This window comes from Lampetra planeri, chromosome 1 (assembly GCF_965212315.1).
Source record: "Lampetra planeri chromosome 1, kcLamPlan1.2.h2, whole genome shotgun sequence".
In the NCBI taxonomy this organism is placed as follows: Eukaryota; Metazoa; Chordata; class Hyperoartia; order Petromyzontiformes; family Petromyzontidae; genus Lampetra; species Lampetra planeri.
Window position 1 is genome coordinate 18,217,263 of NC_136107.1, and position 72,089 is coordinate 18,289,351.

General features: G+C 46.5%; 1 protein-coding gene across 4 annotated transcripts; it reads left to right on the forward strand.

Moving 5' to 3' along the window:
- The first annotated feature begins 22,095 nt into the window (after positions 1-22,095).
- Positions 22,096-55,862, forward strand: LOC144719421 (electrogenic aspartate/glutamate antiporter SLC25A12, mitochondrial-like). Of its 4 annotated transcripts, XM_078595340.1 has the most exons (19): positions 22,096-22,370; positions 24,384-24,486; positions 25,729-25,782; positions 27,071-27,213; positions 29,049-29,164; positions 31,000-31,139; positions 33,620-33,766; positions 34,417-34,555; positions 34,763-34,856; positions 35,524-35,608; positions 38,904-38,985; positions 41,351-41,509; positions 43,802-43,854; positions 44,579-44,659; positions 48,737-48,877; positions 50,583-50,721; positions 51,210-51,368; positions 51,898-51,988; positions 52,620-55,862. In XM_078595340.1, exons 4-19 carry the CDS (start codon positions 27,104-27,106, stop codon positions 52,822-52,824), a joined length of 1,941 nt encoding a protein of 646 aa, XP_078451466.1. In that variant the 5' UTR covers positions 22,096-22,370; positions 24,384-24,486; positions 25,729-25,782; positions 27,071-27,103; the 3' UTR covers positions 52,825-55,862. The 4 variants fall into 4 exon arrangements, with proteins under 4 accessions (XP_078451466.1, XP_078451450.1, XP_078451458.1 ...); XM_078595324.1 differs by lacking the exon at positions 24,384-24,486 and having other exon boundaries at positions 22,278-22,370; XM_078595349.1 differs by lacking the exon at positions 22,096-22,370 and having other exon boundaries at positions 22,377-24,486.
- The last annotated feature ends 16,227 nt before the right edge of the window (positions 55,863-72,089 follow it).

Sequence of the window (72,089 nt, forward strand, 5' to 3'; positions counted from 1 at the left end):
TGGCTGGACGGATACGTCTGAAGGACGTGCGCGTTGGTCGTTTAAACAAAACGTGCATTGTAAATTTCACATTCTACGTTTCCCCACTTTTGTGTTTTTTTCAACGTTACAATTTATTTTATAGCAAAAGGGGCTTCCTCGTTTAAATTCTATATTCGCGTAAACAAAGGCGCTCCCATGCATACCCAAATGAGAAGAAAAATAGTTTACGCTTGAACCGTGACAAGTGAGTGATTGTATCTCATCGTTAAAAGAAGTTGACCAAAAAAAAATCACTATTAGGCTGACCTCAAAAATAATCTCGAGGGTTACAGACTCGGGGAAAGCAACGTAGGACAACGTAAGGCTACGCTCAACCCCCCTTTTTCATACCTGTCATCACAACCCAGCCAGCCCTGGCTCCAGCTACCCCCCACCCGAGCCCACCAACCCCCCCCCACCTTCAACAACTCCCGAAGTCTGGGGGAAAGAGAACCGCTTCCTTCTGATCTCTCAAGCGTCCCCCCCCCCCCGAGCGCGTACCGTGGCAGCAGCACGGGCTCCCACAACGGCATGAGCGACACAGCGGCGCTCACAACAACGAGTTGAGCGAGCAGAGAGAATGATTATTGCGCATGCCGGTGCAATCACGGTGACTGCCACCTCATCACAAAGACCCCCCCCCCCCCGCCGCCCTGCCTCTCTCGGGACGAGAGCTCACACACACACCGTGGGAGTACTTATGAATTGAGAACAAAAATCTTTATTTCATTTTTTTTGCGTAAATTTATCACGTGCATTGGCAGCTGGGTGAAATGTTACATCGCAGGCCCGTGATAGATGGCGATGGCTTTGGTAAGGCGTTTGTCTAGCGGTGGGTTGAGCATGACTGCTGATACTGCTGATGGTTATTGTGACGAGGATATAAGCGAGACTAATTTGGATTCGTAGCTGGACAGATTGATGCATGGCAGGACCGTGGGGAGGCCTTCATCCAGCAGTGAATTGATCACGGTTGATATGCGGTCGGGTCTCTCCAAAGACGCTGCACCGAGTAGATGGACGTGGGCTCCGTGGACACGTGGGCTCCGTGGACACGTGTGCACACGTACAGCCCTTTTGTCTTTCCACTGCTGGATGAGAAACTCCACATTCCGGGGGGGGGGGGTCGATGTTTTTTTTGGATACTCCACCACGCTAATCAGCGTGGGCTGTTGACGGCGATGAGTATAGGCGTGGGAGTGTAGATGTAGATGCTGTAGAATCATAATCATTAGATATACTTGAGGAATCCGATGAGTCCAGTAGGGGTAAGAACGCTACAAGTCAACAGTGGTGGCCCCATCTGTTACAAAATCCCGGCGTTCCGTGTGTCCGTCAACTAAATTGTAACAGTCTTTCACAAGGCCTGAATCAACACGTTTAAGAAAGTGCCCCCCCCCCCAAGATGTGGAGTAAAAAATTTGATCCAACAGGGCTCCAAAAATTGTCGACCACCCCCGCCTCCCCCCCCTGGAAAAAAAATATTTCATAGGCATATATGTCTATTCACCCTACAGTAGCATCTGCACACATTGGCGGCGGGGGGGGGGCATCAGTGGGGGCGACGGGAGAAGCCCTCTGCAGGGGCTCGAATAGGGCAGCCGTATTCCGCCGACTTGAGTCTCCTCGTGTACAACAAAACTCGTCCCCCGCCACGGGATGTGGAATTAGCGCAATTGAATCAGGGCCCTAAACGGAAGATGAGTCACAGTCTCAATGCTCATTTTGAGTAAAGCACTTTGAATCTTTTTTTCTATTATGTAGCCACGGTTCCAGAACGCGATTAAGTTTGTCGGCTTCTGGAGAAGTAAACAAATACAAAAATCTAGCCAAAAATATCAGCTCTGTTTGGCGAAACAAAGTCTAAGGCGATACAGTGTTTCGTTTTGGGTGAGGTCACGTGGCAGTGTTATTCCGAAAATCCCGTGTCGCTAACCCTCGACCACCCGACGAAATGGTCACGTTGACAAAGACATGATTTATACGTGGCCCAATATATTGATCGAATTATGGCCAATAAATCGGATGGCTTTAGACTTTGCGTTTGACATCTTCGAGCGTACGTCGAGTCAATCAATGACCATGTGACTGCGTCGCCGGTAGCTGGGCTTGAGCAGTTGGTTCGAACTTAATTTGGAGCTTTCGTGACTGCAGGAATTACTCTTTGGTTCTTTCGGTAAAGTCACGTAAAAAGATAAACTAATAAATTAAATACTAGCATACGACGTTTCGATTGCAACACAAGCAATCATCATCAGGTATAAATGAAATAGAAACACAAATCTAGTATACTTAGAAATGTAATGTAATACAACAGAGAGTCGGATAACATAACAGTCAACACCCTACCTGGTTGATTACGTTCTTCCTGAGAATGCTAAATTTGAGAGAGAGATAAAACACAGAACCAGAGACATATAGACATACATATAAGCAGACAGATATCACAGAGATACATAGAGACACATACATAGGCACACACAGAAACCACGCCTCTGTGTCGAGGCCTTAAATAGAGAGAGGGAGGGGTTAAAGAAATTAGCATGTCAATGAGTGGCACGGTGAGTGGCACGGTGCAAAAGCTTGAAAAAATTGGTTCGAGTAAGCGGTCCATGGCGGCGCCGCACCCAACGCAGGCAGCAGCCAATGTCTCACCCTCCACCGTAGTTCTCCCCACCATGTGGTTACTCACCATCTCCCCCCCCCCTCTTTTAACCTCTCTTCATCTTGCTTCTTTAGTTCCTATTGTTTCCTTCTTCCTCCTAAATATATTCAGACATTACTTTTTTTAACTTGCTTTTAATTAGGATTGTCTTAATGTGTTTTTATCAGTATGTCTCTGCTACAAATGTGTTACGTGATTTTATTTTGCCTACAATTTAACTTTCATTGTTCGTGCCTGTAAAGCACTATGTACTGTCTTTTTTTTGCACGAATAGTGCTATAGAAATGAAAGTTCGATTGATTGATTGACACCCTAGCATCGCCTCGTCGTCTGCAGTGTAGGTAGGGTGTCATTACCCCTGGTAAATGTCCACTCCTTGTTGTCCTCGATGTGGGGGACGCGCACGGGGACGCTGCCACAGCGGTGTAATGGTTCGTGAACTGGAATTCCAAGAGGTTGAGTAAGGGTCGGTGATGGGCCTGTCAGTAGCAGACTCCTCAAGAAATGCTGCATAAAGGCATCTGGCAGTAATGTTGCTTCATCAACATCTTTGTGTGTATGGGCATACACGCATTCACCCAAATTCGGTAAACGTTCGACAACGCAGTATGCATGTGTAGCGCATGGTGTAATGACAGCAACAAGCAATAATATAATAATAATAAGACTGGTCAACAAAGAAAACACATTTTTTTCTGGCCTGGACTTTTGCAGCTGTTTTAAGACTAATTTCAGGGTGCTGATTCCAAATATGATCTCAGATTTGCTCTATCACATCATTTTTATGCTATCGGCATACCCCATTGTCATTGATTTTACCCGAAATTAACTCTGTCACTTATGATTGCAAGTTGTTGCGAGTCAGTGACTGCTTTAGTGTTTAAATATGGTGCTGTATTTTTAGGATAGTGTGTTTATAATATCATTTTTATGTAGATATCCACATTTATTTAATATTTTTCTTCTGCAGTTTTTATTGAAAATGAAATATTTTATATCTCAAAAACCTGATGTGATAGACAAAAACCGATGCCAGATTTGGAATCACAACCCCAACATTACCTTAAAACCGTTGGAATACCTTAGGCCAGAAAAAGTGTGTTGACCAGTGTAATAATCCACGGCTCTTTGTCGAACCAGTGCTGGATGGTCTCCCGACGACATGTCAGTTCGTGCAGGCTTTTTGACCATACTTCACCACGGTCGGTGAACGGGTGGGGGAGACGAGCGACCCAGGACCGGTTTCTACGTTGCTGGCCAGTCAATATAAGGCCATGGCCGCGAATCGAATTCATGTGTCCGAGTACACAGTGAAGCACGCTAACCACTGCATGACCGCTTCTTGATCAGATAAATTCTCTCCTGAAAACAACCAAAGACAAATATCCCCCTCCCCCCAGTATAGCTTTAACAGATTAATTGGGCAAGTGAATGGTAGCAAGCACTTCGAACGTCAACACAGACAAACGTTGCTTTATCCATATAAACGCATACATATTCCTATATACTTTTAAAACTCACGACGGCCTTACGTAATACACATTCGTAATGTTCTTGCCTGGTCTCCTGTACAGTCTGCAATTCTTGTTTCAGCAGCAGCAGCAAAAGAAAAAAAAATTGCAATGTTCGTAGCCACATGCATTATATCCCAGGAGAAATGTACCACAAAGAGTCTGGTTTTAAATGAACTTCAGCTGAAGGCCTGGCCACGGTTCAAACCGTGCGGAGTTCGTGGAGCTTGGGATCTCTACCGCTCCTTCTACCCAGACTCAGTGCATTGAAAAATGTTGATACTCCGACCGATGCTCCTGCTGTTGTGGAGTGACTCATGCAGCCAGCTATGGCTGCAGAGTTTGGTAGTACATGTTGTTTACGTCGTTGATTGTGAAAACTCGGTCACAGTTCCTATGATCACTGTTTCATTGCTTTTATGGCTTTATTTTGGTGATTTTCGAAAAGTGTTTTGATTTGCCCATGTTTGTTTGTTGTAGTACAGAGTTAGACTGATTGCTTTAATATAAGTTGTCTTGTGGTTGTTGTTGTTTGACTTGCATCCCACTGGGATTCTTGCACACAGTGTTGGTGTATGCTGCTTTTTCTGCAATATTTTGCTGTCTTTTCTTGGATTTTCTGTTTGCACATATTCGCTTTAAGATGTTTTCTTGTTCATGTTTTTTTTCTGTTTGTTGCGGTTGCACCCGATTCAAGAGCCGAATGGTTCACAGGGCTATACCTAATAAATGAACTTGAAACCCATCCGCCCCTGAAGCCATATATATACTATATATAGTCATTGAGCCAATCGTCAAACAATTGTGTGCATCGGTACCACCCAAGGGTGGCAAATGCTAACAATTATTTCCTCGAGGAATTGTATCGATAGATCGCAAATATCGATGATAGCAAGATCGTGGTGGTAGCTTTTTATGAGAAACTGTCATTGAAGAATGATATCTCATGGAGCCTCCACTGTTGTCTCGACACGCTGATCGAGCCTGATGATTGTTAAACGCATCACGTGGGAGGCACGTCACGTGAGAATAATGTGTGTACCAATCGTCAGTCTCTGCACAGCACGACTCGCTGTTGCCTTCCACACAGAGTGGTCCTCACGTTATCAACTCTCTGAAGTAACGTGTATGCGCTAACCGTAATAACAAAGGTGTATTTTTTTTGTTATATCGCGAAAATATATAAATGCGTCGTTAAACTCGTCACCACCCGACACAGCCAATTAGTAATGTTTGTCACGAAAACAAAAACATGCCGGTTAGTTACTACTTCAGCACACCGGCGTGTTGGAGAGGGAACTCACAGCAACATTTGCAATTCGAGTAGCGACGTTTCGCTGGCAATTACGAACCAGCTCCATCAGGCGGGTTTTAACGACGCGTTGATATTTACGCGACCGAATCCAACACCCCCGCCTCTCCCCTTTACTATGGATAACATTGTTCGCGAAAGCCCTCCTACGTGGAAAACCTGTACGCGATAAGCATTTGCTGGCCACCATGGTGGACACTGCTGTCCATGGTGGGTTGCGTACTGGGAGCGGTTGTCGTTTCCAGGATGGCACCGCGAACATGTTCCCTTGGCGGCTTCGTGGGCGAATACCCCAGCAGCATTTCTTTATCAGCGAGGGTGGCTATGTGTGCTGCACTTCTTTCGCACCGTACGCAGACTACCGTGCCGATCGGAGAAGCGGAGGACAACACACTATGAACACAAAAGGCAGTTCTAAAAAAATGAGTTTTCAATTCAGATTCAGCAGCTGCTGCTGCTGCTACTGCCGCTGCTACCCTCGGTTTCCTGCCTCGCAGGATGACAGGGTTTAACTCTCCCTGCGCCTGTCGGACTTAATGCACTTTCCACTGCCGCTTTGAGAAGCTTGGCCACTTTACAACGTGTACGAGCGTAATCCGCTAATTTCCCCTGATAATTATTTTTCTCTCTCTCTCTCGGGGCTTAAATAAAATAAAAACTCGCGTACAGGATAAAGTGTCATTGTAAAGTTTGAGAGAGAGAGAGGAAAAAAAACCCGTTAATGTGCGGTCCCGCAGTTGCTTGGTCACGCCGCTGGCGTGGGAAGCGACTGCACGAGAGGGTGCCCCAGAGAGAGAGAGAGACCCTTTACGAGACCTCTTCGACGAGGTGGGAGTGCCCACATTTTACCCCACCACACACGAGACACACCTACCGTGGTGTGTCCATGTATACTGCTGCGTGTACAGAGAGAGGGGATGTGTGGGAAGGAGTAGCGGCGGGGCGGGGGGAGGGGTTCAGAATCTCGTCCATTGTTTGGCCAACTGCCGCGCCGAGAGATCGAACCTAACCGGCGTTCTCTCGATTTCAAGCGGTTTCAGGTTCAGTTTAATTTATTAGGTTTTACCCTGTGAGCCATTCGGCTCTTGATTTGGGCTCAACCGCAACAAACAATACAATTAGCAAGATGCACCTAAAATGCATTGTACACAAATCTGAACATCACATACGTAAACAATAAAATCCTACAGAAAAAGCACCACCCGTGCACGTGACGATTTAGCTTGCGCCCAGTGTCGTGGTGGCCTGGCACGCTCGTTAATCTATTTTCATCAGCTGGCTCGGCGTCCCTGTACAGAGTGTGGCGAGCAGGTGTGGCGATGTATGCTGCACTTCTTTCGCACCGTACGCAGACAAACCGTGCTGATCGGAGACGCGGAGGACAACACACTATGGCCACACAAAAAAGCAGTTCTAAAGAAATGAGTGTTCAACCCAGATTTTAAAAAGTGGCTTCGAAACATCGAAGGAACGTTCCCGACGGCCGCAGTAGCGCATCTTAAAGCGCGCAATGCAGCGAGGGTGAGCAAGGCGTGGCGAGCGTCACCTCTGCTGTGCAGGGTTTTCCATGTCGCGTTAGCACGTCGCAGCCACACATCGTGACACTGTGCATTCCTGCCGCCTGCATGTCTGCGGAAACTCAGCTTCTGATTCGTCGCTTAATGCACAGCAATAACAGTGCTACAATTGTTATACCTGACCTTACGCTGCACTGTCGCAGCGAAATCGTTGGCTCGTCAAGAGCCGAAGCGATCTCCTGCCCAAATGAACATTGGGGCGGTGAACAGCCCTGAGCCAGTGTTGGAAATTCCACATTCCCACGACGGAGCGTAGCGGGAAGCGGTGGGGGAGAGGGGGGCGAGTCTATTCATAGGATGATGACCACTGTTGACTTCCTCACAAAGTGGTACCTTTTTTATCGTCCCCCCCCACCCTCCCCCATGAGGATGATGAATCAACCCTCCATCGGGATTTGAACTAAACACCTCGCCACTGCGAACCGCTCACTCTATGTTGATCAACGTGTAAGACTTACTGATATTCTCAGGATTATACTGGTAGGAACGAAGTGGACCAGCCACCAATAGATTATATCGTCCGTCCGTTTGTCGGTCCGTCCGATGTCCGTGTAGCAACATTGCCACCTACTGCAAACACTTGGCATGACCCTACAAAAACCGAGACCTAGGCCTGAAACTCTCCCTTCGTATCGTACCCCCGCGTGTGTGAAAGGGAGTTAATGTTTAACAATGGTACAATCCATGTTGTTTATAAATAGAAACATTTACATTTAAAGCTTTTACATAAATAATTAAAACATTTATATTAACAATTAACTCACGGCAGCCTAAGGCCTACAGCTAGGCCTAAAGCCTAGACCTAGGCCTCAAACTCTTCCTACGTATCGTACCCCCACGTGTGAAAGGGAGTTAATGTTTAACAATGTTACATTCCCTGATGTTATTAAATAGCAACATATACATTTAAAGCTTTTACATAAATAATTAAAACATTTATATTAACAATTAACTCACAGCGGCCTAAGGCCTACAGCTAGGCCTAAAGCCTAGACCTAGGCCTCAAACTCTCCCTTCGTATCATACCCCCGCGTGTGTGAAAGGGAGTTAATGTTTAACAATGTTACATTCCCTGATGTTTTTTAATAGAAACATTTAAATTTAAAGCTTTTACATTAAAAACAACTCTCTACCCCCCCCCCCCTCGTCGGCGGCTCTCCAGCCGAGCCAGGCCTTGGACTCTCTCCCCCACTCGGGGTGTATTGAGCTGGGCTACAGCGGCAGGGGGCGGGGCTACGCGGGGCTGGGCGGGGCAACGGCGGCAGGGGGCGTGGGCACGAGGTGGAGGGCGGGGCTACGGGGGGTTGGGGCGGGGTTACGGCGGTAAGGGGCGGGTCAACGAGCTGGGGGCGGGGACACCGAGATGGGGCGGGGCCACGGGTGGCCGGGGCGGGGTTACGCGGGTGGAGGGCGGGGCCACGGGGCATCCACTTATTGGCGGCCATTTTTTGCCATTTCATTTTATTATAGCCATTCAATTGTTCGGTCCTACCAGCCCACCCCACAGGGTCCTGTTATGGACGCACTTTTACCCCTGTATTTTAAGCCACGGTTTCCGGTTGCAGGTGCGTCCTATAACCCCGCAAGAGTGTGTGTGTGAGACCCGATTTGTGCCACTTTCTTGTCACCGGCAACACGGTGGCGGTGCGTCTTACTTTCCAGAGCGTCGTACAAACCGGTCGTTACGGTAAAACAGCTCACAGCAAGCTCACAGCAAGGCTGTCGTCAGTCCAGAGGTCCTTCAGCCCAAAAGCGCAGCAGCAGTTAGCAGCAGCAGCCCTACCAGGGCATACAGCTGCACAGAGGGCCGGCACCACAATGTGTCAAGCCCTAGGGTGGGCACCACAATTTGTCAATCTCTAGGGTGGGCACCACAATGTGTCAAGCCCTAGGGTGGGCACCACAATTTGTCAAGCCCTAGGGGGCACCACAATGTGTCAATCACTAGGACCTGCACAATGTGTCAATCTGGATGGGGGGGGGGGCGCCAGGGCGGCATCCAATGCCCAATCACTCAAACACTTGTCTCCTTAATCTGCCATCAACACCACAATCTCGCCGTGGTGCGTGTCTATTCATAGCTGTGATATATATATAATTTATTATGAAAACGAAATGCCATCCCATGAACAAAACACAATAAACGTGTGGTGGTGGTATTTTGACATTAATTTGAGCTCTCTGTGAGTCCTCCAAATGTCAGCTTTGCTAGAAGTTTATTGCGATCTCCAACTGATGGTGCGAAATTCTAGTCGATGCCACTTAATCAAATTAAGAATATTGCATGCTTACCGCAATAATGAGCATATGCCAGTTACGCGTTCGATGAATATTACGAACGAAACCTTTTATACATTCTCATTGTCAATGTCTAGTGGTGCCTATTCTCCGACAACGGCGTCCTTTGAGAAGCAGAAAAACAAAAACACCCGCAAAGTGGTAGCTTGCGCGGGAAGACATCCACCGCTGCGATGGAGAGATGAGGTCGACTCGCGTGACCATGGATGATGACCATGGGCACGCCAGAAGTTGGTGAGGCTTCATCCTGCAGTCGATAGATCATGACTGATGATGATGGATAACACCTAAACAACGTACAGCATCACTCGACACAAGATATTCATATTCCACCGTGTAAAACAAAACAATAGGAAAATAACAACAATGGATCCCATCGGAAAGAGCAATACCGCCGACGCTTCCAAAGTCTCACTGGCTCTCTCGGGTGGCAGTGGTCCCGTTAAACAGAGCAACACTGTGTTCCCTGAACAATGACCAAAAACACAACCATAGCTCTGGACCAACAGCCGTCAAAGAAAAATGCGCACGGGTAGAAGAAGCCAGCGGCGCACGTGCGCTGCAGCGGACGCGCCGGCGCGCGAGTTCCCGACGCCGCGCCTGGCTCGTCTCCACCATTATCTTGTACAAAGACAAAGGACTCCCCGTATAGCCTTGCCACACTTTCGGGGCAAGTGCAGTTTGCGAGCTCCTCCTGAAGAAGGCTTGCACGGCACTTGGGTGGGTGGCCAGCACCACGCCCGGACGCTTGTTTTTGTTTATCCACAAGGGCGATGTTTAAACACCGCACCAGCAAGGTACTTATATGTGGCTGAGTCGACCTAGGGGAGGCCCAGGACCATTTCAAATAATCTTCACCGGTGTTGGTGGCCGTGCGCGTGAATCGTCGGGTTTGCAATGTAACGCGTGCTAACCACTGCACCGCCGCTCCCCATGATGATGGTAATGATTGGTTTATGATTCTGATTTCATTGTGATTGATAATTGGTTGATGATGATGATGATGATAGTGATGACTGACCACGTCGCGCGTCCACTGCAGGAGTGCTCTGCAGGACGAACACATAACTGTTTCGTCACTCCTGCCCCGGCGGTGGCATCGCAGCTGAGTCTCCGCTTGTGGGATGTTGGTAACAGTCGTGGTGCCTCAGGGAAGAGGGCGCGTGGTGTGTTCGCTCCAGTGGTTTGTGGCGGCGGCGGACTTAGAGAATGGACATTTTGTCCGTTTAATCATCGTTCCACGTGGATCAGAAGTCGTCATCATTATTATCCATGGCCAATCCACTGCTAGATGGATGCCTCCCACTCTCTCCCCCCCCACCCCCAGGCCGTAGCTATCGCAATCCCGCGATGTAATTATTCTACAGTTGAGTTAATTGCTCCGTCGTCTGGGCGAACGCCCTGTCGGACGCGAAGTCGTCAGTGTCCCAATCCCTGCTGCAATCAGCGTTGGTAGCAGCGTTCTTCGCCATTGACGGTCCCGAAGCAGCGATTGGAATTCCACATTGCCATGGCAGAGCGGGGGTGAATTTTCTCAAATAGGATGACCTCCGCTTTTACTTGCAACGAAATTGCACGTCCTTTATGGGCCCCCGCGGAGGGAAAGAGAGCTGAGTTAACCTTCGACGTGGAATTGTATTTGCAACTTTTTGTTTGGGAGTCAAGTGCTCTGCCAAACACGGGTGGCATATTTGGCCTCGGGGTGCCGAGGGTGGAGAAGGAGAGATGGGTAGTGGAATTGAGGAACAGCATACTCGAGAGGGAATGGAGTGTACGTTACCTGTACCCAGAACTTAATCTTAGCTGGGCACACCACAGTAGAGGCCGACCGAAACTGAATTTCTGGTTTCGGCCGAAACCGAAACCAGAAATCGAAAGTAAAAAATTTACTTTCGGCCGAAACCGAAAGTTTAACTTCACTTTCGACCGAGACCGAAACAGAAAGGTATATAACCGAAGTTACCGAAAACAATATTTATTAAATATGTCATGATGTAATGCTACTTTAATTAAAAATAAATCTAGAACTAATCATTCAAATATTTAGGTGTTACTTACTTAGTAATTATATACAAACAAATGAATGTTGTAGTTAAGAAACAACAGTTTTTCCGCATTCAGCCAGAAAGGCTGCCATCTCTTGACCGGTCGTATATACATTAGCGGACCATGGTTGCGGCTGTAACCTCGCTCCCAAGCTGCTGCTGCTGACGTGTGTGTGTTTGCAGCCTATCGCATAGGATTGTCTAGCGCCTACTGACCGGCTGATAGGCAGAATGATAGACATAGGACTAGCGTTATATTCTAAAAATAGATCTTCGGTTGACGAATTACGACCGAAAGTCAATATCAGTTTCAACCGACATTGGAGAAACGAAACGTCATGTTTCTGATCGTGTCCGCGAGCACAAGTCTGATCTGAAACACGGCAGAACTGATTCTTCTGCAGTTGTCGATCATTGCTACAACTCGGTGGGCTCTCATGAAATTGTCTTTTCCGAGACCAAGGTTCTCTGCAAACCTCCCGGCTACCATCAAAGGTTTGTACACGAAGCCATACAAATATACAAACACAGACATAATTTCAACCGTGATGATAGGTACAAACTTAGTAATCATTGGAAAGATGTTATCAACCACGCAAAAAAGACTTAATTACACTTTTTTGGACCATCTTATCTGACAAGCACTATTTTACTTTACTTCACCGAGTGTTAACATCCCCAGTTATTTTTTGGCAGTGCTCTCTTCATTGTTCAGCCAGCATTGGTATAAACATGCGCATTTTCGTTCTTTTGTCTATCATGTGTATCAGACCTCCCCTCCCCCCTCTCTGTCCATTGTGTTGGCGTGTGTAGCAGCAGCCGCGTCCAGGTCGTCGTCCATTGTTTTGGCCCCGCTCCCTCCCCCTCCCGATGCGTTGTGCTTAGCACTCCGTGCTGTCTTTGAGCCCCGCCCCCCTCCCTCCCGATACGTTCCATTCATTGGCTACCACATTCTGATGAGCCCCCCCTCTCCTCCCCCCTTCAACTTACTTATAAGGGATTACTTCTTGAATCGTTGCCTCACTTGATGCAGCTAATTCGGCTGTGACGGTCCCACCTGATGACGGAGACTTGTGTTGCCTCCGAAACGTCGTGATTTTTGTTTTTATTTTATTTTCATTAATTTTGATGTTTTACCTACGTGACTTTATCGAAAAAACCTAAGAATGTTTGTGGCTATTAGTCAACGTGGCAATTTCTGTCTTCACAGCGACCATGAAAATATTGAGTGGGAAAGAAAACTCTGCTGCCTGTAGCTGTGCCCTCGCTCGGCCAAAGTTGGCTGGGTGGCTTAGAGGTCAGGGCGCCAAGCTGGCACCGCTAAGACCCCGTTTTCAAATCCAGGCAGCTGCTTGTGATTAAAACTACGTTTTCAGGTGTAGTTAGCTGATGGTCTCAACCTGGTTATCAATGACAGCACAACCAAATCCACCGTATTCAATTCGGGTCTACAATTAATTCGGCTAAATTCCAAACAATGTCGGTATGACTGCTCGCAAAGAACGTTACTTTCTGTGGCAGGGTGGGTGGGAGATTGCTGTGTGTGTGGCCCAGAGGTCACTTGAAGGAATTTCAGAAGCAGTTCTGATAACCACTTCTGTAGGTCATCGTGTAACACGGCAGGGGAGCGATGAAAAAGCAACAGTTTTGAAATGTGCTGCTCGCAGTCTCCCCTGCTACTTGGGAAGGCACAACGAATGCCATGAATTCGGTGGCCGAATACCCCACAAAGCTATCCCGTCCTCATAAGCAACAGTAATTAAATTTACATTTAAAGAATGCCTTCACTCAAGGCGCTTGACATAACTCACAAAACGGTGACAGAACAGAATGACTTAATGGCAGAGGCGTGCTACAAGGATTGAGGAATGAGTCGACAGCGATAGAGGGGTACTTACGGATCACGAAATGATATGGGAGGGACGGGAAGGAGTGGAGGGGCGAGGGGAGGGAAGAGGAAGGGAATGGGCAAGGGATGAGAGGTGAGGCTTTAAGAGAGGAACGGAAGGAGAAGGAGGGGGGCGGGTTATGTTCTGCGAGTTGCCAATGGATCCATCGTCATTTCGATGACGCGACATGACACCAACATGCGCAACGGAGGGAACATTTTTGTGGGGAAAAGACCACAAATCTCGCATGGCGATATGGAGCTGCAACACACAATTGCACGCACCCCACCCCACGTTTACACAGTGGGGCCCACACAGTGGGGCCCACATAGTGGGGCCCACGCATTCTCAAGAGCCCTGACGAGAGACGGGAAGAATAGCGAGACGTGGCCCCTCACAGCGAGTTGTGAGACGCACGTCTCGTGTACGGCACGCTGAAAAGCATTGTATTTTACGCTATTGTATGCTCACAGAATAGGACTTGAAAACTTCATTGCATAATGTACTTGCTCGTAATAGCAAAGACTATTTCCCGACTTGTCAGTGTACGATTTGGCAGCATGGGCAAATATTTTAGTGATTCAACGTACATATACGGTTAACCAAAACAAAGATAAATATCAAATGAGAGAATTTAACCTACGCATATTCCAGAAACACAATACCTTTGTGGAAGTCAAGAGTTATGGGAACTCAATTTGCAGAGTTTACCTTTGTTACTTGGCCATGAAATCGAGGGTTGAAATTTAAACAAAATAAAGCGAATGGGCAAATATTTTAGTGATTGAACGTACATATACGGTTAACCAAAACAAAGATAAATATCAAATGAGAGAATTTAACCTACGCATATTCCAGAAACACAATACCTTTGTGGAAGTCAAGAGTTATGGGAACTCAATTTGCAGAGTTTACCTTTGTTACTTGGCCATGAAATCGAGGGTTGAAATTTAAACAAAATAAAGCGAAAAAAAATTTCTTTTCAAAACTCTGAAAAAAAATTCTGAGCATGACAGTTCCTACTGAAGCCCACTTTATTGGAGCTGAAGTATATAATTTACGAAATCTGGAGCCTGGTGCCAGGAAGCCTACCGTTGCCTTCCTCGGCAAATTCCAGGGGCCCCTTTTTTGTTGTAGCAAGCATTTCAAATGTCACCGGCTCGCCTCGCGCTGGCGTTCGGCTCCAGTTTGCCTTCCCCGGGCCGACGAAAAAAACAGTTGCCAGTTGAAATCAAGCACAGCTGTGGCGCGCCACGGCTCCCATTACCGGCAACGAGTAGAAAACAGTCTTATGGCGTTAGGAGTCACTCACGGGGGCCTAACATGTGCGCGGCAGGCCAGTGACTTGAGGTACGGCACCTCCAAATCGGCTCTGACAGTAATCAGGTGCAAAATGTTTCTTTCTTAGGGGGAAATAATGAGCAGAAAGCCGCGCCAGGCAGGCCCGACTGTTTGGCAATTTGTCCCCGAAATAAAAAACGGCGCGTATCATCAAAAGTTGTATTGATGAGTTTGGAGGAACGCGCCGTTCGGCCGCGCGGCGTTCAGAGTAAACAAGCATCTGCTTCTCGTTTTGGACGCTCGCGTTTTGAATTGGTTCACGGCGGAATGAGATCCTATATGAAGTTACAGAAAAAATGTCCACAGTGTATAGTTGTGGCCGTTCTAATGGTGGGGCACGGAAGGGTGGGGGGGCGCAACGTTTGTAAAGGTTGGCTAAAAAAAGTAGGTAAACGTTGCAGGAGTTACACGTGTAAAACTGACAATGTTAGAAAAGTCAAATTGGTAAGGAGGCGTAGGTTTAGGGGGCTGTTTTGGAGCGAGCGGGATTTATTTAATTTCGCGATGTGCGAGCAAAATCCGGGATTCCCCTGTGCTGCGCGCCACAGGTCTCTGCAACAGCTGTGCGTAAAAATTGTTGGCTGGCCGGGGTCTTCCAAATCCTGGCATTCGATGGAGAAAAAAAAAGGAAGAAAAAAAACTACTTTTTTAAATGTCAGACTTGGAAAGGAAAAAAACCCCAGTGCAAATCAAAAGAAATCACGTCAACAAAATATTGTAATAAAATTGGAATAACGTAAACCTTGCCCTGGCCCTGCAATGTCTCCACAGGGACATCTGCTTGGCTGCTTAAAATTGACATTTTCTGTAACCATTCCAGAAAAACCACTTCCTTACAACTGCTATCGGAAATAATTTGACCGGAACATTTGTTTAGCAAGTTGAGCTTATTATTGTTATTTTTATGTTGCAATATGTTGATCTGATTTTTTTTTTGCTGAGGCACAGAGAAAAGCAGTGGGGACTTTAGCAAACTACATTGGTAAAGAATTGAGCCTGCTATAAACACTACATATTTTATACCGCATTTTCACAGACACAATAGTGAAGTGATCTGTTCAGGTATTGAACAATTAAGTATTGTTTCAATAATACTAATACGTAGTAATAATAATTACATATCTTTGTCAATTTGAATTATGGGAAAAAGTCTTCCCACAATGTATGTTGAACTTCTTTCGCACAGTACGTAGCCAACGATGCTCATCAGTGAGATTGTTTGGTTTTACTTCACCACACTAGCCAGTGTGGGTTGATCAAGCGGGCCTCAGATATCACTCGCCACTAAAGTCAGCCATGACACTGAATTAAACTCAGTCCACCATGTTTATAGAATATTTCGTTAAACCCTGCCCTACCACTCGAACCCCAACAACGATATTTAAGCGACATTGTATGAACACAAATCAATTTCGGTCACAGGAAGTCATACAACTCTTTAAAAGCGACTTTGGTAAAGGACGATAATAGGCACCCCTAAATTACAAGCCTGCATGATGGGCGCTGCGATGGCGAGATGTTAAGGACCTCGCCTGGTATACAGGAGACCGTGGGTTCCATCCTGACCCCGACTTCTGTATATTGAGTTTGCATGTTCTCCCCGTGGTCGCGTGGATTTTTCTCTGGGTTGTACGGGTTTCCCTCCACATTTAGAAACAACATGCGTTTAGAGTATTTGGCTGCTATAAATGTACACATGTTAAGCCACTTCGTGGCCATGTCGCTTCTGAAAAGGTATAAAGCTCAGTCGGCCTTACCTGGTAAAAAAAAAAGTTGTTTAACATCACCCAAGCGGCATGTACGGGAGCGTGCAAAAACTGAAATGTTTAAGACACCACTTTGTCAGTCAGTCAGTGCAACTGAGAGGCAGCTCTGCGTCAAAGAACGGAGCCAAAAAAAAACCCATCGAGGCCCTGTCGCCCGGTGTTACAGCCGAGAGAATTACCGTCTAGACTGTAGACGCCCGTCGCCTACCCTGTGGCAACGTGACCCCCAGAGAGGGCTCACTTCCTTCTGACACACCTCCCCGGCCACAGCGGAGCCGTCGGGCACAGACCGCTTTGTGCCCCGCGTGCGTGCGCGCGTGGTGTGGCGCAGTGTGGGTTACAGAGGTTTGGAGAGTCGTGAGCAAAATAAAAAAAAACTCAATGCATAGCGACAAACGCCGGTCATCACGGAAAGAAACCCGGTCTGTTTTGTGTTTGTAATGGGAAACATAATCAATTATTTAAACATTTTGACTCGGGATAAACGTTATAAAACGCCACCGTGAAATTGTTATTTATAATTTCGACAGCATGTACACCTATGGAAAATAAACACGTTTTTTATAACAAATGAAAGGCGGGGGGGGGGGGCCTTTGACAAGATAAATAAATGGTTAGATTGTAGAAGGGAAATAATAAAATACAATTAACATTTTATTATTTCCCTTCTACGTGACTTTACCGAAAGAACCAAGAAGATGAATCCCTGCAGTCACGAAAGCTTTAAATCGAAATTTAGACTGTAGAAGTTTTGTTGTTTTTTTGCCAGTGCCTCTTGCGTACGTGCCCGTTCGTGCAAACAGCCCAGCAGCGGCAGCCAAGGAGCTACCCAGACCTGCAACCCCCCCCACGCCAAGATTAGCGTGGCACCAACCCACAGCACCGCTCTCCGTCCCTCCCTCCCCTGCTGATCGCGACGGCAGGTGTGGCGGCGGCGGCGGCGCAGTGGGATTACGCGGCCAGGTCTCAGCCCTCCTGATCTTCAAAGAGGCCCAGGAGCCCAGACATGCCCTTCCACACACCACACACCCCCCCTCGCAGTAAAGATGAGTCAACCCCTTGCCGGTTATACCCAACTATGCCCCCGTCGCAAGCCCCCCCCCCCCCCCCCCCTTTGTATTGTCATCACATCTCCCCGCCAATGTTTCACGAGCAGTTAAGTTCGCGAAGAAGGCACACATCACGGACTATTTTATGAAATAGTCGTCATCGGTCATAATCAATCTACGACTGGGTGAGGGTTCCCACGTGCTGCGCGGATCACGGGGCTTATTTGGCCATATTTCACCATGGCGGTTAGTGACGGGGTGTGTGGGGGGGGGGGTGGATGCAGAACGACTTGAGACGACCACTCACCACTGATGTTAGCACGTGCCGAATGAGTCCAATTGTCCATTGAAAAATTACCAGGAAGAGAACGTTTAAATTTTCGATTTAAAGCTTTCGTGACTGCAGGGATTCATCTTCAAAGTCATAAGAGACCCCCCCACCTCCTACGCATTCCACAAGTAGTGACTAATCCCATATCTGCATTTTCCATAAATATGCTAAATCCATCTGTTAATATGCAAATTACTTTGTCAAGGCGCCCTTCCTCCTCTAACCCAGCTTAAATATACGCTGCCAAGCTTGGTGGTGTTCATTCAGACGCTGTCTTTCCGACAGACTTGTTCTTCACCTGAGGACGGCTGCTTGCGTTGTGGCCGAAACGTCGTGAGAATTGTATTTTATTATGTTTTATTTGTATTATTTTATTATTTCCCTTCTACGTGACTTTACCGAAAGAACCAAGAAGAACGTTTTAAATTGCAGAGATGCAATATTGTCCCATGTGTCTGCTGATGTATCACGGTAAAATAAATAATTGTCAAATTTAGCAGTGAGCCCTCACAGAATGCAGCAACATGCACCAATGGTCAAGATCCACCATTGAAAACAGTCCGCAACGAATATGTACAGCTGTACCTATTACTGAAATCATCTTAGCCACACTAATTGGGTAACGGAGGAGACATTGCACGGCTGTTTCTAATTTTAGAACGCTCAGTTAGGGGTCATCCATTTACTAACAAAAAAAAATCTGTCAAATACCTAACCCCTCCCCCCTCCCTGTACGTATGCGAACTTGTACACCCCTCCTCCCCAAATCCTATAGAACGGCCAATATTTAATCCACGCAGAAACGATCAAGGATTAATAATATGAACGTGTTTAAGCGAAAAGATGGTCCACCGCCAGACTATCTAACTCATTTGAAGGTCAATGTAGACAAATTATTATCGAGGCTTCACCCCCCCCCCCCCCCCCCCCCGTTTCTTATGCGTACGTACATTGCCAGTAGACACCCCATACGAAAGCGTACGCATTTGTGTTACCCCCCCCCCTCCATGCGTACGTACGAACTGGATGGCCCTTATTCGTAAAGGTGAGCCATTGTTATTTGTCATGTTATGATTGGATGACATTGAGGTGCGCGCGTGTGTGTATAAATGTAGGGCCCCCCAAAGGTATTTGAAAGTCTCATTCGGTCCGCAGTAAAGAAAACGTTCCCCTCTCCGAGCCTCGTAACACCGACATACATGAGTAAAACACATTCCTGCGGAGGGAGCTGCTGGTAGAAACGTTGGGTTGCTCGGTCAATGGCCAGGGTCAACGGCGGCGTGGTGTATTCCGCAAATATGGCCGACTGTGAGGGCGGGCACAAGCCGGCGTGAGTAGGTTAAACGTTGAGTTTTATAAGGGCACCACGGGGTGACCAGCCCCTCCCCACCCCCCACCCAGCCCCTCCCTCCCCACCCAGCCCCTCCCTGCACGATGGACAGACGGACACAATAATCCCCTGTGGGCTGGTGTAACCAGGAGGTTCCTACCAGTATCACCCTGTAGGTAATGTGATGAGTCACAGTGTCAGTGAGACACGGCAGTGTAGTGGTCACTTGAATTTCAATTGTCGTTTAAGTTAAAACAAGCGATTTCTAATGGCCCCTTTTACTTTCTTCTCAACGGGTGATTGAATATTGTGAAAGTGATGGTCTATTCCATACCTTAGATTGGAGAGTATTAATGATGAAGTAGGTATATTGAGATTGTTGGGAGACATGCAGATGTTTTTGAAGTCAAATGGTATTCTATGATTTCTACGTACCACTTTAGTCGGGTATCGATCACTCTTGTACAGTATTTGTTTTAATGGGTGGCAGAGGTCAACCTCTGTAGATACAGTACTGGCAGTATGCCCAAAGCCTACCCCTCGTGGCCAATTTTGATAACCGCCTTGAGTGGGGAATTTCCATGGGTTTTCTACTTTAAGCAAACACGTTACAACTTACAAGGGAGGGTAAAACAATCACTTGAAGTGGTTTATGCAACTGGACACTGGTTCTTAACCACTGCATCTGCTGCCAGGAAGCGTTCCCCCTGAGCACCTACAATTGACTGAATCGCTTATTGGTTATACAATAATATATACACTGTACTGGATAGACTCCTTTGTTGGATATCATCAATGCAATCGATGGAACCACCAATTACAGTATCAGCAAACAATAATTGATTCGATATTATAAATGTAACAAAAATAACAACTACTTATTGGCAAAGTTTATTATTGTATCCATTGTTAGAAATCAGAAATGCGAGATTGATTCACACATTTGCAGTAGTTGGTCATTTTGGAAAATGCACAGGCAGCTTTATCAAGCGCAGGCTATACTGCTATAGGAGTAACCCGTTTGAGGGTCGCTTAGGACTTTCAAAATCCTCTGCGAGTTTGGGGGGGCAAACCACACATTGGCACACAGCTCAGTCAGTCACTTGTTATTGTAAAATGCCCCCGGATTGATAGAGCGAGTTGACGTGAGATACAAGTTTTTGAGTTCGAAAACCTGCCACTCTCGTACCAGAGAAATGTGACGTCACATCAAAATGCGCAACTTTAAATAAATATAGACAAGTTCTACTTAATTAAATAGACTGATTAATGTTTTCTCCTACAACATCAGAGTGCAGTGCCATATTAAATATGTACTACAATGCAATGACAACAGCTTAAAGCGATTTGAAGCATGTTTTATTTGGGGGGGGGGGGCAGAGCTTTGTGACGTCATATCTGAGGGGGGGGGTCTGACTTTTTGTGACGCCGTGTGAAGGGGGGGGGTCAAAAATCGTCCAAAATCGCGTGCCGTCATTTATGGACGGCCCCTGTACACAATGCAAAATTATAAAAATAGACTTTTGTAGTTTTTTTGTGGGGGGGGGGGGCGCAATAATGCATATATTTTGCACGCAAATGAGCGGTGACGTCACATTTCTGTCATGTCACCCGCATGCGGCAGCGTCACGCAGTGTGCCTGCTGACGTCACGACCCCCCCCACCCTCCGCGTAGGCCGTGTATTAATCCAAGACAAGAATCCAAGTCTCGGCCAAACCGGGTGGTCAAGCTAGTATCTTGATAAACGTGACTATCTTGCTGGGTGGTGATTAAGAATTATGGCATAAACCCACTTCCACGTGGCCTTAACAAAACAGAACGTTTTACACGGTTTACATTCGTCAATAACAGGCACATGAAGAAGGGTCATTACTTTAAACGTCACCTATTGACTATTTTTGGTTTCCTTTGACGAATGTTATTTGTGCACCACTGTCAATTGTCACCAAAAAACTCCAAAATGACATGAAATTGAAAAAAATTATAGCTGACGTTTCGGGCAACGGTCCTTTTCCATGAGGCAATACACTGTCACCAAATAACTCGTTTTAACTTCGCATCGAGGATGTATATGAACTTCGTTCGAGACTCAATCATCAGAGACACTGAACCACCGAATTGTATACGTTATACTGGTAGGAACCTCCTGGTTACACCAGCCCACAGGGGATTAGTGTGTCCGTCCGTCCGTCGTGAATCCAAAAATGGGAGGGGTGGGGCTGGGTGGCGATGGGAGGGGCTGGGTGGAGAGGGTGGGGAGGGGCTGGGTGGAGAGGGGAGGGTGGAGCTGGGTGGGGAGGGGCTGGTCACCCCGTGGTGCCCTTATAAAACTCAACGTTTAACCTACTCACGCTGGCTTGTGCCCGCCCTCACAGTCGGGCATATTTGCGGAATACACCACGCCGCAGTTGACCCTGGCCATTGACCGAGCAACCCAACGTTCCTACCAGCAGCTCCTTCCACAGGAATGTGTTAGTGGGTTTACCTGCAACACACGGCGAGTGTCGAAGTGGTGACCGCGTCTAACGCGTCGGCTTTCAATATTATTCACAACACAAGTTGTATTTTGTGTTGTGCTAGACATACACAGATTTACGCGTTCTAACCCCAGACCCCCCCCCCGCCCCCTTATTACGGAAGCGGCAACTCGTCTGGCCACGTTCTGTGTCCGTGACGGCCCCCCACTTCGTTGGCCGTGTCGGGGTTGTGGTGGGGGGCTTTCACGACACATTTAAATTTAAGCCATCGAACTACACCCCCCCCACCCCCCCGAAAAACCCCCATCCACCCCACCCACCCAACCTTTACTATGGCTAACATTTGATTCACTAACGCCTAACTTCGCTAACAAACGACGGCGTCTTTAGGACGCAGTTTGGGCTACGGCTACGCGGACGAAGCTCAACGCGGACACGTGTACGAGGAACCGGATCCGCCGCGCGTAAACCGGGAACCGGATCCGCCCCGGCGCGAGCCCGGTTCCCGCTCACGTGACCCGAAGGTGACTCACAGCTGAGCGGTGTACAGTGCAAGTACAGTGCTGCTGGGGAGAGAGAGAGAGAGAGGGCATTTGGCGGCAAGGGAGGCGGACGAGACGCCGCAGGGGAGACGCGTACACAGAGGAGGAGGTGGTGGTGGTGGTGGTTAGCGGGGGGGGGGGCGGACCCTAAGGGGGGCACGTCGCTCGTCCGTGTCCTGCGACCCGACCAAGAGCCGGACGCCGCCCTCGCCATGGTAACCGCCTCATCCATTCTCCCCTTCTACTCGTGCCTTCATCGTCATCATCCTCCTCATCATCATCAACCAGGGCCTTCAACCTGATCTTGGGTTCTCTCCGTGCTCTCCTCCTCCAAGGCATTCAGCATATCCATGGGTCTCCCTACGCCTTCATTCTCCTTCACAAGGGCATCCCACAAGCCCTTAGGTCGTCCAGTGCCTTTATCCACCTCCACCAGGGGCTTCAACACATCCATGGGTCTCCCTACGCCTTAATTCTCCTTCACCAGGGCATCCCACAAGCCGTTATGTCTCCCCGTGCCTTCATCCACCTCCACCAGGGGCTTCAACACATCCATGGGTCTCCTCGAGCCTTCGTCCTTCTCTTCTCGATCCTCCACGGGATTCGTGTTGCCCTTGGATCTCGTCTGGCCTACATCTTCCACTCGAGTGCCACAGGGTTTATCATCCTCATCATCATCCTCACCCCCAGGCACTTACTTCATCGTTGTCGCCTCTGATCCTTAGTCATCCTCCCGAATATTCTTGGTTCTTTCGGTGAAGTCACGTAGATAGAAAACAAAAAAGAAAAATTAATGAAAATTCTAAATGAATGTAATAAATTAATATTTTAATTTTGAATTTTCTATATAAATAAATGAAAATTAAAAAAATAATATTTTGAATTTTTTTTCTACGTGACATTACCGAAAGAACCAAGAATATGAATTCCTGCAGTCACGAAAGTTGTAAGTCAAAATCCTCCCGAATGGTTCATACTTTTCCCTCGTCCTGTTGTACCAAATGTTATGCAACCTCATGACTTGAGTTCTGAAAGTCCCGGGGTCTTTCCCGGCCTTCGCTCCTCCCCACGTGGGTGCCATGCGCCCTTTGCGCTCTCTAGAATATACTCGAGCCGTCGTCCTTGGCAAGGTATTTTTTACTCTTTGGTTTTTTCGGTAAAGTCACGTAGGTAAAAAATAAAATGAAAACAACTAAATTTAATCACGACGTTTCGGGCGCAACACAAGCGGTCCTTCTTCAGGTGGGGACAACGTAGCGAAAGCACAACCGCTTAAGTGTGTTACTACCTACGTGACTTCACTGAAAAAAACAAAGAGTATATGAATCCTTGCAGTCACGAAAGCTTCAAATCTAGAATTAGGGTCTTTATTTTTCGCTATATTTTGAAAATATACATGTACATTAGCGTGGACCTGTTGGTAACATGTTTTAATAACACGATGGCTTTCACACGTTCAAATTTGAATGTCCACGTAAAAAATATGAGAAAGTCAAGCGTGTGCATTTTTGCTTTCACTTGGCGCTACTGAAACGACAACATTAATGACAATTCCTTCCTTGAATGTAAATGCATACAGTGCATGCGGATCACCACCTTGAAATAAAGTGGAATTTCCTAACCTTCCTTGTACAATTAAACGAGCCATGCCCATCCTTTGGTAAGTGTGACATGGTGATTAATTTATTAAGGGCAACTCGAGTGGGGGAATTCTTTTTGAGATGGGTGCTAAAATAGACATCTCAGCCGTGGACTGGATGTCACTGAAAGTTACCATTGCAACCGTGGTAACTGGGAGCTGTGCTGACTGACAGCGCAAATAGTTTTGAACTTTCCTTTGTGATGAGAAAATGTTTTAGGGGAAAACTTGAGAATCGCATAAAATATGCATCAAAGTGTAGCGTAAAAACATCAGAGGAGATGCACTTTGAGAGCAAATAGATTTTAAAACCAATTATATATGAATATATTCACTTAAATATTTTGGTCAACATGTAAAAAGGAAATAATTCCATGGAGAAGAAACAACTATGAAATTGTATGCAATAATAAGCAACATCACATCTGCAGTCATATTTTTCATGATTGAAATCTGTAAAATGCGCCAATGAAGAGACACTTATTCATAAGGACACAAGCATTCGAAAATGTTATTTGTTATGATCTACTGAGTATAATACACATGAAATGAAATCTTTGCACAGACCTGATTTCTCATTTTAAAAAAGGATCTGAAGGAAACGCAGCAGCACTGGGAAGCAGAGGTAATGATGCCCCTGGTCGGTGGCTCAGTCCTCTGGCTTGTGATGATGCAATATCGGTATACCGGTGGTGAGTGAACATATAAGCTACACTGAGAAAATAATAAATCACATCACCACATCACAATGTGAAATATGAGACGCCAATTGAGTCCGGTGCTGATTTATTAGTTATATTTTTTTTTATTAATATCGTAATCAAATTGTACAATAATAATAATGCCATTTGAAATTACGTGAGAATATTAAATATATATATTTTTTTCTCTGGATGCTATGGTAAGAGCTCATTGAAATTATTTCCTGAAAATCCTAAATCACTGTATATGATAATTCTTGAATAAAATCACCTTATTCCCTCTTGGCTGACTTTACCTCACGACATAAAGTGGTATGTTTGATTGATGCGTGATATCCATGGTATACGTTTGTTCTGTCCAAGAGTACTACAGGATTTCCATATATTCAAGTGCCTAGGTGACCAACTAGATGATACCCCTGGCTAATTTGAAACCTTAAACAATGGAAAATGTCTTAAATAACTTTGAGAGGTATATTCTTGGTTCTTTCTGTAAAGTCACGTAGGAGGGAAATAATAAAAATATAAAACAATACAATTCTCACGACGTTTCGACTGCAACACAAGCAATCATCATCAGGTGTGAAATCCACCCAAATAGTTTTACCCAAATTTTTTTGCTGTGGATTTCACACCTGATGATGATTGCTTGTGTTGCAGTCGAAACGTCGTGAGAATTTTATTGTTTTATATTTTTATTATTTTATTATTTCCCTTCTACGTGACTTTACCGAAAGAACCAAGAATATGAATCCCTGCAGTCACGAAAGCTTTAAATCGAAACTTTGAAAGGGTTAACTGTCTGACTCAAGTGACCATAATTATTTTTGTAAAAAAAAATATATATTTTGCTTTTATTTATTTAAAGTGTAAAAAAATGACTGCAACAGCATGAAAGGAAAGATTTCAACTATTTGCCATACATGGAACCAATTTGGCCAATAAAACAGCAAGTCAGAAACTAGAATGACCAAACAACATATAATAAACGACCCACACAGTCAAACAGCATGCAAGAAACTGACCTGCACAAGCAGCATGCAATTAAGTGATTTTACCAAAGGAACAGCATGTGAAAATACTGACCTGCTCAATGGTATTAAAGAGAATGCCGTTGCCATTACAGACAGCTTTGGGTAAAAATGAACACACTCATGAGTTCAATAAAACACTGTAAAAAACTTATTTTTTTACTCCATTAATTGTTATTAAAATTTCCAATTTACGTTTTAGGTGCAGCTCACAAAGCGAGCCGACCCAGTGGAGCTCAAAGCTGTCTTCACAAAGGTAATGTTTCACCTTTCAAAAAATAATCGTCATTTTTTAAATTGCTTCTGTCTCCCCCCCCCCCCCCAACAATTTTTTGCCAAACGTGCCATCGGTGTTATGTCACGAGACGAAGTATCCATTCGGACCTCTTCATTAGAGCATTGCAACCCGTCGCCTACAAAAGCAGAAATCACAAAGCTACCTCTATAATGTGCGATTTTGCGTATGCAAGATGGTTATTATGGAACAGTCTGCAATCAAATGCTGGATTTGGTAACGTTAATTCTCAATCAGAGGGGTGTTCACAAGTGGAATTTTACTACTTGCTAAACTGCATAGTTTACACGGTGTTGTTTTCGGGCAACGTTTGCTATTCAATCTACGCGCCGCACATGCTCATCTGTTTCTAATACATTCTTTTGCTTGGTGATGTCATGAAAAGGCTAGTCGTGCCATACATAGTTCTCATCATCAGTCCGCACACATTGTGTTTGGGTGTCAATGTGATTTTCAATCGCATTTAAAGGGAAATACGCTAAATCAAAACCAGCAACGGGCAAAAATATAGTTGTTTTATGTCAAAGGGTAATTCATCACGAAATTCCCATGCACTGTATTACAACGAATATTTCAAATTTGACGATGTTCTCAAATCATGGTTTTGAAAATGCCAACCGTCATCGATTACATTAGTTAGTAAAAACATGTCGAAAGGTTACATCTGTTTAGCTTATGTATGTAATGCTTTTTCTTTTTTTAAGTCCTTCAACAGCATACACAGGTATGTGTAAGAATAATAATTCCCTTTATCGAGGAAGGGCTTAATGAGTCTCAGGACTTTATCAGAAGAGTTCTGAATTTAGATATTTTGCCAATTCTATTAATGAGTATTTGGCATGTGAGAAGACTTCACATTCAAAGGGCTTAAGCTCTAAATTCCACACAGGTAGACTCAATAATCCATTGCTATACAGCGGTGGCCACTAGGTCAAACCTGTGACATGATATTCCCTGATATTCCCCTGCCAAAGTTCCAACTATGTTCAACCATGCTTGGCTTCTGAGATCTGACGAGACCGGGTACATTCAGGGTGATTTATTAAGTCGCTGACATACATCACCAAACACCAGGCATCTTCAACAAATGCCTGAGCATCTTTTATTATTTTTTCTATCTACATGACTTTACCGAAAGAACCAGAGAGTATCTTTGGGCACTCAACATGCCCACGCCGCTCATCTCAGCAGCAGTCATTTCAGGTGTGCAGATGCGAGTCCGGTGATTTGAGCTTTTGTTGACTTGCAGTACTCGACGACGCACAAGGATGGGGAACATTACATGACCCCCGAGGATTTTGTACAGCGATATCTGGGCCTCCACAACGAGCACAACTACAACCCACTTGCCGTGCGCACGCTGGCCAGCATCGCCGACACCACCAAGGATGGGTGAGTCATCTCTTTTATATCCTCTCATCGGTAAAGTCCTGGCAGCTGCGTGATGGGCGTCCACAGCACTGAGCCAAACTCATGTGGAGTTTACGTGTGCCTTCTGCAGCTGCCTGGTAATTTTCTTGCGTTTTTTTTTATCTATATCATGTGCAGCGAGCTGTAATGTGGACATTTAATGGCTTGTGGCATCATATTTGAAGAGCAGGTCATTCTATGGTGGATTACAGCTCAGAATTTTGCAGTTAATTACCTGTCACTTTAGTATAGTATAGCAAATAAGTGGAATTCATTCGAGACAACGACGACCCAGGAGATGGAGTGATGAAATCGGTTAATGTGAACGTTCTGGGTGAGTTGTTGCATTTCAGGATCGTGATAGTTTTCTGCTACTTGGGGAGTCATTTACCCAGCAGTGGGTTTGCCTTATCTAATGATAATGATGAAGAACTCTAAATTTAATAAAAACAAATACTCTGAAAGTGAGGATGGAGCTGTGGCATAGTGGTTACTGCACACTGCATTATGAACCCCATGATCGGAGTTCGATTCCCGGGCACAGCTAATATCAGTGACGAGTGGGATCTGAAGTTGTCTTGGGCCTCTCCCCTCGGCAACCCATATGGCCAACAAGGCATCACGAGGGCTTCCGCACACGATTAACAAAGGGTCGTAAATTCCAATTCTATTGTTTGGCTACTGTAATGATTAAACGTGCTGCCTACATTCATGAACGTTGGGTAAGTATGTGCTTACGCATGTTTGTCTTTTGATGAGGCAAAAATACTGCCAGTTGCCTTCCTGAAATTTGCTTAAGTGTTTGCTGCTCTCCATGCAGCAGTAGATTGTTAATGGGCTGTACATTGTAATAATTAAGTAAATATAAAATCATACCCTATCTGCACGTAAAACACTTTTCTAGTTCTCGCTAAGGGAACCAAGTAGTGAGATCTTATCTCCCTCACCAGAGTATGCAGGAGGTAATGGGTTCGATCCCAACCCTGACGCCTTTATCTTTGGAGTTTGCATGTTCTCCCCGTGGTCGCATGTATTTTTCTCTGGGTCCTCCCGTTTTTCTTCCACATTTAAAAACATGCGTTTGGACACTATTTGTGGCTGCTGTAATTTCAACGTGATAAGCAACTTCTTTGGGCTATCATTTGTGGCTAGGTTGCTTCTGAAAAAGAGCTATATAGCTCAGTGGGCCTTACCTGGTAAAATAAAAAATATTTTGTTTAGTTTAGGGTCTCAATCAGCTCATGTGGTGACAAAAGGACATCCAAATGAAGGAAGGACAAGATCAATGGGCTCGCATAATGCAAAAGCATAATGTACGTTAATCCCCCCCCCCCCCCCCACTTTGCTCAAGAAGAGCGCACAAATGTGGTCACTACATCTACACCTCTATATAAGGAACGTAACAGGTGGAGACTTCTCCACAAATCTGGCTTTCGCCTGATGAAGCTGGTTGTAATTTCTGGCAAAACGTCGTACTCGGATTGCAAATGTTGTGGCTTGGCTCTCCAACACACCGGTGTGCTGTACTAGTGACGAATTGGCACGTTCTGTTTACGTGGCAACCCTTACTAGTTGGCTGTGTCGGGTGGTGGCGGGCTTAACGACACATTTATATATTTACGCGATCTAACCCAAAAATCTTCTTATGGATGATATTGGTTGCGAAAGCCTACGTGTTAAAATGAATGTCTTGTTTAACTCTTATGTCTACCCGACAAAGGCTGGCTGGGTAGATTGGATCTTGTAAGTGTGTGTGTGTGTTCACGGTTGTGCTGTTTGTTTCCCGTCCCTGCTCTGCCCGTGACGTGTTGCTCCAGGCTGATCTCGTTTCAGGAGTTTTCGGCCTTCGAGTCAGTGCTGTGTGCCCCCGATGCTCTGTTCATTGTGGCCTTCCAGCTCTTTGACAAGGAGGGCAAGGGAGAGGTCACCTTCGGTAAGCTGTGGTTTAAAGCCAAGTCGCGATGGCTGACAGATATTTGTAAGACTATATCGCTGAAAAGCAGATGAAATTCCTCTGCATTTCGAAATGCAGGGCTTCGATCTGATACGCGTGTATGTCTCCCGGTATCTTTCTTTTTTTTCCTCCCCTTTTTATAACGGAAAATACTTTTCTTGTTCTGCATGCGTAAGAAGCGCACAATAGCGTGGAAAAGGCAACGCCTGGAAAGACAAACTGTGTTAACCTCTGTAATAGCAAAACGCAAAGGTTAGGTACAACTGAACACGAAACTCCATCTGGCAGCAAGGGCTACACGGTAGGAATCCACTGCTGACCGCACGGCCCCTTCCAGACTTTTCAGACACGCTGACCGTTTGAAGTTCTATCCTTTTTTTCCTGCTACCGAGAAGAGATTGCGAATATTAATCGGATTGACATGTTTGACACGTCAATTTCCCCGTTTCCGCCGAGAGTAATTTCTCCATTAGAATTGGTGCTGCTGAGGATGGAAGGAGGTGGGGGTCGGGGAGATGTGGGGGGGGAGTGTGAGAAGTTTGTGGTGTGGTGGGAAGGGGGTTGCAGGCATGGAGAGGGCGGCGGTAAACATGATCTCCCCCCCTCACGTATCCGCGTTTGCCCTTGTCTCCCCGACACGTCAAATCCGATTACGCAGGACCCCTCTCTTGCTTTGCTTCCTGCGCCGCTTTGATTTTGGAGCGTGTAACAAACAAAAAAAACCAGGAGTACGGAGTCCATTATGATGGGGACAGATCAGACAGCTTCTGATGGTCTCAAATCCATAATCACTGTGTTTACAGTCCGGTCTCCTAGACTTTACCATCATGTGCATGGAGCTTTGGGCACCATGTGTGTGTGTAGGGCCGTGTGTGTGTTACGGTGCATACCTGAGCTGACTTGGCTTCTCCCAGCCGATACTTAGACTCTCAGGTAAACTTAATCTTGCTTAAGGAGCTTTGCGGCTGGTTGATTTTACAAAACCTCCTGCTTTCTATGTTTTTTATTAGGACAAATAGAGCCTTTGAATGCATATGCACCTCATTGAGGTTACATATATGTCACACTTCTCAAGCTGAAATGTACAATGTGGAGAAATCCAATGTAGTAAAAACAGTGTCCTACTGGTCTCATGCTCATACAAGCATGGGGCCATGCTCATCTCCCGTTTGCAACCCTTTGAGCCAGTGGTGGAAATTCTACATTGCTATGGCAGGGATAAAGATTGATATGCTATCCACTGGCATGTTAAAAAAGTGCTCATTCATTTATCTTGATGACTGTGTTTGTTACCACGCTCTCCTCGTAACCCCCGCAACGTTGAATCAAAGTACCTCACCTTGGGTCATCGCGAAATCTCCGAGTCGGGAGTAGTCAGCGGATCGAGCGCAAGTTGTACGACCAACGATTCACCGTAAATCTGCGAGGAAATCGGTCACTCTGGATGCAGTCAATGCGCTCAGCTTTGACATTGCAAAAATCGTGGCTGGCTTGAATTGCATAATAATAATACTTTCATTTTATATAGCATCATTCATGCAAATAGCATCCCATAACTCTGTACATTAATTATATATAAGAACCAAATCCCAATATAGAGCCACTACCAAGCAAATGAAAACCCTCCTGCCAAGAAAAATCTAAAATGAACAAACAAATTTAGAAATGGCACCAAAACAAAAAGCACAATCAACAAAAAGTGCTCGACAACAAACGGCAACAACAACATCAACAGGAAAAACATCCCGGCGCCTCGTGGCGGTGGCTGAGCAAGAGTGAGATCGAGGAGCTGTTTTGTGTTTGTCCCTTGGCAGAGGGCGTGAAGGCGATTTTCAGCCAGACCACGATCCACCAGCACATCCCTTTCAACTGGGACTGCGACTTCATCCGCCTGCACTTTGGGCACACACGCGACAAGCGGCTCACCTACGCCGAGTTCACACAGTTCCTGCAGGTGAAACGCATCTTCTGCATACGCAATCGCGACGTATTGGCGTTTGTGCGTTCATACGCAATTTACGATGCAAATTCTGGATTTGTATGTCGAAATGTACAACCACATCTCAATACGCTGTGTAAATGAACAGCACGCATTTATTTTGTACCATAGAGGCAGTCAGTCAGAGGTCAAGGTGAAATGGAAGGTTTTGTGAGCCTAAACTTAAACTGCATTGGACGGACAAGGAAAGTGAGTTTCAGAAAGTGAGTTTCAGACCATGGGCGAAGCAGAGGAGATTGAGCAGTCGTACAATAGTGTGCACTGAGATTCGATATTTGGTTCAAATGTTCTATTCGGTGCAGTATCAACATAAAATGATTATCGTCACAATCTCAATGCAGGCATTTAGCCGATTTAATGCTTGTGGTCTGGCTTGGATTACTGTACATTTCCATCTACACCGATGTCTTTATGCGTTAATTGTCATTTAAAAGATTTGCAAACATGAATTGTCTATATGAAAAAATAAGAATAGGTTTTAACCTTTAGGGTTTACCCGTTTTTCACACTTTGATACTGGCAAAAAGGTCCCATTATGAATTGCCTATTCCTGCGTTTGAGGCCGGGTTCCTGATTCACATGTTGGCAAATGTTTCCGTCTGATTTTAGGTGAAAACTTCACCAATGTATCGGTAACCAACAATGCCGGGAATTGCAAAGCACTATTTGGCATTTCATCAAAATTGCATATATGGCCAGATACACTTTCTTTGTCACGTTATTCAGATGATGTGTAAATGATATGTTCTTTAGAAATGTAGCACTTATTTATTAACCAGGTGGCGAGTGATATCTGAACTGGTCCTGAGCGCCCCCCACCCCTTTGCCGACCCGCACTGACCAACGCGGTGAAGTATGGTTCTCCAACTCCTGTAACCGACATGTAACATGGAAAGTCTTTAATCGAGCGAATTATAATAACTTGATTTAGCTACGGTCATTACTACATACACTACACATGCATACTGCATTGTCAAACGTGTTCACTGCAGTTGAGCAAATGCGTGCAAAGATGTGCATGACTTGACTGGAGAACATTACTTGCCAGGTGCCTTCATGTAGCATGCTTAACAGCTCAGCTGCTTACAGGCGAATGCAAGAATAATTTGAGATGAGGCAAAGCTTTTCTTGGGGCACTCCCTGGCCAGTAGCTTTACAGTGCCGGTGCAATCTGGCTAAAGCCAATGTTTCCCCCCAAGTTTCTTCCGGAGGTGTCACAGTGAGCCTTTCAGTCCCCCGTTAAAGCCCAAATTGCTGCTGCTGCTTGACACTGAAATGTGACACTGTCGAGAGAGAGCAGGTTCTGGAGTACACGGGAAAGGAATTTGGTTTTAAATTACACTGTGGTTGAAGGAGGAAAACCACATTCGGGGGCCCACAGAAACAACAAAAAAACCCAGTAGTTACAAACTTCATTGTGACAGGCTGTCAGCCCAATTCTTGTGGCTCGATGTGCAGCACATAGCACCCGGTGTTTTGGTAGTGGGGGTTGCATTGTAATTTGTTTGCATCCGGGAATGCCAACAGGCGAACAAGGAGTCAGCAACAATGGCACGTTATGGCCTGTCCCTTGAGCTTTGTCTCCACAACCACATTTCGAAAGCCCTCATGCTGATTAAGCAAGGACTTGCCAGACGGTTGCATTTTAATAAGTGAATTAAGCATCATTTTTAAAGTCTTTGACTAGAGTTACCCTCCGTGTATCCCACAGGTCATATACTTCCCAAAAAAAGTTTTTTTATGTCAACATATCACACACTTGATCATTTGTTAGGCTCGTTTAAAAATGTTCCGCTCCTCTACAACATTTGCAATGATTGTGTGCACTTTATTTATCTCATTCTTTTCACTCGGCTGTTGGTTGTTGAGGATATTCTCCCAGTCTTAGTTCTGTTTATGAATGTATATTTTCTAGTGTGTTATCAATAATGGATTGCAAAAAAATAAATGTAAAGAATTGTTTTTATCGGTTTGCCACACGTTTACCTAACAATAAAAATAAACTTCCAACCCCGTGTGCGTGTCTGTGGCTTTTCTTGCGTACCGGCCGGTGACCAATGAGCTCGGCACTAGTGCCTTATGGTGGCAGCCGCTTAACCAACCAATGGAATGCGCCATGCGTTCTGCATGTTTGCACCTGCCAATTGGTTCAGCCGCTGCTATCATTTAACCGGAGTCGATTATCGGTTCCGTGACTTCTATTCGACAATTGAGCTTTTGGAAACATACATAGTTGTAATGGGACTATTTTCCTGCACCTCCGATAAGCATACGGTGCGGAAGAAGTTCAACATACATGAATACATTTTCTTTTTCAATGCGATGCCCAAGCTGTTGGCTGTGAGTGCGCATTCGATGGGTTTTCTGTCCACCGTCGCGCACGTGACCTTGCGTGCGCGCGTAACCTTGTACGCGTCGCGCCTCTCCCCTGGCAGGAGCTTCAGCTGGAGCATGCACGGCAAGCTTTCGCACTCAAGGACTCCAACAAGAGCGGCACCATCCCCGCGCTGGACTTTAATGACATCATGCTGACGATCCGCCCGCACATGCTGTCTCCCTTTGTGGAGGAGAACCTCGTGTCAGTGAGTGTCCCCTCTCGGGCACCCTCTTCAAACACACAAACATGACTCAGCCGGCGCAGTAATCCCAGTGCATGTGTTACTCCGATTAATGCGGTTGGTTACGTACAGTGCGAAAGAAGTTCAAATACATACTCGCTCGCCCTGTTGTTTGGTTTCACTCGATGGTTGTGTGTGTTTTTTTACTGCGATTTGTGGTGCTTGTTTCACTCGTTCGTCTGGAGCTGCTTCTGTTTGTCTCGCAATGACAAAGTAGAATGTACGCTCATGGTTTCGATACAACGACGAGAGAAGAGGCTTGCAATCGAGCTGCAAAACCAAGTATTCGGGGAGGTTAAAACATTTTGCGCAAGGACATGTTATTTGTAGACACATGGACTCATGTCACAATATTTGCTAAGTGCAGTAGCCCCTAACATCACTGCATATACAATATATATAGTTTATTAATGAACAATGAAAGTACTTTGGTGTGTCACCGTTTGTCTCAATCTCATCAACAAAATCCTTCGATCTAAATCTGTCGTATGTTTTACCCACTACATGTTTAGCCATTCCATGCACCCCCCCCACCCTCCGCATCTGATGCCATCCATGTCGCTACCGATCTGTGCGAATGCCCGATCTCGTGCAAATGCCCGTTGCCACGGCAGGCTGCAGGCGGCGCGACTGCCCACCAAGTGAGCTTCTCCTACTTCAACGCCTTCAACGCGCTGCTCAACAACATGGAGCTCTTCCGCAAAATCTACAGCACACTGGCTGGCTCTCGCAAGGACGTCCAGGTCACCAGAGGTACCTGCCCGAGCAACGCTTCATCGCCCCCCTCATTTAGGGGTCACCCCGTTCTGCGTTGTTAACTCGATGAATTGGATTACTTTCATTATGGAATGACGTGCCATTAATTTTTTGGGGAAATGTGCAGACCCATGCCTTTTCGATGATACCTTGTGGCAGGGCTGTGGCCGTTTTAATTGTGGTGAATGTCCGGTGTGACTGTAGAGGAGTTTGTGCTGGCCGCCCAGAGGTTTGGCCAGGTGACTCCGATGGAGGTGGATATTCTCTTCCAGCTGGCTGATCTCTATGAGCCAAGAGGGTACGTGGCCCCGCAACTCCTACAGATGTCACATTTTGCATTCTCACTCCTAGGTAATGACTTCACAAACTATACCTCAACGATGCTCACCCTTTTTTCATCAACACAACTTGCTCGTCAGCTTTGTTGGTTCAGTGGGGTTTTTTTAATTCCAATCAGATTGTTAAAGAAACTATAGAACTTTAAATATTTGTATTTTACCAGATAAGGCCCACTGAACTATACAGCTCTTTTTCAGAAGCGACCTGGCTACAAATGACAGCTCAACTAACTGGCTTATCACGTGGAAATGTATTGCAGCTAAATACTCCAAATACATTCTTCTGAATGTCAAAGGAAAAACTGGAGGATCCGGATAAAAATCCATGCGACCACAGGGAGAACACGTGAACTCCAAATATATAGGCGTCAGGGTTAGGATCGAATCCACGGCTTCCTGTATACCAGGCGTGGTAGTTACCATCTCACCGCCGCGACGCCCCGAGTGTGTATGACCAGTGTGCCTAAATTACCCCCACAGCTGACATGGTATGGGGAGAATATGCTGCAGTGGACTGTAAAAGGGCTCTACATGTATATAAATATAAACAGGTTGCACCGAAATCAATATTTGCAGTGCACCTTTTTACCGATTCCTGACGCACTGTGGTGTGCTCTGGTCTTGCAGTCGTGTGATCATGACCGACATCGAGAGGATAGCTCCGCTGGAAGAGGGCTCGCTTCCCTATAACTTGGCTGAGGCACAGAAACAGGTGAGCAGTCGAAAGTTCGCTGGCCTTTTCACTCTGCTGGCCACCACCAACTGGTGTTGTGATCACAACTGGGGTCATGCCTTACCCTTTCAGAGCCCCATCTTGAAATGTTGCTTCTGATTCTTTGCAAAGTAACAAGCATGTTTCGCGTTACACGTACAGTATAAACCTGTCATTGCTGCTATATCATAGTTGCATGAATGTGCTTGGTGAAATTATTTGTCAAACCCAGTATTGAGGTCACTGCATGGCGACCGTGTCAATTCAGAAAATTGCCTGTATTGTTATGTAATAACACTTGTGAGTGCTGCAGGACCTTTTGATTCATGCATGCCAAATGCCATAAAAAATGCAGAGAAAAATATTAACACTGAGCACGAGATATTGTTTATACTGTGATGACGATTCATCCCCAGAATGAAACGTTACATATTCTAAAGTTCAGCTCACTTGGGGGTCGAAGGGGCGGTGAAATGTGCAACGTTGGCAGCACCAAAGGTGTGGTGCAGGTAGACGTGACCGGTTCTGGGCAGCCTGAGATTAGCATTCCTGGCCACGCTTCCTGAGAGCTAATTGACCCGGCTGGTTGGCTATTACCCAGAGGTCACTGAGCCCAAGAGGAGGTTTTAAAAGAGACTCGTGTCCAGTACAAGCACCCACTCATTGTACGTGCCTTTCACTGCCTGGGTTATTGGACGCATTACTCGCCTTCATTGGTTCAAGTAGTCCACGACAAGAGGGTGTAAGAATGGACCTTTGCCGTCTTAATGGATAAACATGAAGTTAAAACACTCAATGATATATTAACATTATTGTGTAGTTAAATTCAAATGAGCAAAATCTAAAATGTTATCTCATAATTGTCTAATTTTAGACTTGTTCAAAACATCTAAAGCAACATCTGAAATGTTATCATTTGTGAATAAAGCCACTAGCTTTTATCTATGGGGTGGAGCAGTGACGCGGTGGTTAGTGCACTGCGGTATAAATCCAGACATCTGCCCGTGTCGAACATTGGTGGCGAGTTATGTCTGAACCAGTCATGGGCCCCCATCCACCATCTCTTCACCAAACTTCACTGACGAATGTGGTGAAGTATGATCAAATGACCCCCACGACTGACCTTCATCCACCACTGGATTAGCAAATGGCTGCGAATTATTCAGGGCCTGTGATTGCCAGGTCTCCCTTGTAAATAAAAAATATCCCGGTCTCTTGAGTTCTCAACTGGTTTAACAAAGCAAACGTATAATTATTTTATTTAGCCACCCTTTTAAATAAAACAAAAAGGGGGGAATTTAAGCCATGTATTAGTTCTGCCATGCCATTTTCATTTATTTGTTTGTGGTTGTGGAGTATATAACATGAAGCAAAAATCTAGTTGCGAAGTGAAGTACTTCTTTGTGTATATTATTCAAGTACAGTGGCATGGATGCATTTCAATCCTTTAGTCATGTTTGTGGATTACGTTTATCCTGTAGTACAAGGAATGATTTATATGTTTTTGCTGCACAAAGACTTTATTATAATATTGCTACATTGAAAGCACTGCCAGTGAAAAAGTTTTAATGGCTTAAGTACCAGCTTAAGTGTGTATACATCAGAAAACCCAGCTCATTAGGTGTGGCTTAAAAGCCTCTTTTACATTCGGAGAAGATTGCAACAAATCGTCTGCGGTTGCCCAGCTTTGCGAGACCTGCGCGTCAAGCGGCCGCAGTCTTGTTTACTATTGTGCGTGTGTATCCGTCTGCCGGTTCCTGCATACCTCTTGGTATGGGCACCGTGTGTGCCTGTGTTCCCACACTAAAAATCTCAAGACCGTTTGAACTCCCCCCTTTTGTTTTATTTTTATGTCTGACGTCCAGTCTCCCCTCCCCCCGCGGGGGAGCTAGCCGGATTACAGAGCGCGCAGCACAGGAGCTTACCTGCCCCATCTCCCCACCTCCTTAGCCCCCAGTTCTCAGAGAACAGGTGTGCGCGCCATCCCCGTGTCTAATCCCAGGCGCTTGCTGGGATTTTCTCGCTCGATAAAGCATTACCAGGGGGCTGTGTTAACTCGGTTAGAATAAAGAGCGCAGCGGGGTCATAAAGACTGTGCCCGCCAGCTACAGGTTCCTCCCTGCATTCCCGCAGCGCTAGGCTCAGCTCAGCACGCGTCGTCGCTGCATGGAATTTCTAGCATGAGTCATCAGGGACACTCCATGCATCACTGCCACCACTGTCAACATTCAAAGGGGGACCCATTTAAATGTAATTACAATAATTTGCTGTTGGTCAAGGGGGTTGTTTGACCATACTTCACCCCATTCTGGTCAATGCAGGTTGGTTAAGGACGAGTTCGGAGATTACTCGCCACTAATGTTAGCCTTGACTGGGAATCTTAATTAAGTAAAAATTACGACGTTTCGGAGGCAACACAAGTCTCCGTCATCAGGTGGGACCGTCACAGCCAGATGCAGCAAATCTGGCTGTGACGGTCCCACCTGATGACGGAGACTTGCGTTGCCTCCGAAACGTCGTGATTTTTATTTTATGTTTATTAATTTTAATTTCATTTTTTACCTACGTGACTTTACCGAAAGAACTAAGAGTATGAATCCTTGCAGTCACGAAAGCTTCAAATCTAGAATCTTAATTAAGGTTGCCAGGTTTGGAGCGCAGTGCACCCACGTAAAATAAATACCAGACGAAGTGAATTAAAATGGTTAAATTATAAAAAAAATTTGTTGACCCGTTTAACCAATACACATTTTGATCAATTGCCCTGAATTTAACTGCATGAGTCCTTATAAAGGACTTAACAATGGACTGATCATTGTAACAAGAGTGGACTATATATGTTAGTATATTTGTTTTACTGTCCACAATTGCAAACTTATAAAATTGGCTATGTTCAGATAAGTCGCATGCAGATGTGTTGTGCCGCTTTTTGATCTGCGTTTGGTGTTTGTGCAACACCACAAACGCACCTCCAATTAGCACGGATGGTTACGTACGGTGCGAAAAAGTTTTACATACAACGGCAGCATCAGTTGCAGCAGCCTTTCCTTGTTATGGCGGTGCTGACGCTGTCATCATTCTCCTTACGCCTTCCCAGTAGCATATGCTGCAGTTTGCACCATTTGAACCTGGATTTAAGTTAAATCCTTTGATGCGTTCTTGTTCAAAAGCTTTCCTCGCCATCTCTTGGAGAATGCTGTGTTTTGATGGCTCATTTTTTGTTTTCAATGTGTCCAGGCAATGTTTCTGTTGGCCTATGCTGACCTGTTTCTACCTTGTTGTGCCGTGTTCCCAGCATGCACCAGACAAGTCGAGACCCATCCTGCTCCAGGTGGCCGAATCCGCTTACAGATTTTCCCTGGGCTCAGTCGCTGGAGGTACGAGTTGACGCCATGAGTCTTATTTGTACAATTTCAATTATTTCCATGTTTTTTCGATTTCGAAAGACATAAATAAAAATAGGTCATGTACATTCCAAATAAAGGATTATGTCGGAATATTCACCAACAATGGGGTAATGTGGTCGCGCCAGTTGTTAACTCACTGCGCTGTGAACCTGGTCCCATGACTTTGATTGTCAACCACTGCTAACGTCAGTGACAAGTTACATCTTAACCGGTCTTCGCCTCAATCCCCCTTTCACTGACCCACACTGACTAGTGTGTGAAGTATTTTCAAATAACGCCGAGTGCGAGAGGGCCTTCGACTTGCAGTACATCGACAAACGGCTGACACTTGTTTGCTTAGTTTACTGTCGTTTCTATTTACGGTAGAATTTTATGCAACCAGCGCGCACCAATGTTCGTATGGCTTGGCAGCACCCACAACCATAACTACGAGCTATCTTCCACTAGCTCTGACCGGCAGTGTTGACAACACGTTTCTATGGCCGGCTTGTACCGATGTCATGCCTTTGCTTGTTGCAGCCTTCATATACATGTTACTTATTTAATGATAAAATATATCACAGTCACATCTCCAGTGCTTCGTGCATTGATTTCTTGAGTCGCTGCGAGACGTATTTTAAACACTTAATAAGCTGTACACTGCCAATCACAGATTAGGAACATTTCTGTATCCAACAATTCACTGCACAAAGATAACATCTGATCTCTTAGTCCAAGATTCTATTTTTTGCAAAGGCGCATGTGTACATTAAATCCCTGCCATCGGGTAAGTTTTACGTGCACACCTAACCCCATAATGTCCAGGCGGTACACATTGGCAAGCGTGCTTCAGCAGCGCATATGAATCCTCTGTGCTTTTCCAGTCCATCTCATAGCATCCATCGTAGTTCATAACATTTCATGCTTTTGATGTTGGCCAAACATCGCACGCAGGACCCTCCTGAATAAGAGCCTTTGGCCCCGGTGTGGCTTAAATAAGTTATTGTTTTATCATTGTCTCACAAACTCGTTGGCTAACTATATAGCACCGGTAGTTTTTGAAGCAATTAACATTGTGCCACATCTATACCTGTTTTTATCAAGTAATAACTATTATTATACATCGCGTGTGCAAACAGCACAGCCATTATATTTCGGTTGGTTCACGATGGGGCTGTTTTTTTTAATAACCCCCGTCGCGTGTTCGGAAGACTTGGACCTCCGTGCTCTGTGTACTCGTTTGCGCCCGTGGCCACGCATGTGCGTGTGTGGCGAGTATTTTGAGTTTTTTCATTGCGTCTGTCAGTATGCATCTCCTGTGCTTGGCTCCAGTCTGTCTTGGCCTGCAGAACCACAATAAGGCCATACAGTCGACCCTCTATGCAGACCCCCACTGCTTCCAAAGGCCCTTTGTGTCTCCCCATGTATTCAGAGCCATACTAGTCACTTAGAGTGCACTGGGTAGTTTTGTACGCTGTGAATATGTCCCTGTGGTTCAAGTTACTGATGTCTTTCCTAAGGTTTTCTTTTATTTCCCCAATGGTAATATTGTTGTGCAAGTCTTAATATTACACTGTAATTTCCCCCCCCCCCCTTACCAATACAATATTCAGTCATTCAAGAAGATGAATCCCTGCAGTCACGAAAACTTTAAATCGAAAAATCTTCAGTCTGGTTACATTTATGCCAATAAGTGGACAATCTGAGTCGCCAGGAGCAGCTCTTATTGTTATTTTGTCATCTTATAGCTTGTGGAGCCATTTAAAAAGTAAAAAAAAAACCTTGAAAACTATAATGATATTGGCTTAATCACATGAAGCTAACATACGTAATATTGTTTTGCTCGTAATTTTTTTTTTAACAGCGTAGCAAGAGTTTGCCGGATCTCTTACATTTATTGTGGTGATTTTATCTCCCGGCGTGGCAGTGGAAACAGAGCATGCTTTTTGTAAATTCCCCCCCCCCCAACCTCTGTCCACTCAGCAGTACGAAATGGGTACACCACATTTAGTCAATCGACAGGTTGCATGTGGAGGAGCAAAGCGTGGGTACTCCCACCCACCTCTATCTGGCCAGCTTGGAAGAGTAGGCGAAAACACCCACTCGAGGGAACCATCTGTAACGCCCTCTAGCGGGGAGGCCCTTCCGACAACAGTGGAGTGAGCGAGCAAATGCAGGGGATGCACCTTATATTCACGCGTCATGTCGCCCCTTCTCCACCTCTTCTCTGCTCTCTAACCCCCGCCTTGTTTTTCTCACAACACATCTTGGCCCCCCTCCCTTCCCCCACTTCATCGCACCCTCGTACCTCTCCCCTCGGTTTTGGCGACGGTGCGGCATCGCGCCCGCGTCCCAGCTGTGGGTGCCACGGCGGTGTACCCTATCGACCTGGTGAAAACGCGCATGCAGAACCAGCGCTCGTCGGGCTCCTTCGTGGGCGAGCTCATGTACAAGAACAGCTTCGACTGCTTCAAGAAGGTCGTGCGCTACGAGAGCGTCTTCGGCCTCTACCGCGGTGAGCAGCCGCCTCCAACACCCCCGCGCCAATCCCCCCCCCACCACCCCCCCTTCCCCAGCCGCCTCGCAACGCAGCCCTGCGTGTGCCGCGTGCTCACTACAATTCCACGCAACCCATCCTCTAATGCACAGGTGACGCACGTGCTCGTGCAAATGAGACCTTGAATTGGCACGGTTGGCTACTTACGCTGCGAAATAAGTTTAACCTACACACGTATGTATGATCCTGGTCTCTTTTGAATTCTCACTGTCACTTGGTTGAACAAAATAAAGTTGAATGTGGAGCCCTTTTGTAAATCCACTGCAGGATTGAGGGCCTCCCACCCATGCCGCGTGGGTCGTGAGGGTTGTTTGAGCGTGCTTAACCACGCGAATTCGTGTGGGTTGCGCAGTCGCTAAGCATGAATTTGGAAGCTCGTAAGTACAGTACAATGGATGGATTTTCTTTTTTCTCTACTGTGCTCTGGTGCTCACCACGTAGCCCGCACGCCCTACGATAACCTGTTTGTGCATGGTGGTCACCCGTACCTGTCCAGGCTCAACTCTTCCTTGGCTCCTGAGATCTGATGAGGTTGGGTGCATTCCGGGTGACTTGGCTATAGTTTTCGATTCGGTCACCAAATTGCGCATCGGATTGAAATTAATCAAAAGCTCCCCGTGATTTGTGTAAGCTTTGCGTATTTTTCAGCATGCGGGTGGGAGGTGAGGAGAGGCAGGATGGAATGAGAGAGAGAGTAGTCATACCCCAATGCATCTTACACTTGGCTTCCCCACATCCCCCACCTTCTGTTTCTGCCGCACACTGGGAATATACACTCAGCAAAGCTTGGCACGGAGAAGCACGCTATAAATGCTTCATCTTGTATCCCTTGGCCAAACTCCTGTGTGTGGGGTGGGGGGGTAGTGAGAGGAGAAGGATTGGGGGGAGGAGGGTGAGTCGAAGTTTATGATGAAAATGTAGATGGGAGGGGGTGGGGTAGATTATAAAGAACAAAAAACCCAAAATCTCCATTTGACGATTACAGCGCCATCTACTGAATGCGACGGGGGGCGGGGGGCGCTGGGGATGGGTATCCCGCACATCCGTTGTAATCGTTATCAAGTCGGGGATGGGTTACAGGTGATGGACAGGCAGGCGAGCGTCTGGGGGCCAGGCGGCGTGCCTGCCACGGGTCGCCACGCACTCACCTTTGCCGTTGTGCGCCGGGGAGCCGTGACGTGGGGCAAAAAAAAACCCGGGAGGAAGTCCTGGAGCAGGGCGCACAAGAGGCGACTGTCCTCCCGATGATTTTTTTTTTTACGCGCACGTGCTTGTGTCTGTGTGTGGCTGCACACGGTTTATTTACACCCACCACTCATTCACTTTCCCATTGCTTCCCAGCGAGCCGATCAACTGGGCAGAACCGGTTTATTTTTCCCTCCCATTCAGTCCACTATACCGAAGAAAAGGTCTATCGGGGAGACAGTCTTCACCTGAGGACGGCTGCTTGCGTTGTGGCGGAAACGTCGTGAGAATTATTTTATTATGTTTTATTTTTATTATTTTATTACTTCCCTTCTACATGACTTTACCGAAAGAACCAAGAAGATAAATCCCTGCAGTCACGAAAGCTTTAAATCGTGATGTTGCATGTTAGCGTTCTTCAGGCTACAATCCGGTTTAATTGGTGTACAGGATTCTGCTCCTGAGGGTGCTTTAAAAGATTGTTTTGCGTGGTGTTTTTTTTACGCAAACCCAGGGGACACCCTTTGCACCTGGTGTCTCGTCAGGCACGTTCTGCTGTCAAACTCCAGGGCAATAGATTTGTCCCTGTTAGTACGCGCATACTAAACTCCCTGGATGCCCTGTCAAACCCCAATGTTTAGTTTTCTATAGAAATGCGGGAGACATTTACGATGAATGTTGAAAATTACCTTACAAAAAAAATCACAGCAATAATGTTGAGCGTTTTCATCTGTCAATATCATAATGAAGTCTGACATGTCGACTACACATGTTAAATGACAATATTCCCTCGTTTTTCACGAACTTGCTTTCCGTGATTTGGCTACCTGCAAATCACAGCTGGAACAACACTACTGCATCGAGAGAGAAGAGTGATGAGAGAAAATGTGATGCGAGAAAGTAATGACAGAAAAAGCTTATTCATGTACTTATTTAAGGTAATTAATAAAAAAGGGCCAATATCATTATCCACACAATTTGCTGTTCATGAGCGTCTCCGGAACGTATCCCTCGTCGCAAATAACGAGGGAATACCGTTTCCATTTGCGTGTCTGTTATCTTTAGGTCTGGTTCCTCAGTTGCTTGGCGTGGCGCCTGAAAAAGCCATCAAGCTCACTGTGAGTAACGGCACTTCCCATCGCCTGGCTGTGCAAACCCCTCCCTTAGCTTCGCACACAGGCCTCTGCGTTGTCCAAGTGAGGTCTTCCGGCTCAGGCCGTATGTGTGGAGAATTTCTTCCCTCAAGATTTCTGCCATGCTTCTACTGCGAGAACCTTCGAACGGGCGAACGTATGTGAGAATATATGCTCAACACTCGCTGCCTAAGCCAGAAGACCACACAGGAATGTATTTGCCATTTAAAAGCAATACACATCTCACTTAAGCAAATTATATCGCTGGGATTTTTGCCAAAACCAGCGTTCACTCCTCGTCAAATGTCATTGGCTTTGCTCAGAGCAATATAAAAACTGCTATAAATTGAAATGTTTTTTTTTTATTTTAAGAATCCTGTTACAAGTGCTTTTGCAATGCAAAAGCTCATTAAGTGGTGTGTATGAAACAAAGCAATCGCAATTCATGGCATTCTTACACGCACGTTTGTACGTGCATGAATTCCCTATTCGGCGTTCTCAAAACAGCTAAATATATTTCTGGTGCCATTACATTTTAAAGCGTGCGAGTAACACCCGCTCTAACGATGGCCCGTGTCCAAACGACTGTTTTAAGGGGGGGGGGGGGGACGCGTTGTTGACCGGCGAGCGCACTCGGTGGCTGATGAATTCCGCTTAGGCGAAAACTGTTAAGGCAATAAGTGAACGGTCGCCTCGGCGTGCTTTCCAGGTGAACGACTTGGTGAGGGACAAATTCACGAAGAAGGACAGCTCCATCCCTTTGATCGCGGAAATCATTGCTGGAGGCTGTGTAAGTATCGGGTGTTCCTCGTTCTAACCCTCCCTTGGCCCTCCTCCACCCCTGTGAGCAGGGTGAGTGCCCTGGAAACAGCAGTTTAAACAAAAGAGAGCGATTCCTGAGAGCGGGTGGGGCTGTGGGCTCCTCACCTTGTCATTTGTTTAGGCTCAGAAAATAATTCTAGTCTTGGAATTTTTGCAATATGCCCCCCCCCCCCGCCTATTAATTCTGCCCCAATAAAAATAAATCAAACGTAGTATCGGTGCGGTTTTTTACGTACGAAAATGTAAAACATGTTTTAGTCATCCAAAACTTTTAATTGATTTATATTGTGCATTTGCATTCGCATAGGTAATGTCCATCAACTCAGAATAAACATTGTTGTGTACATCATCGACAGTCATTTTTGTCAATGATTCCCCATGCCACGTTGGGGTTATACTTCACCGAGCTGATCAGTACTGACTAATGAAGGCGGGCAGCATAGAGAGTACACCACAACATGTATTTTGCTGCACTGCCTCCTTGCTGTCCACCACGTTGCCTCACAACCACCTATGACAACCTGTCATGCATGGTGTTTGCCCATCCAATAACTAACCAGAATCAAGCCAGCTTTGTTTCCAAGAGCTGACAAGATCGGCCATATTCCAGGTAATTTGGTCGAAGGCAACATTGTTATAGCGTTGCTCATTTCTGCATCACAGACCTGATTTAACTCTGATAGCCCAATTGTTCTCTCTGTGCGTGATCTCATCTCTGTCGTCCCATAGTGAATCACACCCAGGTAGAGAATGCCACAAATGCCACACTCGGCTACCCCTGTCAATGCAGCCCATCATTCAGCAGAGAATGATGGGTAAAATCTGAGAGCGCAGGCAGCGACTGAACGGTGTTCTGGCCGCAGCCATAATCGGGTGACAGGGGGCACACCCTCTGACCTCCGGGGATGGTGGTGGGGGGGGTCGTGTAAGTTTGTCCAGGAGCGTACTGGAAGGTAGGGAGCAGCCAGGCAGACGCTGGCTCAGCCTGCTCGGGGAGTGACCATAGACTGGTATAATTTTCCCAGTGGTTGGTGCCAGGGACCCTGGCTCCCTTTGTTACCTGGGGGTCCACCTGTGTGTTCAATGGGAGGTGTGGTGGACCTGTCGGGCCAAACCCCTGCCAACCTCTCTGTAGCTCTCTGCTCTTTCCTCCTCCCCACCACCACCACCCATAGCCTCCGGCAGCTGCCGTGTCTGTGTGTGCATGCCCCTGGAATCTGGTCACCTGTCATCACCTGCTGATGTAAGGTGGATGGAATGGCAGAGGCAGCTCGAAGCCTCCAGGCAATGCAGGGCAGGGAGGGGGAGGGGGGGGAGGGCTTTTCTCTAACTAATTGATGATGTGATGAGCCTGTCACTGGGTTTAATTTTTAATTAAGCGTGAGGGCATTGGGCTGGTTAAAGCAACTTTGCCGCCTGTCCCCAAAAATGTACCCCTTTGTCGTCTCACAGCATGGGCTCGTGAAGAGGGACATTGTACGCCCCGGTGTGGAGCAGGGGCTAAGAGGGGGTTATCATATTTCACATGAACTCTAAATCGTTCCTCAACATAATGTTGTCGGTGGATTTTAACCTTTAAATGAACTTTGCTTCGTGTGTTGATTAAATAAAACTGTTCCCTTCATTTAAACAAAAAAAACCATAGTGATGCATTTATAAATTAAACATCGTGGAGAAAAAAAATGCTAGTTCTGAAAATATAATTAGTAGAGAATCCTGCAAAAGCATGAATACATTCCTCACCTTAAAAGCAATAAAGCAGGCCTGTCTAAAACCTCTCACTCCCCTTTTTTTCTTAACAGTTTAGGACTGACAACTAATTTGTAATTACATGGGATTAAATTGCATATCATTGTTTAACAGTTAAACCTCACAGGGCCCCGATTCACATGCCGGTTAACAAGGTTGTTTGTTTCTAACGCTACGTGAAGCGATAAAAACGGCCAAATCTTTGTTGCCGATTTTGTTTATTTTTACGGTAAATATTCACAAAATCTGTCTTCCGGCACGTGCATTTGGCCCACAGAGTCTGGCATTGGCAGCGTATAAATGTGTACAGGCAGGCCGTGCTTGCCAAACGATTCGGTGTGGAAGGATTCGCCCACGATTTGAGCTTGTGATTGTATTCGACGGTCAATTTCACTTGTCATCTTTTCCATTTGTCCCATCTCTTTTTTTACAGTCCCGTTTTGTGGCATTAGCCTAAACGTACCTGCATCTGATAATTGTTTTTTACCCCTCTATCTGGCAACAAAACTGACACCTTTTTTACAAGGAGTCATGTTTGCATAGACCACAATACCTGCATTATGGCTGCAGGTATTGTGGTCTATGCAAACATGACTCCTTATGGCTGCAGGTATTGTGGTCTATGCAAACATGACTCCTTGTAAAAAAAGGTGTCAGTTTTGTTGCCAGATAGAAGGGTAAAAAACCAATTATCATATTTTTTACTGGCAAATGAGGTTCCAATGGTGTAAATGCTTACCCCGAGCTCTCATACTCTGATGGTGCATTGTCTTTGAGTTGTGCGCCTTTTGGCGTCATCTGGTCCAACCCATGTGAGACTAGGCTCTAAGGAAAGCTGTCTCGGGTGTGGACCAATCAACTTCAAGGACAGTGCATATATTATCAGAGTTATGTTTTTTGTTTGCATTATGGCTGCAGGTATTGTGGTCTATGCAAACATGACTCCTTGTAAAAAAAGGTGTCAGTTTTGTTGCCAGATAGAAGGGTAAAAAACCAATTATCATATTTTTTACTGGCAAATGAGGTTCCAATGGTGTAAATGCTTACCCCGAGCTCTCATACTCTGATGGTGCATTGTCTTTGAGTTGTGCGCCTTTTGGCGTCATCTGGTCCAACCCATGTGAGACTAGGCTCTAAGGAAAGCTGTCTCGGGTGTGGACCAATCAACTTCAAGGACAGTGCATATATTATCAGAGTTATGTTTTTTGTTTGCATTATGGCTGCAGGTATTGTGGTCTATGCAAACATGACTCCTTGTAAAAAAGGTGTCAGTTTTGTTGCCAGATAGAAGGGTAAAAAAACTATTATCATATTTTTTACTGGCAAATGAGGTTCCAATGGTGTACCTGCATCTTTTACAGCATTGTCAGTCCGATCCTGGGTGAATGCCCTCCCCTCCACCACACCGTGTCGTTCAAGGGGGTTGTTTGACCGTACCTCACTCCGCTGATCAGCGCGATTAGTGAAGGGGGGTGGCACCCAGCGCTCGCCAATGTTGTGAGCCCATGGCCGGGAATTAAATTGAGGTCACCAGGTTCATAATGTAGTGCGTTAACCACTACGCCACCACTTCACCCCAAAAATAATAATGGAAATAATGTCCTTAGCTTACCCAGGAATGCCTCACTTGAGACTCGAGACATTTCCAGGAGGGTCCTGCGATATTGGAAGATTGACACATTTATGTCATGAGTATTTGGCTTTGGAATGGAGTATTCTCGGACCGATTATATCTGCCGTGTATGACCGTGAAGCTGGTTGACAGCTTCATTGTGCAGTACGCTTGCGTGATGGAATATTTTCGAAATGCAATATTTGTTAGAATCGATTCATGCACGTACAATACGACACGTGTCACAAGTATAATAATAGATTCTAATTACGTGTCATGCTCTTGAAATGCATAAATCTATCTCCCTTCTGTTCACGGGCTGATCTCACCACTCCATATCCTTGTTTGATGTTCCTCTCTGACATGTTTCCCTCCTTTGGCTGGCAATCCACCGTTAGTCTCGACCACTGACCATCAACCCTTGTCGCGATGTGTCCTACCCGAGCCCACTTTTATTAACAGCCAATAGAAGATATCGGAGTGAATATAATTCCATAATGTTCCCTAATCCACGCATTAGTCTCTACGTTTCTCAGTGTAATTCTAAACTTGCACCTCTCCATTCTTCTTTTGTGAACTTTCCAGCCTGCAAGACTGTACAACCCTTTGTTAGTTTCACGAATGGAAACGGACCGTTTACGCGTCTGCCAGTCGCCGTTTGCTAAACTCCTCATTACTGCGCAGGCCGGCGGCTCCCAGGTGATCTTCACCAACCCGCTGGAGATCGTCAAAATTCGGCTGCAGGTGGCCGGAGAGATCACAACAGGCCCGCGCGTCAGCGCGCTCAATGTTCTCCGTGACCTGGGCTTCCTGGGCCTCTACAAGGTGGGTGGCCCCCCGCCACCACGCGGTCAGCTGTGGTCCCTCGGCTCATGGTTATCGTCATCGACCATCAGCAGCAGCCACGTTCTGTCCACTGCTGGATGGAGGCCTCTTCCAAGCCGTTCGCCGCCTCTCGCGGCCCCGTGACGATTTAACAATGCATTTGGATAGCGCCTGCACGAGAGTTTATTTCATCGCTTCATCTTGCTGGTGGATGACCTCTTAGGAGTGTCAGCAGCTGGTCGCCATCCCTCCCAGTGATGTGGCCTGCCCAATCCCACGGCGTTTTCTGTACAGTCAAAATGATGTCTCTCTAACTTGCAAATGTTCTCTGAGCCATTCCTCTCTGTCTCTTAGTATAAATCCAAGCATGCACACCCATCCATGCATCTCTGCACATGTCAGCTTGTGTTAGATTTTATTTGTAAATGTGCATTATCTGATCTCTATGTATTATCAGATTCCAAACTTGCTCATTTTTTAGGCATGTTGAAATGTTGCTTGTCCGATAAATTATGAATACTAATGTTGAATGAAACCAACAAAGAATATAGGACTTGCACCATACGGCTTGAAATGTCCATCTCATTCACTGTATTCCACATTCTTAGTCAATCAAGATCATCACTTTGCTCAGAAACAGTTGTGGTTTAACTGATGTTTCGTTGAAAGGAAACAAACAAAAAAAACTCAAGAGAGTCTCATTTCAAGATCATACGCTTCTGTTAAGAGTCGTATTGCTTTAGCATTTATTTATGGCTGGACAAGTTTTAAGTGTAGAGGTTTACGTGCAGGGTGGCCTGATTGACAGCCAGTTGTTAGTTGATTTTGTAAATCGGACTTTGATGCTTGTAAAGTACACAAGCGCATTTTCATCGTGAAACGGATATCTGAATTGTTTGTTGGTCTGATCGGACTGATTGTAACAGAACACGGTGTTAACTGTGCTTTTTGTAAACGTCCTTTAGCCTTCATGCGGCAATGTTGTGATCGCGTCTGCGACTGGAACACTCGGGGGGGGTGAGCGTGCGGGCAGTTTTTGGGGCTAGTCTGAGCGGTTACGGTGCCTGACCACCACAAACAAGTCCTGTGGCCCTGCCCATGTGTATGGAGAAAACAGTAGTTTGTGTCTGGGCCCCCCCCCTCCCCTGCTAATCCATGCCATCAGTAAACAGCACTTCCACGTAGGCATCCGTTGCAGACGGCCCAAAACCCCTGGCCTCTGATGGTTGGTTTCCTGCAGTCTGTGACCACGTCCCAAATGGCATGGAAATTTGGGGTCAAGCCAGGGGTTTCCTCTTGGGCAAACCACCCCCCACCCCCCCAACTTCCTCTACAGAACTGTCTCTGGTTCTGTTTGGAGTCATTAGGTCATTAGAGGTCTCTGACACTGATTAAAAATAGAGCAGCTCCAGCGGCTCTGAATGCAAAACACTTTCACTTCACGGTGATTTTTCACTCGACTCTAGTCCCTTTATATTTACATCTCGAATTACAGCAGTTGGGGTCAGCGATGCTCAGATGCAACGAATGCAAATCTCAGATGCAACGAATGCAAATCCCAGAAGCCGTGGCTCTGCAAGGTTTCCTTAATGACATCGGGGCCAGGCCGCGTGGACGACCCCTCTCGCTTAGACAAGGACGTCTTGCGGTGAACGGTGGCTCTTGCCCCCCGGGGCGTTGAACATCCTCTCTGGGCGGTCTGCAGGGCGCCAAGGCATGCTTCTTGCGCGACATCCCCTTCTCGGCCATATACTTCCCCGTGTACGCACACACCAAGACCTTGATGGCTGACGAAAACGGGCGCGTGGGGCCGCTACAGCTGCTGACCTCGGGAGCCATAGCTGGTGGGTCACCTGCTCCCCCACCCCTCCCCGCCTTCCTGGGCTGACAGCAGCAGTCTCACCGTCACGTCGATGTAGGAACTCAAGTTCAATTATACCGATAACACAATGTATGTATATATGTTGAACTTATTTCCTACCATACGTAACCAACCGTGCTAGTCAGAGTATCGGCTTGATTAACATCAAAATATGTTTCGTGCCACCTAAAAATACGAGTATCGTGGACAGCATTATTTCCCGAAAAATTCCGCCTCCAATAATCGACCACGGTCATATTCGTATATCTACACTTTCATACTTGGCGATGTCGTGATTCCGTGCCGTGGCATTCGATTGTGCTTTGCCTTGTTCTTTGTTTTTCGATGGGGTACGTAAATTGACCTCTCCTAAATTGAGGATTATTTATTAATCACGACACCTTGGTTGCGGCCGGCACAATGAGCCCTTCCTTTCCGTAACCTCTCCGAGCCGGTGCTGTGCTCGCACAGGCATGCCGGCCGCGTCGCTCGTCACACCGGCCGACGTCATCAAGACGCGGCTGCAGGTGGCGGCACGCGCCGGCCAAACCACCTACACCGGCGTTGTCGACTGCTTCGCCAAGATCCTGCACGAGGAAGGTCCACGGGCACTCTGGAAGGGGGCCGGGGGTAAGTCAGGACTACTGAGGGAAGGCCCACGCCCACCACCACCCCCCCCCCCCCCCCCCCCCGATTGTGCCCTCAAAGCACTCACATACGAGCACTGCCACTAACTGCGGTCATCCAGGAAAATTAAAAACTCCAGCGTGCGACTGTGGTCATCCAGAACACATCATATAATGACGCAATTCCCTGATCCACATACAAATGAGACATCACAGTGATACACACTCCTGCTCCTGACCCGATTATCTGGCTTTACCATCTGAATGTGAAATTGTAGTTGCTGTTCTACATCTGCATCAGACATACGAAAGAAGAAGTCATTTCATTTGTATTTTGCACTTTTATTTTTTCTTCTCGATATGGAATCCCTTTTTTTCAATCTTTCGGGCCCGCTTAATGTATGTAATGGTCGTTATTGAGGGCCGTTCACTTGTGGGACAAGTTATTTTAACAAGTAGATTGCACGGTAAGGGGCTGTTGTGACGCGCTCGCCACATGGCGCATTTTGCTGCCGCCCCCTCACCGCTCTCAGCCCGCGTGTGCCGCTCCTCGCCGCAGTTCGGAGTCACCCTCCTCACGTACGAGCTGCTGCAGCGCTGGCTTAATGTCGACTTCGGCGGGAGGTGAGGCTCGGCGTTCCAGAGGAGACTGCTCATCGGAAAATGCAAAAAACACTACCTTGCCATTTCTTTGGTTTATTCTCTTCTCGAAAATCCCCATTCAATTGTCGCCATGCAAAGCAAGACGGCGGGCACAATGAGTGGCGTGCGTAAGTGGTGTGCACGACGGCTATTCAGCCACTGTTTCTCTCGCAGGCATTGTGCGGGTGGTTGGGGGGGGACGACACACCTTGTCAACAATGCGTCATGGAACTTAGCGTTGTGCCTACGCTCACTATGCCCATTGGCACACATGACACCATAAGGCTCATGTTTTGTGCCGTTGGTGCCAGACGCGCACCCGGTGTGCACTTGCGAGCGTGCGTCCTCATACCGTTGAACGGCGGCCCGAGTTTAGATTCGCGGCAACGGCTTTCATCAGTGGCGAGTGAAATGAAATGAATCGAATCGGTGCTGACTTCCCCTCTCCCTTTGCCAAACCCACACTAGGCCAGCATGGTGAAGTATGGTGTAATTAACCCCTGGGTGTGCTCCTCCTCCAGCAGTGGATTGACAGTTGACTGTAAACAATTATTATTATTACAATGCCATCTCCGAACGCGGCGTCCTGCTGCGTGTGAATGTGCGCGAGCAGCAAGCCCGCTGGATCACAACCCGTGCCCAAGTCCCGCATCTCCTCGCTGCCCCCGACCAGCGCGGACCACGTTGGGGGCTACCGCCTGGCCACCGCAACGCTGGCCGGCGTCGAGAGCAAGTTCGGCCTCTACCTGCCGAGATTCGGCCCCTCGGGAGGCGCAACGACCGGCCCGGTGGCGCAGACGTTGGCCGCCCGTGGTTAGAGAGGGCTTCTAAGCGTCAACCACTCCCAACTGCAACTTGCTCGCCTGCCCACCTGAAGCTTCCAGCACCTCCTCTCCGGCAGCCGCCCTTCGCCCGGGTCTCACTGCTAACCATCGTCGTCTCCTCCTCGAAATATAGCGGTGTTTTTATTTAGCATGCAAAATGAGTACTGTATATATGATATATATATACAAAGACGCACCGACACAGGTGTGTGTGTTCGTGTGTGCTTGTTAATATTTATGGCAGTGTCAAGTGTTCGTATATTAACATTCCTACCATGTTCATTCCCTTTGCCAAGATTTAAACGTTTCTTATTTGAGGTTCCACCTTTGCGTGGTTCCTGGCCCCAGTGTTGCCCAAACATTATTTACACCATCCGTGTTTAGTTTTAAGAGGACAATTATTTGCTTCTAATGTTAAAAGTAGGAGTTGATATTGTCATAAGGCGCACACTGTCAGACAGCCAACTGCCTGATACCTTTAACAGATGCAAATTGGAATAATATTTCACGTATAGTCACACTTATATTTTTAAAAGTGTGTAAACAAACTTAATTGAACCTTCGAATCTACGTGTTGGACAACTCCCAACAAAATGGCAATTTTAGGGCTAGCGAGCCAGTCTATAGTCCCAACTTTTTTTCAGAGGCAATGGGCAAGCACGTACATGTGTGGTCTGTTGTGGTTTTTGCGCGTGCATAAGGCTGAGCACGCAGTGGTCACTAAGTCTCATTCGCCCAGGACAGAAAGCTGCGATTTCATGCCAGTTCTCTGTATCGGTGGTCAGTTGACTCCAGTCCTTGGTACCGGATGTGATTATTGACAACAACAGGGTTTAGTTGGTCCTGTGAGTCTACATTTTACGTCTCTGCCCTTGTGACCTCTGGTGAGGCTGATTACATAATGCTTGAAATATGTAGTTTTATCCTTTAGTTTGTCCTGCTAACAAACTCTGGGACCGTGTTACTAAAGTTTAAACAGCCAACCGCACAAATGTGATTACTGCACTATTGAGCTCACGTATGCTTCATGCTGCTACACCCAACACTGCTCTCATCCATGGATTCGCTGTGGATTTGTCGTATATGCAGATGCCCGACGCAACCAACGCTATCACTTTCTATCCAAAACGGTTGCCTAGTTCATGTGAATTGCGTGTTGGCACTCATTGAACTTAGGTCACCATTTTCATTTTGAAGAAGCAAGGCACAGTGTAATTTTTCACAATCGTTGCACTGTGTTATATTCGTAACTCTGCCAAAAGAAAGAATCCCTCTGCTGAGTAGCCCACGCGGGAAACCCAAGTGCCCATGTCTGGTTGCTCTTAGCGCAGCCCTGATTAAATAAAGTTATGTTTGTATTTACCGCAGGTTGTGTGTTCAGTAGCTTTAAAGAGCCAGATCAGTGATGAAAACACAAACGTTTAAACTGGGTGGTGGTAGTGGTATCTCCTACTGCTAAGATCTAGAACTTCACCCCGTTCAACGCTGACCCTCAACTCACTTTATCATCACTTCAGCGCGATGTTTAAGACTCCTCTTGAACCCAAAGTCACATTTATTTGAACAGAATCTGCTTTTTAAAAAAGCCACAATTGACATTCCAAGTATAGCAGTCACTTTCCAGTAAACATTGGGGACCAGAGCTCCTTGTACTGAGCCATTAAAATGTCAGAAAAAAAATCTTTCATAAACCAAGTTTATCTTCGGGTGTTGGCACCGTGAACTTGTGTTGCTTGTAGTCGTGCTACGTCTCCACTCGCTGTTGGGTGCTCTTCTTCTCTTACTATAGTGCTTGGAGCATATGTGCAATTCCTCTTAGATTTCGATATCCGCTAAGTCGAAGCTAATTCATTTAGGTGGCAATCTGTGTTCCCCGTTCAGAAGTGTTACCGCAGATTTTGTTGGTAGCTTTGCAATGAGCTTATATTGAAGTGTCGATGCTTATTTATTATTTTAGAAATGTGTGATTGCATATACATCTATATGCATTCCCTAAAACACATTTCGATTATTTTGCAACAGTGTTCGCTACCGCATTTTAGCAAATGCAGTTGAATATCTAGCCCCCCGATGTTATTTTTTTATTGATAATGATCATAAATTAATAAAAGTACAATAATAAATGTTAAAACAAGTGTAGGAGGCTACATTAAGCTAAGCCTCATACAAACACGCATGCTCCTATGGTGCTGTCAATCATTTCAATGAAATAATTAGCTTTAAATTAAATCGTGAAAGTGTGCACTAACTGCATATAAAAACGCACAAACCCAAACCACAGCACACTCCAGCAATGTTTAAGCTACGAAGTAACAGTTCTGTATTTTTTGTGTGCGTGTTCCGTCAAAGCGTTTTCTTTTGCAGTCGACTGCTTGGCTGTTTCCTTTATCTTTGCAATAACGCAATAACGCAGTGGTCGCGGTAACTTATATTTTTCGCTGACTCGCACACTCCGAGTATGGGGGGGGGGAGGGCGCAGTGGCTTGGCAACTCTGTCTGGAGGGTGTCCTGTAATCTCTCTTCGCAAGGGGCGCTCGCTTACCAACAACGTTCGCGCGCGCTTGCGACGAAAAGGCGCTTCATGCATCGAAGTTTCCCACTCGGCCGCACAGCAAAATTGAGCTGCGTCGGCATTGCTGCTGGCGCTTTGCGATTACGCGGTCGGAAGTATGTACGCGTGGACGTTCAGCTGAGCATTTGGGAGACGGCGCGTATTTTCTTGGGCCCTCCACAATAGAGATGCTTTGCCGATGTCGAACAACTGGTAAGTGGCCTGTAAGCGGGCCGCATTTCATTTTTGCATTCGCTCTTTGTTTAAGAGGTTTTTTTTTTATCATTCTCAGGAATGAGCACGTGCTTGAATGCAGCGACAGGGCTGTCCAATAAAACCGCAAGGCAAACGAACAAGAAGACGTGTTTATGTGTTTGTGACTTGGAGCATGTTAATGGAGTGTAAATGATGCCGTGGAATGGATCGATGTCTACATTTGGTGCTGCGCGCATGCTTGCTGATAATACATGTATGACCTTTACGACAGCTGTTGTGTATTATTCAAGTCGGCTTTGGAGGCGGGGTGGGGTGTTCACCGTCAATATAGAGTTATTTTAATACGGAGCATTCTCAGATCGTGTGTTTGTTGTAGCCTTCTCAGATGTTTAGTTGAACAAATCATGATGTGCTATGAACCATAAATGAACACATTCAAATACCACCATCACTGCCCATGCATTGAACTGCCACAACAAACACTTGGCATGAGTGTGAGTTAATCGTAATTTGTAGATCGTTGGCTATAAATACCGTATCGCACAGCATAAACTGTGTTTACTGCATTAGCATTTCTGCCTTTGATTTGTCTGGGTGGTATCTGGGGCGTTCAACTTCGACGCAATCGCGGACGATTCGCGCGAAAGCCACTTCGGCGCGCCATCGCTTCCGACATTTGCCTCCCTGTTGCCCGCATTCGCCAGCTACCTCTTGACACCGCGCCTCTACTTTCGGCTTGTCCACCGTGTATCTCTCCGCTGCTGTCACCCCGCACTAGAGCACATGGTGGAACTCTACGCGGCTCTTCCTCTCCACACACCAAGGAGCAGGGGCCGTCGCTGCCGGCCGTCAGGAACGCGACCACCACCCTCATCCACCACCATCGTCATCATCCCGCTGCACAATCGCGGCGGCGGCGGTAGCGTTCAAACGACGCCGCCTTTTAATCGACGCTAAAAGAACCATCGCCTGGCTTTGGCTTGACACGGAGCTTGGCTCCGCGCCTCGGGAGTCCACGGTCATCGTGTCCATGAAATATTGTGCGCGTTACAAATTGCACTATTGTCGTGCCCAAATCCCACATCGTCGGTAGCACAGTCGACACCCGACTTCCAAAGTCTGTCCGCTCTTAGTCTCATGCCACTGACGGAAGATTTGCATAGAAGGGTGTGGGTGCTCACCCCCCCCCCCGCACATTGGGTGGTGCCCCCTAATTAAGAGCGTCCTAGAATGACCACTCAATTGCAGCGTGGTCTTATTAGGGGTTTCAGAGTGCATCTCTTAAATCCGGAATTTTACACAGACATGCTGCTGGGATGTGTGTGCCGAGAGGCAGGGGGAAGGTGGTTGGGGGGGGGGGTCTCTTGTCCGTGGTTCTGCAGCCTCCACCGCCACCTCGTGTCTGCCCCCCCCCCCCGCGTCGCCCGGTCGCGCAGGACGGGAGCGAGAGAGGGCATTTCGTCACTCAATTACAGCGCCGACTTCCCGCGAGTAGCCGGGTGTCGTTGCCAAAGAATTCAACCCCGATGCAGCCTGAAGAGCTGTCTGGAGTTCGAAAGAACTCGCAAACACCTTTGTGAAAAACCCGAGGCGGAAGATTCCTTGGATTTGATCTTCCACGAATCTCATGGTCCACCCTAAACCGCATCCACACAAACCACGGCCGATGCGGATACCTGATGTACAAACGCAACATTAAAAACTCTCCAGTATGCGACTGTGTTCATCCAGAACAGACCGTACAACGTATGACGACGTAATGCCCGAACCACCAAACTACGAAGGAGACCACGGCGATACACCCCGCTGCTCCGGCCGCGGTTATCTGTTTCGGCCACCTGAGTGTGAAATTGACGTTGTTGCTCTGCGTCGACATCAGCCGTACGAAAGAAGAAGATTGCCAAGGAGAGAAGACTCCAGTGTTGGCAACACCTGTGTTGGCTTTAGCTCCTTAATTACACCGCTTCGAGGAGGGGGGGGGGGTGCTCGTCGTGCTGTCAAACGTGCAGGTAGGTAGGCACGGTGAGGTCCGGTGGTATTTCCTGATTCAAGGCGTGCAATTCTAGACTTTCAATTTCAACAATTTCCATCTTACCAGGTAAGAAGGCCCACTGAGCAATTATAGCTATTTTTCAGGAGCGACCTGGCCCACAAATGATAGCCCAACGAAGTGACTTATCGCGTGGAAATGTATGGCAGCCATTTACTCTAAACCAGCGGTCCCCAACCTTTTTAGCACTAGGGACCGTTTTCGTGGAAGACAATTTTTTCACGGACTGGTAGTGGGGTTCATCATTGGGTCTTTCCCCCTTTTCAAAGAATCTCTCCAGCGACGTTTGTTTTCTACTCATGTTGGCTAGGGGTTAGCAGCTTGTGGGCTTACCAAAACTGTGACTTAGACAAGTGCGCAGTGCGAGAAAGAGGCGCGGACGGAAGTGGTAAACAATAAAATAATGGGGTCGGGCCACGCGCGGACTCACCGCCCTCAGCTCCTGCTGCTGTGCGGCCCGGTTCCTTACAGGACACGGACCGGTAGCGGTCCGCGGCCTGGGGGTTGGGGACCCCTACTCTAAACACTTAGAATGCTAAATAGAATCCTTAGAATTAATGGAATTTGTAGGCCAAACATCATCTCAAGATGCAATGGACAAGCCAGAAAGCCAGCCAGTTATGGGAGCCTCTGAGACTGCTTGGGAATACCAGGCAACTGTGGGGTCGGTGAAGTGGCTAGCAGATGGCAGTACAAAGATGACTGCTTGTATTGCAATCGAAACGTCGTATTTAGTATTATTTAATTTATTTTCTTTCTACGTGACTTTACCGAAAAAACCAAAGAGTAATTCCTGCAGTCACGAAAGCTTCAAAATTTGGGTGTCACCCTCGTGTGCATGGTTGGGTTTTCTTCGGGTACTCCGGTTTCCGTCCCCCACAGAGCCAAACAACAGTCATGGGTTTGGCCAAACATCCCAGTGTTTGGAAGAAGGATCCTCCCGAAATCTTGAGACTCGGTGAGATTTTCGTGGAGTAAATAAATAAAACACATGTCTTGAGTCATGTGGAAATAATTGCTGCGGACAACGCGGACACGCCCGCCCCAGCACACAAAGCGCCCGTCTTGTGCGGTGAGGTCAGCAGCGATGGCTCGGAGCCACGCGTGTGTGCGTGTGCACTTCACATTCGGGTCAGATAACACTGGTCAACACACTTTTTCTGGCATAAGGTATTCCAACGGTTGTAATGCAATTTGGGGGTGCTGATTCCAATATCTGGCATCAGTTTTTGTCTATCACATCGGGTTTTTGAGACATCAATTATTGCATTTTCAATAAAAAAATGCAGAAGAAAGATATTAAATAAATGTGGATATCTACATAAAATGATATTATAAACACACTATCCTAAATATACAGCACCATATTTTAACACTAAAGCAGTCACTGACTCGCAACAACTTGCAATCATAAGTGACAGAGTTAATTTCGACTAAAATCAATGAAAATGGGGTATGCCGATAGCATAAAAATGAGATGGTATAGAGCAAATCTGAGATCAGATTTGGAATCAGCACCCTGAAATTAGTCTAAAACAGCTGCAAAAGTCCAGGCCAGAAAAAAATGGTTTTTTTCTGTTGGCCACTGATGTTGCCCGTGAGCGGGAATCGAACTCGGGGTCGCCGGGGTTCGGTCCTCGTGTGTCGTGCCGGCCTTTATTGGTGCTACTCGCAAACGGCACTTGCCCGAACAATCTGCTAAAAGGCTATACAGGGGATCTTTGTCTTTGCGCCTCGCATTGTGTTGCCGAGGAGGGGAGTCACGTGGTAAACACACCTGAGAGACCCCCCCCCCGTGGCATCGCATTGTGCACCTTGGAAAAGAAGGGCCCTCTTGCTCGAGGTATTCTTCACGCACGCGTATGCCCCAGGGTAGGGAGCCTAGGAAGGGAATGAAGGAGGCCTAGGAAGGGTGGGGGTCGAGAAGGGAGGGGGAAAGGGAGGAGGAGTAGCATCTCAGCAGGGGGTAGAGGATGATGGCAGGGCTGAGGTTATGTGAACAAAGCGGTGGACAGCAGGGTAAGCACTTAACTGAAGTTGAGTGTGGAATCGCTGGGGGACGACGGGCGATGGGGCTGATGGACGAGAGCAGAGTTTGTTTTGTGAGCAGACAGAATCGGCGGGTTCTGCGCGAATTTCCCTCTTACCCGTGAAACACCACGGCGACGCATCATGAGTTTGTGTTTCCTGATTCCTTTTTGGGATGAACGGTGCTCGACATTTTATATGAAAACCAAAGAGAAGCAACATATTCGTCAGTATTTTTATGGAGTGTTGCTGGTAGATTCAACACCATTCGTTGAACAAGCTACGCAGTGCTGATGAAACCCAGGAGGTTGAAACCGGCCCAGTGTTTTGCTTGTGTCGATTATGTTGGTCTGTAAAACAAATATATTAGCTGATTCACTATTTTGGTTTCATTTATACACGGAGAGTCGCCCAAAAGTCAGGACACATCGGGTTATTATATTTATTCTAACACATCACATCGGGCTCTTTCATTTATTTTAACAAATACTCAACCTGACACCCATGAACATTAATACATGCGTGCGTTCTCTTTTGAAATTAATTTAAGACTGGTTCGTTGTAAGACGACAGCCAGCTGTGCAATCTTTAAGCGTTATTGGTCGAGTTTTGTATGGTGACCCCACACACGAAGAAGAATTACAAGCGTTTCAAGCTTTCGTGACTGCAGATATTCATTTTCTTGGTTCTTTCGGTAAAGTCACGTAGAAGGGAAATAATAAAATAATACAAATAAAACATCATAAAATAAAAAGTTCTCACGACGTTTCGGCCACAACACAAGCAGCCGTCCTCCCACCCAACTTAAATATTCGCTGCCAAGCTTGGCGGTGTTCATTGGAGCGCTGTCTTTCCGACAGCTCTGTTTCTTCACCTGAGGACGGCTGCCTGTGTTGTGGCCGAAACGTCGTGAGATTTTATTTTATTTTATTATGTTTTATTTTTATTATTTCTCTTCTACGTGATTTTACCGAAAGAACCAAGAAGAAGAATTACAAGCGTGTTTTAAATGCCAGTGTTAAAATACACGACATAAACCTCGATGTCGTCCTGAATTTTGGGCCACCCTGTATATTTTTCTTCACCTGGCGGTGGCCGTCTGGAGTTAAACCCGTGAGCAGGAAACTTTGATAACCGAGCCCAGTTCTCATTCATGAATGGGCATCGTCTCTGCTGCTGCTGCTACTGCTGCTGTTGGTGTGACCTCTGCCCTCCCCGTTAACAAGGCCGATATGGGACCGCAGTGCTCGGTCAAGTGGGGGAGAGAGGGGGAAGGAGTAGACAGTTCTCAGTGGTAAAAACATTTAATTTGCCACCAAATACCTTTATGGTATAGTTCAGATTAACCCGCAGTTAGGGGGTTAAGTAAACGTGAGGGTATTTCTTTACATTGTCCCGTTCCATAGACGCCTTCCACGCGGCGCGAGGCGAGTCAGACTCGCGCCCAAGTGAGGCCTTTGACGAGAAACGACACAAAACCCTCACAGGTTTAACACCCCCCCCCCCTCCTCGTGTCGATCCACTGCTGGATGAGGGGCTCCTTCCCACACTGTGTTGGTCATGGAGGTCGTTTGGGCATACGCCAGCACAAGCCTTGTTTTCTTTGGTGTTTCCACTGTGGCTAAATTGGTGTGAATTGTATTCTTGGGTTTTTTCGGTAAAGTCACGTAGGTAAAAAATTAAAATTAAAGTTAATAAAAGTAAAATAAAAATTAAATAAAAATCACGACGTTTCGGAGGCAACACAAGCTTCCGTCTTCAGGTGGAACCGTCACAGCACGCTTGCTGTACCTCATTTACTTGATACAGCAAGCGTGCTGTGACGGTTCCATCTGAAGACGAAAGCTTGTGTTGCCTCCGAAACGTCGTGATTTTTATTTTTATTTTACTTTTATTAATTTTAATCTTTTACCTACGTGACTTTACCGAAAAAACCCAAGAATATGAATCCTTGCAGTCACGAAAGCTTCAAATCTAGAATGGTGTGAATTGGTGCTCAGGTGGAAGGGGTTTACCAGCCACAATGCCGTGGATAGCGAGGGGCTGGTAAACAGGCGCAGCGCGGACTAGAGAATAGAGGGGTTGATGTGTTACAGAAGGATGTGGAGCTGAGTGGACTTGCCGATGACTGGTAACCAGCGGTGTCAAGATGGGCAGTTGGAGGCAGTCGCCCTCCAACAATAGTAGAGGTCAGAGGAGCGACGCTCACAACAACGAGCGGCACGAAGGCGGATAAAAGACAGCAAGTTGGCACAGTGAAGGGCACAGGTGGTGCATTTGCCAATCATCTCAGTCAGTCAACCCATGGCACCTGGGTGTGTTCCGTAACCTGCCAGCAAGCCATCGACACGTCACGTGGCCTCAAGGTGCACCCAGCATGGCACAAGCGCCGTGGTGACGCACCGCCACTTAGTGGCGAACGGCGGTTGTTTTTGTTGTTTGATCATAGTTCACCCACGCTGGTCAGTGCGGGTTGGTGGCCCGGGCAGTTTCAGATATCGCTCGCCCACTCATGTTGATTGTGGAAAGAAATGAAGACGAGTTCAAGCGGATTCACAGTTACAGTGTGCTGACCACTGCATCACTGCTCCTCCGCACCTTTGAGCCAATATCCGTCTCGATAAGTGTCGTTCTCGTTACACGTGTCTCGTAAACTGGGTTATAACTTTCGATTTAAAGCTTTCGTGACTGCAGGGATTCATCTTCTTGGTTCTCTCGGTAAAGTCACGTAGAAGGGAGATAATAAAATAATACAAATAATAAAATACAATTCTCACGACGTTTCGGCCACAACGTAAGCAGGCGTTGTGGCCGAAACATCGTGAGAATTGTATTTTATTATGTTTAATTTTTATTATTTTATTATCTCCCTTCTACGTGACTTTACCGAAAGAACCAAGAAGATGGGTTATAACTTCTCACATAATATTTGTCGTGGTCCCTCTAACCCCCCCCCCCCCCCCCATAGATATATTTTCAGGAGCTCGGCTGCGTACAGCTCCGGATGAAATTGAAGCCCCTGCACTCTGCTAACACGTTTCGTTCAGGGCCGTCAAAACAAGACGTTGACAAACTTGTGATTATGGCACCGTGGATTTACTCTGCAAGACTTACCAAGTAATCGCTACTCTCCTGCAACAATTTTCATCCCGAAAATTTAAAAAAATGCGCTCCCGCGGTTATCTCTTCCACGAAATCTCCGCGAGGATAAGAGCAGAGGTTTTATTCCTTTTTTTTTGGCGTTATCAAAGTCGAAGCCACCCCCCCCCCTGTTTCCCCTCCACACTCCTGGGATAAACCCGATCTCCACACCCATTCGGGGAAAATGTGCCAGGGCTGGAGGGTTGAGTTTTTTTTCTTCTTTTGTTGGAACACGACGGTTGGTTGAAGTTGGTGCCAGTAGATCGGGTTCCCGTTTGCTTGGAATAGATTACATTTTTCCTCTTGACTGTAGTTGCAAAAGGCCGCTGTGTGAGTCGTGTGTTCACGTGTGTGGAGAGCCGTGGGTTTTTGTGTACTGAAATCGCTGCGCACTCGGCTACCTGGGAGACCATGGGCTAGAGATGAATTTGGTACCAACTCAGGGAGCAGTGCATCTTTGCGAGTACCAATTTATTTATTTATCTGGATAATAGGTGAACTACTTGATAACCCCACTCATATTTAAATTGTTATCAAACGCCACCTCGGGTGATACCGACAAGTGAAACACCTGGTATCGACTCGTGGATCGTGAGTTTAATTCCTGCCTGGGCCTCCCCTTTCGGCGACTAAGCCATACAATGAGTACCTGCTGCAGTGTATTAAACATTCGGCATTGCGGAGACGAAAGCGGCCGCGCGTGATGATGGCCACACTACCTCCCGGTGCGTGGTACCGACCTACATAGGTGAAGTGCTCACTATAAGAGCACTTGCCCTAACAGCCTCTGTAGGCTACAAGGGCGATCTCTGTATGCGCGCGCGTATGGGGGGGGGTGATGGTAGTCCATCGGTTAGCGCGCTGCACGACAAATCCGGCGACCCGAGTTCGATTCCCGAAAACGGCCAACACCAGTGACGATTATCTGAACCGGTCCCCCTAGGTCGACTCATTTGAGTACCTGCTGCGATGTCTGAACATCGCCACTTGGGAGACGCAGGCGGTCGGGCGGGCGTGTCGCTGCCCACCCACTCCCTCGCGTGTCGTTCCAGCCTTCATAGATACTCGCGAACAGCACTTGCCCCCAAAAATCCCCCAAGGCTACACGGGGGATCTTTGTATTCGTGAGCACCCGCACACTGGGATAATCAGAGTGTTTATGTTCATTTCCAGCAGTGGCCACGCACGAGAAAGTAAGTTGTTAACGCCGCACAAGCAGCGCGTGCCATTTGGGAAAAGGCTTGTTTTTGGAAGAAATTAAATAGGCAGAAAAAAGTTAAGGACTAAAAATAAATGTGTCTGTCTGTGTGCGTGCGTGCGCGCGCGCGCGTGCGTATATATGAGCACGTGGTACTCAGTTTGTCCACCTTCCCCTGCACCCTCCAATTAGCACGGTTGGCTCCGTACGGTGCGAAAGAAGTTCAACATACGTACGTTAATACATACATACAGGATGATGCGTCTTCTTAGGTTTTTTCGGTAAAGTCACGTAGAAAGTAAAATAAAATAAAAACAAAAATCACGACGTTTCGGAGGCAACACAAGTCTCCGTCATCAGGTGGGACCGTCACAGCCAGATTAGCTGTATCAAGTATCTTGATACAGCTAATCTGGCTGTGACGGTCCCACCTGGCTGTGACGGTCCCACCTGATGACGGAGACTTGTGTTGCCTCCGAAACGTCGTGATTTTTGTTTTTATTTTATTTTACTTTCTACGTGACTTTACCGAAAAAACCTAAGAAGATGATTCCTTGCAGTCACGAAAGCTTCAAATCTAGAAAGGATGATGCGTGTACAACAACAAAGGTAAAGGTGCAGCCCTGAAATTGCTTGCTGACGCGACTGCTGGCGACAGGGCGTCCACTGAGAGGGAGCCCAAATAGAGTCCCCCTGTAGATGGTGTTTTGGCCTACTCTTCCACGCTGGCTGCTTTGGTCAACTCTCGGACGAAATGGCAGTTCCCCGCACTTTACGCACCGCATCAGCGCGGGGAGCGGTGGTGCAACAATGAGCGCCGCCGTGCTACGATAACGGAAATGTGAATACTATTTTCAGCAAGAGCCGACCGTCTGTGGTGAGTGCTTGATATAAGAACGGGTTCTGAGATTTCCAACTCTATCGATTGAGCCTCAGCTGAGTCGCGAGTTGCGGTGTGTAAGCATTAGCACATTGGAGTGATGCTAACCACGACACCACCTCGCGCGCCGTTTTGGACTTCGTCTGTGCCCGCTAACAACACTTACCCTCTTCTTCTTGGTTATTTCGGTAAAGTCACGTAGAAGGGAAATAATAAAATAATAAAAATAAAACATAAGAAAATACAATTCTCACGACGTTTCGGCCACAACGCAAGCAGCCGTTCTCAGGTGAAGAACAGGTCTGTCCGAAAGACAGACTTGTTCATTCAGACGCTGTCTTTCCGACAGACCTGTTCTTCACCTGAGGACGGCTGCTTGCGTTGTGGCCGAAACGTCGTGAAAATTGTATTTGATTATGTTTTATTTTTATTATTTTATTATATCCCTTCTACGTGACTTTACCGAAAGAACCAAGAAGATGAATCCCTGCAGTCACGAAAGCTTTAAATCGAAATTTAACACTTACCCTGTAACAGTCGGTGTAGGCTACACAGGGAACCATTGTGGCCGTGTTATCTCGGTGAGATAAGATCTCATTATGCACGTTCTTGGAGCATTCTGTGTAACAACAAGACAACTGTGGAGCTCCAAGCAACACACACACACACGCGTACAAAGAGCACGCAGGCTTTGTGAATAATACAGAAACCATTAGCAGTTCCTGAAGACCTACATTGTGGTCCTCCGATTTCAGGTCACCGCCAAAATAAATTCGAGCAAAAATGTACCTCCTGACAGCAATAGCAGCAGTGGGACAGGGAGATACACAACAATATATCAGTTTCGTTTGCATTAGGAATCATCAGTGCCGTATAGTCCTCCATGTTCACTGCTACAGAGGATCTATATGACGGCGAGTCTCCACGCCCACATTGTGGGTCCCATTAGTTTGGCTAATAATAACAATGCCAACTATGGTCGAGTTTGAGTGCGCACTTCAAACAAATGCATAACTATAGCGGCTGCTAGTGGCTAGAAGAGATGTGGTAACCCATTTCAAACAACATGCACGAATCGACGAAACGCATTTATTGATAAAGACATGAGTGTGGTGATGCTACTGCTGCGTTGGCAGTGGTGCACAAGGAATTACGGTAGAACACAAACCTCAACACATTCGTTTATAACGCGGTAAGCCTCAAAAGAAAATATATATATATGAAATCGGCGAAGTTTCTGGCAATGACCCTTTTCCATAGCACATATGAACGTATGAAGACGGGCTATTGCTCGGAAACGTCACCGAATTATACGTGTTTCATTTTAAGGCCACAACATTATTGACGAATGTGAGCCGAGTTGTTGTTGTTATGCACACACACACTCACGAATCGAACGCTCAGTCTGAGTACACACACCGACGCACTCGCTCACCGTCTGTGACTCTGGTTGTCACCTGAATCCTGCGTAACTTTACGCATTAATTTCTTGGACTATAAACCCGGCGAGATTTATGACACATCTATTAACGCGAACGTTATACGCGTTTAAACTCCAGTTAAAACACACGTGTTGGCCGCGCGAGTCGTGTACACAGTCTGGCACAAACAAACAGACATTGTGTCGGGATGTATGAACAGCGGCTCATTACGGGAAATAAAGCTACTCACATAGCTGCACCCCACCCTTTGCCCACCCCAACCCCCCAACAGCCCCCCCCCCCCCCCCCAGTGCCCCCCACGGCATCCAGCCCCGAGATGCAGGCAACACCCAGCCCAGCTCGCCGGGTCTAATTGCCACGGCGCGCCCAGCCTCCCAGCGACCGGGACATTGGAATTGAACCACGGCTCCCATTCATCCGTGGGCGTGTGGGATTGGCACACGTGGTTTACAATGCAGACGGTCGCTGGCTTGATTCTATCTCCCGGCGCGGCGTAGAACTGGTTATGGTTTAATCGATTCAATACTTTCCAGGAAGGTTGGTCTTCTGTTAAGCATTGCTAAAACCTGTAACCGAAACGTGTTTCTGCTCCAGTTAAACGGACTTAGTGTGGGTTCTGTTTTCGGTTCAATCGATTCGATACTGTCCAGAAAAGTTGGTCTTCTGTTAAGCATTTGCTAAAACCGGTAACCGAAACGTTTTTTTTACTCCAGTTAAACGGACTTAGTGTGAGTTCTGTTTTCGGTTTCGGTTCGAGAACGTAAGCGCTTACTTGCGGTTTGTGAATTGGTTCGAGTCTCCTAATCTCAATAAACCCCAACTTTCTGGACTTGAGCTACTGTGGGTGTTTTATTTATAGGAGAACCCGCTCACTTGTGCTCTCGGTGTCGTGTCAAAATGCGAACGCGCGCTTACATTCAGGAACCTCGCAGCGAGCAGTGATCCACCCTGCGTCGGAAAAGAGCCTCAGCAGATGACGTCGCGGAGCTGTTCGTGAAGGCATCGTGTAACCGTCAATGCCCTATAAAGACTGCTCGTCGCATGCCAATTGAGCCAACGTTGTGCAATTTCTCAGAGTTGGATATCAGCAGAATTATGGGGCGAACCAAATTCTACGCGAGAATTGTGGCTGCTGTAGTTCAGGGGGCTCGGCAAGCGACACGTCAAGAAGAAATTTGTTTTGTTTCGAAGTCGGTAAAAAAAAATACTCACTAATTCAAGAGCCGCAATGCGTGTTGTGAATACGAGGCCGGTGGTGGTCCTTAAAATAAATAACGTCACGAAGACAGTCCTTCAAGGAGCCGCGTGCGGCTACGGAGCCGCGGGTTGGCAGGGTTTATTGCTCCGAGCTCCATGGCCAACTCCGCTTACACGAGACGCAAGCGGCAGCCGACAACGTTATGGGATCTATGTATTAAAACTGGTTAACACACTTTTTCTGGCATAAGGTATTCCGACGGTTGTAATGTCATTTTGGGGTGCTGATTCCAAATCTGGCATCAGTTTGTGTCTATCACATCAGGTTTTTGAGATATGAAAAATATTGCATATTCAATAAAAACTGCAGAAGAAAAATATTAAATAAATGTGGGTATCTACATAAAATGATATTATAAACACACTATCCTAAAAATACAGCACCATATTTTAACACTAAAGCAGTCACTGACTCGCAACAACTTTCAATCATAAGTGACAGAGTTAATTTCGGGTAAAATCAATGAAAATGGGGTATGCCGATAGCATAAAAATGATGTGATAGAGCAAATCTGAGATCAGATTTGGAATCAGTACCCTGAAATTAGTCTAAAACAGCTGCAAAAGTCCAGGCCAGAAGAAAATGTGTTTTTTTGTTGACCAGTATTATTGGCCGCGACAGCCTTCGTGTTAACTCGAATATAAACTTGATTTGGAGCTTTCATGACTGCGGGAATTACTCGTTGGTACTTTCGGTAAAGTCACGTAGAAAGAAAAAATAAATTAAGTAATAGCATAAGACGTTTCGATTGCAACACACGCAATCGTCATCAGGTACAAATGAAAGAAAAAAACAACTAAAACTTAGATATGTATTGCAATACAACACAGAGAGTCGGATAACACAACAGTCAACACCCTACCTGGTTGATTACGTTCTTACCCAAAGAACCAAAGAGTTGAATATATACTGTATATTACAAAATAAATGACAGAAGATGTTAATCAAGATTAACATCTGGTTGTACCGACGCAGGGAGATCCTGATGATATCTCGGTGTACGCGCGCTCAGATTCTTTTGGAGCCCAGCATTTTTTATATTTATATTTTTTTTACTAAATGTGGCCACTGCCGTCCATGGATTAGCGAGTTAAACGGGGGAAGAGTCACGTGCGACGGACCACATCGTGCGCACGTGGCGCACGACTCATTCTGCGCTTTCATTCTCCTCTCTCGTCAAACAGAAATCAACGATTAGCAAAAAAACAATGAGCGCACGAAATGGTGTGATGTCTTGGCCGGCCATTCCTCATCAGGAGCGAATTAAGGACACATCCTGATGAAAGCCAAATGATTGCTAACATTGACGAGGACGTGTGTGTGTCTCTCCCCCCCCCCCCCCTATTCTGTATTTTTCAAATATCACCTGTTTGTGATAATCTACAACATACATTTGGCTAGCGATTCTGTAAATTAAAATTGACATTTCTTATTCCTGTGGTTTTTTTTGCTACGTTTTAGCCTCCCTCCTCCTGCCCTCCCTCCCCGGATGCAACTCTCCTCTTTGCTACTCCTCTCTCTGTGTTGTTGGTGTCGTGCCTTTTTTTACAGCCCAGCATTGTGTCGACTTCACGAAGGTGGAGTCTGGAGTCCGAGAGAGGAGCGGTGGCGCAGCGGTTTGCACCATTTGCGCCGCGAACCCAGTCACACCGGACTTCGATACTCGAGATCGTCGTAAATCGGTAGCCCGGGGGTTTCACGTGCTGTGCAACAGCGACAGGACGTGGTAATCATCCCCATGGTCAGGTGGGGGGGCGATCGGGCCTTGCATACAATTCGTAGAAGTGGACGATGCAAGTGGCTTGTTTTAACCACGACGACACCGGCCGCCGTGAGCTGCTGAGGATGCAAATCCACTCGTCGAGAACCTGTACCTGTAGCGGTTGCCCCCCCCCCTTTGTTAATCCACTGCTGGATGAGGGCATCCCCGCGCCGTGCGGGTCGTGGGGTGGCTATCTGACCGGACCTCACCACGCTGGGTCAAGGCGCGTTGGTGAAGGCAGAGAGCACGTGTCTAAGAGCATAGACTTGAGACTACAACAATAGGATGTTGTTGTACTGTACTTGACCTCTGCTTGAGAACGATTGTTTATGGGCGCTTTATACACATAGTAAAACCTTGGATTGCGAGCATAATTCGTTCCGGAAACGTGTTTGTAATCCTAAGCACTCGTATATCAAAGCACTCGTATATCAGTTGTGATCACGTGACGCTCGGCAGACAAAGCCTATGCACGTACAACTCGTATTGCAAGACCTCGCTCGGTTATCAAATTAATATTTATGAATACAATTGCTCGTCTTGCAAAACACTCACAGACCAAGTTACTCGCAATCCAAGGTTTTACTGTACTTAGTATAATTATTACCACAAAGTAGCCTCTGCAGCCTTGACCACACAATACACATGTTATTCACCCGTCTAGACACACCCATTCCGAGAACGATCCAGGTTCGAACCCCATTTAGCTTGCGAGATCTGATGAGATCGGACGCGCTGACGGTGATTAGCTTATCGGCAGGTCTAACGACAGCGCGTTCCATTCACACTCGGACAGCGCAGGGAGCCTGGGGGTCATAGGTCTCACGTCGCCACGTCACACTGTCAAAGCCACAACGTTACCCAACATTTCACACCGGTGACATCTCCATCAACCCCATTGTCACAGCCTAAGAAGCCTCGAGACCAGTGGCGGCTCCTGCAAAATCTCTCAGGGGTGGGCAAATGTCTGGATGATTGATAAGGATAAGGTCCACCCATGCAATGGATAAATTAACAGCTTAAGCATGTAAAGGCAACTTCACTTCTTTAATATTAATGAAAAATAAAGTGACTCTTACAATACATCTTGTTTGTTTCTAGCTCACTATTATTACAATCCACTTAGTTTCTTTTATTAAAGATTCCACTAGGTGGCGACAAATAACATTGTTGACTGAAACGTGCTTACGTATGATGACGTAAGCACGTTAGCGCGAGCCCTCCCGGAAGCCATAGAGAATGCATTGCAGCGCCCGCCTTTCGAAAAAAAACATCTTTGAATGTAAGTCTATGGGACCACACGGGGCGATTCTCAGCCAGAGTGAAATCGCCCAAAAAGAGGCGGTACTCCACAGAACGTGACATGACGCTGATTGGACTATATCCAGAGGCACAGTAACGGCTGAGATTGGTGGTGCGTCGCCCAATCGCCCTAATGAAGAAACCGCCCCTGCTCGAGACACTGATCTCTGTTGCGTGTAGTCACTTTAAGATGTTTCTTGTTCATGTTTTTGTTTTGTTGCGGTTGCACCCGAGTCAAGATGCGCATGGCTCACAGGGTTATACCTAATAAATGAAATGCAATCTCGACCAGACATAATGCGGCATTCATTTGTTCATGAAACCATCGTCCACCGTTCAAATGTTCGTATTTACTTCATAGACAATACTTGAACGTTTAATATATTTACACACAATACCAGTGACCCACACGTAATTTGGACATGACCGTACGTCCGTCCCAGCCAGCCAGCAAGACGAGTAATCTTCAACAGAGATTTTTCTCTCCACCTTTCTCCTGCCTTTTCTCTACTGAATATCCCAATGAATCGCGTTGTCTCTGTGTCAATCTGTCTCTCTCTTCTCGCGTTGTCGATGTCTCTCGCTGTTGCTCTATTCCTTCCAGTGTTCAGAAGCCTGCTTAAGGCACGGCGCCGGCTGTAGCACGCGTACCACACACATGTCGGTGATGTGCACGTCTTCTTCGAACGCTGGGGAGCCGGAAAAGCCCCTCTCTGTACCAGCGTGGACGGCACCCTCGTGTTCACCTTCTGAAGCGCTCGCTCGTCACCGTGGCGTGCGCGATGACCACCACCACCACGTGACTTTTCTTTTGTATTGTGCGCGGTGCTTTTAGCGCCACAGCGCGTGGATTTGTAGCGTTTATTTTAATTTGTTTGCTGGTGACTTTGTGTATTTCATATCGAATTCGCCTCCAGTGCTTTTGCTGCTGGCGGCAATAAAAGTTGTTTAAAAGTCTCTGTTCATCGGTTCCCCTCCATCTCTCTCTCTCTCTTTATTTATTGTTATTATTATTTTTATTCGCCAAAAAATACTCTATTCATACTCATGCGAATTAATTTAGTTTTTTCATTTTTACTTTTGTTTTCACCTACGTGACTTTACCGAAAAAAACAAAGAGCATGGATCCTTGCAGTCACGAAAACTTCAAATCTAGAATTAATCCTTTATTCAACCATTAATAACGACATCAGCTTCTCCAGCAGAAGACCAGGTCTCCGATGCCAAAGTGTGAAGTTGTGAAAATCTCGACACAAGGCTTCAGGTTAAATAACGAATACAAGGCCACAACACAAATAGCTCTTCTCGTGTAGCTACACAAAGCCACGCATGTCCACCACACGAGTTGCAAGTCCATCTATTGCCTCTCGCCAATCCTTCCTCCCACTTGCTTGTCCCCCCCCCCCCCTCGCTCTTCTCTTTCCGTTTTTC

Excerpts from the sequence above, each read along its gene's own strand:
- LOC144719421 (XM_078595324.1), top strand. Across the intron at positions 29,165-30,999 it reads CAAGGGAGAGGTCACCTTCG|AGGGCGTGAAGGCGATTTTC; the intron begins GTAAGCTGTGGT and ends GTCCCTTGGCAG. Across the intron at positions 43,855-44,578 it reads AAAAAGCCATCAAGCTCACT|GTGAACGACTTGGTGAGGGA; the intron begins GTGAGTAACGGC and ends CGTGCTTTCCAG.